We start from the raw sequence: 65864 nt of genomic DNA, 5'->3' as shown, positions 1-65864 counted from the left end.
GTGCTGAAGCACCTACATCACCCCTAGTTCCAGCACCTATGGGTGTTAGAATCTAGGGCCAGATAATTGACTTTGGGGAGGGCTGGTCCTTGGGCACAGACTTGTTGCTACAGGGGTGGCAGCAGCAGGCAGGAGAAGCTGATTTCAGAAGCATGCTTGTTCCCCTCTTCAAAATGATCAAACTCTCAGCAACATTGAACAGAGGTGGGAAAAGCTACTTTGGGAGGGACGGTTTCTCTTGTTTTGGAGAGTGGTGTTGCGTGTTCTCTCTCCCAGAAGGGAAGAGCTACCGCGTGCTCAGAGTAGAGGTTTCCTGTCCCGTCCCCCCATCACCCTTGTTGTTTTGTCTGCCCCTCAGAGCTGATTTTTCCAGGATCCATTTTCAATAAGCAGCAAGAGGCATTTTACATGATATGAGTAAATTCCTATTTAAAAATTAGAAAGGGCAGGGATGCCTGGATACAAAGCTAAACCCCCAGGGCAATCCAAACCAGCCAGGGCCGAGAAAACAAGCCCTTAAGCCACGACAGCCAGGGCTGTGTCTGCACTAGGATTTTCAGCTGTGTTTTCAGCTGGCTCCCTCTCAGCCCCTCTGGAACGGGTGATCAACTGGTTGTCCCGATGGTGTGTGTAGGGTGAGCGGAGTTCAACATCCCCCCCCCTTTTAACAGCACAACCTCATTCTAACACTGGCACCATGAGTGAGTTCAACACCAGCCCACCGGAGAATAAGGGGGACACGTGTTGTCAAGCACAGCGGGGGATTGAAGCACAGACACAAGTATTCTACTTTATTTCAACAGCTAGCAGCAGGACAGCAAGCTGTCAGGGTTGGGGGGTTAACCCCTAGTGGGACTTACTCTGCACTTGGGATAATTGCTTTTGTCAACAACTTAAGCATTGCTTGGTTCAATCTAGACTGGTCAGCCCAAGACCGATCCCTATAGACATAGGAAGGTGGGCAACGCCAGCCTGCAGCAGCCCCACAGTCCATCTAGCTCAGCATCCTCCTGCTGACAGCGACCATCACTAGCTGCTTCTCAGAGTGACAGATCTTTGGGGGGGGGGGGAGGAGGGGGGCGTTAAAACATCCTCCCCCATGCCTTGTGAGTTAGAACTGGCAGAGTCAGACTAACATCCTCCCCTCTGATGGAGGAGTTGGCGCCCGTGCAGCAGGGGGAAGGGACGTGGACAGTAAAATGGCAGATCCCCTAGGTCTGCTCTGCTGCATGTGAGAAGGACCATGGGGTTTAGTACAAAGGGAAGGGAGTGGGCCCGGCTGGAATTTTGAGATGGGCTCAGCACCCTCAACTGGGCCAGGTTTTAGCACATAGGGTGCTGTGCTTTTTTGCATATTTGCACATAAGTATCACTGTAGCAACCTCTGGGTGCTGAGCCCTTCTGGAAAATCTGGTCTGTATGGTGGGTGCTTGAGCACTTGGAAATCAGGTCCTGAGTGCTGCTGAAAGGCTGCCCCTAGGTCCTTTTCTTTATTACTGTGATTGAGCTGGAATTTTGGCCTTGTGCAGTGGCCCTTTGAGTTAGGTTATTTAAAAAGGTGTCCCACACGGGGGGAAACATTACAGCTGGGTGCCCCTATTTTACATTTTTCTGCTGAATGAAGAAGACCTAGAAGCTTTGTTAGAAAATCTCCTGCATTTTACATTAGCAGTTCAGATCTTATCTACCCTGAAACTCTATACAGAAATGGAAAGCTATTGATTAAGGTCAAACAACTGTGCAGGGGGGAGGCAGATTGTTTAAAACTCTTTGTTTGCTTACTTTTGTTAATATTAACATTAAGCCAAACACCTAATAAACACTTGGAAGAAAAAAGTCTTTGTGAAAATGTCAACAGCACTCTTTTAATTAAGGTTTAAGAAATCTCCCAGTATTAATGCGAGACCTCCAGCAAGTCCTCCAGGAAAAACAAGGGGGCACCAGATTTTTGATATTCCTGATATTTTTAAGGTAAAACAAAATAGAAAATAATACTTTAAAAAACCCCACCCATCAACAAAAATCCACTCAATCATTCTTATTCCTCATAAAGAGGCAAAAATAGGCAATATCCCATTTTTAAGAAATTACCTTGCTATTCTATTGTATATAGGTTCTTATACCACCCTTAGCACCATAGTATCTGAGCACCTTCCAGAAGCGCATTAAGCATTTGTAGGTCATCTTTTCATGGCTGGCTGCAAGTAACTAATTTTGTATGCTAAAGAAATATGTATTAATCTTGTTTGGACCATGTAGATTCTGGTTCATGTGGGCAGTGTTGTTCCTCTTAATGATGACGGTTAATATTATTATTATATAAGTGGATGTCTACAGAATGTGGTTCTCTATAAAACAGCCTCTGAAGGAGTGGGCACAATATTTGGAAGCGGATGTGTGTGAGTGTGTACGTGCTTGTTTCTATGTAAGGGTATGTGTACACTACAGAGACAACACCGACATAGCTATGTCGCCAAAGCTATGCCGGCATAACCCTGTAGTGTGGATGCAGCCGACCCTGATGAAAGCAGCTTTTCCATGTAGGAACACCTGGTGCCTGAACAATGGTAGCTACATTGGTGGAAACGTTCTTCCATCGACATAGCTGTGGCTACACTGGGAGTTAGGTCATCAGAGTTATGCTGGTCAGGGGTGTGGTTTTTAAAGACCTCACGGAAGCAGCTATGTATTGACCTTGCTTTTAAGTGCATGAGTTGTTTATGTATGTGAGTTACTTCTCTGTGTGGGGGCGGGGGTTGGGCTGGACTGGGTTGTATAGGAACAGATGTCGCCTCCAACTGTCTTGCAGTGGAGAGGTAAGCGTTCCTAGTACAGACAGGGCCTCAGATGGCAATGCTTACAAATTAACCTCTTCATGGCTGTCTTCCCTACCTGCTAGGCAGGTCTAATCATTTCAAGGGGGGTCTCCAATGAATACAACAGCAGGAGTAAATGTGGGTCAAATGAGGGAGCAGCAAAGAGATTCAAATTCCTAAATATGCACTTAATCTGACGAACTACTCACCCTGTGTTATGAGCTAATAACAGCTGATTGAAGACCCATGTGTTGTGGTTGATAAATGCCCAAGGGGGTCCAGAGCTCACTCTTGTATGTACCAAAGCTGTGTCCCAGTGCTCGCTGATACCACATGCCGTTCATTTAATAATCAGGGAAAGGTGACGGGTTTAAAATCTTTTAAGGATCACGCTGCCAGTATAAACATCAGGGCAACACCGTTGGCTCAGATGGAGTCACACGGCACTTTAAAGGCATTGGGTGCTAGCAGCTGCTGTCTGCAACCTGGCCTGGTTTATAGCCCGGGCACAAGAGGGGCCCAGTAGCATAAGCTGTAAAGCAACTCCCATCTAGGTCAGCTGCTGCCTTAACGTCAGAAGAAGAAGTTGGCTGTTTAATATTTAATTGCAATGTTTAATCATTAAAGAGCCTTGTTCCTCTTCTGACAATTAAGTCGGTATCGAAGGGGAAGAAGGCATGGCACATTCTCTCACCTTCCCTGCTGCAGGCATGGCACAAACAATATAATTCCTCAGCAAGAAGGCCTGTCTGTGCAGACACAGTTTATAGCTCACTTCTGCTGATTAGGCCTTGTGCTGTCATGGGGCCTTTCCTGATACTGGGCTGAGAAATGGGAGCTCAGGGGCCAGAGTCACTCTTGGGGTAAGTGGAAATCAAAAGGACTGCACCTATTAAAGCCTCTGAATTAATCTGATTAGTTAATAGGCTGTCCCAGGCAGGGACAGGTTGCAGACACACCTGTATGGCAGCCTTTCAGCCATGTAGGTTAGCAGCCCTCTGTGGCTGGCTGGCCGGCTGCTGTCTCAGGAGAGTGCTGCCTCATCAGGTGTGTGGCCAGTTCCCAGCTCCAGGCTGACTACAGAAGGGAACCGGTCCTTATAATCAATACACAAGAACAGTTACTAATGATTCACTAATTGTACATTGCACTTACATCGTTCTTTCCATTTCCACCGGGCCGTACAAACAGCTGGGCCGGCCTGATCCTTGGTGCAGTCCCACTGAAGTAAGCGCAGTTGCACCAAGGATGAATTTGGCCTATTGACTAATCAGATCAATTAAATAATCAAGTCCTTGCCAGGTAACAGAAAAGCCCAACCCCATGGATTTACCAAACACATTGTAAACCTCTTACCTTGTCTGGGAATCAATCAATACCCACTGTGATGTTAGGGGATGGTGTGTAGTAAAGGCAGCCTCTTGGGGCATGTTCCTGAGACCAGGAGCTAATGTTCTGAGCGTGCTAGCTCACCTCTGGGCATGTGCTCTACTAGCTTCCAGCCTGTGTGACCTGACCTTCATCTTTGCAGGGGAAGGCCAAGAAACCGCACAGCTTCTGCGAGCCTCCCTGCCGGACGTCTACCTGCCTCCTGGGCCCTGAGGAAGTGGAGCCTACTCGCCTGGTGCCGATTGCTGAATTGCTAGCAGAGTTTCTCAGGCAGCGTACATCTCTCTGGGCTGACTTTATGCCCATGCCCCGGCCAGAGACCCCCTCCACAGCACTGGGGAAGACTAAGGGTAATGAACTTGGCCGGTACATATCTCAAAAGTCAAGTGACTCTCCGGGCCTAGCTGTGGGGACCCAAGCTGTAGGGTGGGTGGGAGGGAGGGAGTGGAGGGGGGAATGAGGCTGGGAGTTGCCTCGCACTTCAGTATCGGGGCTAGAAAACAGGTGATGACGGGAACTGGGCCATGATGTGAGTTGCTTTTAGGGCCCTGCATTAACCTCAGCAACTCAACTGCCCCCCAGCCCGCTGACCCAAGCCCATTGACGTCAGTGGGAGCCCCCTAACTTCTCCAAAGCTCAGCGGTTCTAGGCAGTCACTTGACTGGCTTTAAGCCCAGCCCTGCAGTTTTTCTGTGGCCTGACATAATGTAGACCAGAGGGAGAGTTGTAATATTGCTAGACAATGAGTCTGGACAGTAACATCACAGCTGTATTGGGTGACTCTGCAAGCAGGGCTGTGCTGTACAGTACGTGGGCTGTAGCTTTATAATGCCTCCAGCCCGGGATGGACGGCAGACAAGGCCTGTCAGTCAGGTCCTACGGCTCTCCGAGGCCATGACCTTAAATGGTAGGAGCATCGGCCTTGAGTGTGCCTCAGCTCTCTCTGAGCTGGAAGCCTGTGGCCCTGAACCCCAGGGTGTGCCCACATTATGGAGACTATCCTGGCATAGGTCTGCCAGCACAACCCTGTAGTGTAGACGCGGCCTACGCTGACAGAAGGGGTTTCCATCAGGATAAGAACATGATCGTCCCGAATGATGATGCATGCTTCTGTTGACCTAGCTGTGTCTACTCGGGGTTATGCTGGCATCACTACACAGGTCAGGGGTGTAGCTTTTCACGCTCCTGTACTGATATCATTTTCAAGAGTAGACCAAGACTAAGGGTTTGTCTACACTGGCACTTCATCGCAAAGCTTTTGTCGTTCAGGGGTGTTAAAAAAAACACACACACACAGACCCTGAACGACAAAAGTTTTATGGACGAAAAGCGCCGGTGTGAACAGCCCTCCTGCCGACAAAGCTGCTGCCAGTCGTGAGGGGTGGAAGTTTTTTGTCTGCAGGAGATCTCTCTCCTGCCGACAAACAGCAGCTACACTGTGCGGCTTTTAACGGCACGGCTGTAGCGGCACAGCCGTGTCGCTAAAAGCTGCGTAGTGTAGCCATAGCCTTAGTATTAAGGCCCTTGGGAAACCTGCCCTGGGGTCAGACTGGCAATGCCTCTCCTCCTCTTCATTGGGAAGGAGGAAGAGAGCTCTCTTGATTGGATTTCTGGGGGCAGCTGACACAGACCCAGAGGCCTGGTCTACACTACAGAGTTAGGTCAACACAAGGCAGCTTACATCACCCTAACTCTGCAAGCGTCTACACTATAATGATGCGCCTGCCGATGTAAGTTGCCCACTACACCGACCTAATAACTTCACCTCCATGAGAGGCGTAGCGTTAAGGTCGATGTTAGGGCGCTGCAGTGTTCCTCTACACACTGCATTGCTTACATCGCCTGTTGGCTGCCAGCCCTACGCAGGGCTCACAGCTAGAACCCCGCTGCTTGGGAGAGCCCCCGCCACAGCTGGAGCCCCCAGCCCTGGGGCTGTCAGCCCCTGGCAGTGGGGCTCCAGCTGTCAGTGCCCCACACAGTTAAGTCAGTGGATGCGCTCTGCTGAGGACACACACCGCACTGTGTGGACGTGAACCACCACTGTAATTGCTGCAGTGGGTGTACGTCAACTTACCTTAAGTTAACTGATTTTTGTAGTGTAGACATGCCCTGAGTCATGGGGCAGGGTTCTTTTAGTCCCATTAATTCTCCCTTATGCACAACTTTCCTGCTTCCTTTATCCCACTCGCTGGCAGGAGACTATTTTCTCAGAGTCCTGAGTTCCCGTTAGTTCCTAAAGAGCCAAAACTCCCCCCTTGCCCATGGTTTTAGGAACCCTCTGGCTTTCTGCTCTTTTACCCCAATCCTATATTGTGCTCATTTCCTTCCTCAGCTTTGGGAGAGGCTCATCCTGCCTCCCCAGCCTTTGCTCATCTGGAGTCACAGTTTCAGGCATCTGTGCCTCATTTGCACCTACAAGGTGAGCACGAAAATGGTGTGTGTGCGTGTGCAAAAGGAGCACGCCTTTACAAGGGATTTGGCATGGCCTAGTGGTTACAGCAGGAGAACTGGAGTCAAAGGGAAAAAATCAGAAGAGCATAAATGTATGTTTTCAGATAGAAGGGGAAAAAATCACAATTAAAAATATGGAATGTAAAGGCTTTAGACTGGATTAATTTCCTAAAGTTGGATGCAGTGGCAGTGCCTTTGTGTTTATCCCTTTTGGATTAGTCATACTTATAGCATTTAAGGCCAGAATTATGATTGCACCTACAGGCCTCTACTCTAGAGCAGGGTCCCCTTGTGCTGTACACACGGAGTGTCAGCCCCTGCCTCAAAGCGCTTACAATCTAAATAGACCAGAGAGTCAATGGGGGAGAGGGCACAGGAGTAGAATCACCATTTTCCAGTTTGTTACATGTTTACACCCTTACACCTTGCGATTAGCACGGGCTGAAATTTTTCTCTCCAAAACATTTTTTGACAGAAAGTGGCTTTTTGACAAAAGAGAATTTTTTGTGAAAAAATAGATGTTTTTATCAACAATATTGGGGTTTTCATTGGGAGGGGGGGAGAACCAGAAAATTTTGATTTGAAAATGAAACATTTTGGTTTTTTGATTGCTGAAAACCTGAAAATGTTTGGTTTACAGTTTTGTGATAAAAACCAGAATTGTTCTGAATAAAAATTTAGACAAAAATTATGTTTGTCAAAAATTTTCATGGGAAAAAATAATCATTTCCTGATCGGCTCTAATTGCTGTAGATTTTTAGCTAAGAACTTCAGGATTTGATCTCATGGGAATAAGAAAGGTTCAAGCAATATGATACTGCCTTTCGCTTCTTACGTGATAAGCAGCAAAATAGTTAACAGTGTTGACATTTTAAAATATCATTGTATCTGAGCTATCCCCCTTTGAAATGAAGGGGGCTGAGAGCTATTGTGTCAGCCACTCTTCAAACTCAAGAAGAGGTTGCTGTATCAGTTATACTTGGGTCACTTATGGAAGGTTTTCTTGGTAATCATGACTGACACAGATTTTTTTTTCTAATGAAAGCTGAAACTCTGGAGGAAAAAAAATCATCATTCTGTCCTTGCCCCCCACCCCAGTTAGACCTTTACACCCTCTGGGGGGGAATGTCTCCTACTTTGTCTCATAAGGTGTTATTCTACTCCCATTGAGTTTATGGGCATAGTATCACACACCCTTGATCTTTGATGTCCCCAGTACTCACTTAGCATTTTACCTTAAAAACAATGCAAAGCACATTATTTTAGGATGACATTCTCTGTCACCTGAGAGTAGTGGATTTTATTGGCAATGAGAGTGGAATCAAAGGGAAGATGCTTATTTTTAATGAAATGGGAGAAGATGGTAGCCCCTTGATAATGGGTATTTCCCCCCTCCGCTTCTGCTTTGTTTCTGTTACATCAGAAGATTATTAACTCCTTCACTTCTGGCAGCAGTTTCTCTCTCTCTGTGGGTGTGCACGTGTGTGAATTTACTTCAGGTGAAAAGTGCCAGATTGATAGCCCTAGAAATTGAAATCTTTCCTTTTTGCAGAACTTAGGTAACAGCAAAGGTAATAACCGTGTGTGTGAACTGTCCCTCCAATGCACCTCCAACCTGAGCTGGAAGCATTGCTCTACTACAATGTATAGTTTTTAGTTGATGTGTGACCCAACAGCATTAGCAATTGTGGTGCAGCCATATCCCCTAGGGTAGGTTAGTTCCCATGGCCCCTGCAGCACTTAACCTCTCCCAGGGTGCTAGCTGCAAACGTGTCTGTTTTTGTGATGTGGGCACTTGCCACTGAGGCCCAGCAAACTCATTTCATACATGCCACCAAACAGCCATCTGCAAATAGCAGCTCTGTCTCCTACACAGTTGACCTAGTAACCTATATGGTCCATCTGCAGCTTTAAGAGAACAGCCATTCATTTATAAGAGTATCAGGAAGCCCACCCAGATCTAAGGCCTTGTCGTAGTGAGGACTTCAGCCATAAGTTGCCAGCCAATGGTGGAGCTACACCAGAGCAAACCCCTCCTGTAGCCAAGCAAAGCAGCTAGCAGCCACAGTCTGCGGTGGTGTAGGTGAACCCTTCCTGAGACTAGAGCTCAGGCCAGGTCTACACTACAGATCTATATCGGAATAAAGACGTCACTCAAGGGTGTGAAAAATCCACCCCCCTGAGCAACGTACTTACACTGACTTAACCCCCCGTGTAGACAGCGCTATGTTGATGGGGGAGCTTCTCCCACCAATATAGTTGCCTCTTGGGGAGGTAGATTAACTACATGAACAGGAGAAGACATTCCTATGCCGATAGGAGAGTTTCACTAAGACTATGTCCACACTAGAGACCTGTGTAGCCGCCCTATGCCGGCAGGAGAGAGCTTTCCTGTCAGCATAATTAAACCACCCCAATGAGCGGCGGTAGCTATGTCAGCGGGAGAAGAACTGTGACCGAAGTAAGTTTTGCTGACATAAGTGGCAGTGTAGACGTGGCCTAAAGCACTACCGAGGCCGCTGCGCCGCTGTTGCACTGTACGTGCAGACAAGCCCCGAGCATTGTAAAAACAGGCAGATTCAGCAGCACCAAAATGTTTTGTGAATTCACATCAGTTTCACTGAATTGTTCACGTTGAAAAACAAACAAACAAACAAATCTCCCAAAGTTGAAATGATTTGATTTTTGGGGGTCAAAATGACTGGACGTTTTTGAATTTTCCTTTAATTCTATTTTTTTTTTTTTTAAAAAAGGTGAAAACATAAAAAACACTTAAAATCTAAAGGAAACATTTCATTTTGTGGTGAATAAAATGTTTCATTTGACCTTAAAACAAATGTTTCTTAATTCCAAAAATGTTTGTTTTCGGGTCAACCTGAAACTACTTTCCCCCCCCAATTTTTCAGAACTGCCAGCAAACTGGAAAACCCATTTTTGGCCCAGTGCCCTTGAGAGCAGAGTAAGCTGCACCAGTACAAGCGTGCCTTAGAGCAGCTTTGCCTAGCTGCGCTAGGGGGTTGCCTGGCAGTAGTGATACTAGGAGCTATTACTGGGGCACCATTTTGATACGGCTGAACTCTGGCCACAGTGGGGGGAAAAACTCAGAACAAGCTTGCAAATGTGGGTAGGAACATGTGGCAGGTAATCCAGCAGTGAAGGGGTTAAATGACACAGTAAGCAGAAAATCTGGGGCCATGGGTGATTTGTGTGTTCTGAAGGGGAGGTGGGGGAAGTGGGAGACAGCTTCTCTCTTGCACTCTCCCATACTGGCCATCTGAACTCGGATGCCTGCTAGGCATTTCATTGGTTCCTACCAAATAGGCTCATCCTCCATTAAAACCTCTCTGCCTCATCATCACGTGCCGGTCTCAAACCTTGCTCTGCCTTATTTCTTCCAGCATGGGTGTCTTAACAGCAGATCAGCTCTCTCTTGCGCTCCTTTCTTAGCTTCCTCCCCTTGGGGCTGCAATAGAGACAGCAGCTGTGGCAGGAAGGAGGATGTGTTAATTTCCTGGGGCAGGCCTGACCGTTGTAGCAGCATTTGCTGCTTCTATACAGCCTTTAAAAGGCACATGCTCAGGGAGGGCAGCTGACTGTGGTGTGAGTGCCGGAGAGGATGGTAAAGCTGGGTGCTGAGATGTCTTTGAACCAGCCTGCTGTGGATTGCTTCCCTTACTCCAGGATGCTGGCTCTGCTGGTAGAAGTGATGACAGGTGTGTGTGCGCTCTTGATGCTTCCTTTCCTGTTCTCATGTTTTTTGCAAAATGCTGGAGATTTTAAACACCTGGCTGCTGTTCTGGCTTGTCAGGTTTATTTGTCTCGCTGTTCTAAGATGCGGGTGAGTTTGGCTGCCTGTCTGTGTGCTGATCCTCATGGGAACGAGGTGCCCTGCGCAAAGCACGGAGCTACAGCTTGCCCTGCAGCTGCGACCTTTTTGTCAAGGAATCACAAGGGTTGTGTTTTATTCTGGGGGGCGCCTGCTCAGAACAAAGCTCCATGCAAATGTGAACAGGCCAGAATCTGTGGGATGGGTAACTAACCAATTAAAAGGGAAGCTATCTCCCTCTGCTTATAGCCTTTCCTCATGCTGTTGGCTAGTTCCTAGACCTGAGCTCTGCAAACCCCACTGAACTCTGGGGAGGTGAAAATGTAACTGAGCTGTCTGGCCTTGGGTGTCTCTATCTCTTAGATACGTGGCAGGGGAAGTCGGAGCCTTGGTTGGACAGCTAAAGCAAACATTGGAGGAATGGCTGGTCATTCCCGAGCACTTGTACAATGAAACCTTAGCTGGGGAACAACTCTGTGCTCAGACTGTCTCTATCTATGTTCTAGGGCAGCAGCTCTCAGCCTTTCCAGACTACTGTACCCCTATCAGGAGTCTGATTTGTCTGGCGTACCCCAAGTTTCACCTCACTTAAAAACTACCTGCTTACAAAATCAGACATAAAAATACAAGAGTGTTACCGCACACTGTTACTGAAAAATTGCTTACTTTCTCATTTTACCATATAATTATAAAATAAATCAATTGGAATATAAATACTGTACCTACATTTCAGTGTATATTCTATAGAGCATTGACTCTATGAAATTTCAGTTTGTACTGATTTTGCTAGTGCTTTTTATGTAGCCTGTTGTAAAACTAGGTAAATATCTAGATGAGTTGATGTACCTCCTGGAAGATCTCTGTTTACACATACCCTGGCTGAGAACCAGTGTTCTGGGAAAGCTGTGGATTGGCTTTGCACATCTTAGTGTTTTCTCTCTGTCAGTAACCACACCTCTCTCTGGTTAGCTGCAGGAACTTGGTGACTTGTCACACCCCTCTTTAATTCAGACCTTCAGGCTCTTAAACCTGATGTTTCTTCCACAGTACAAACTGCCTGCACAACTACAGCTTCCCCGTCCTTACTGCCACTTCCTGGCAAGCATAAGGGCAAGGTCCCTGCTCCAAGGAGTTTACAATGAGGTTAGATCGGACATGAGGAGGGAGAAATGACATCAGAGAAGAGGGGTGGGGAGTGGGGCTCGCACAAAACAAGGCTATGAGGAGATTGCCTCTTCTTGCAAGGTAAGAATCATGTTTGTGATTTATATGTAGGGAGAGTATTAAATAATAGACTGACACGGGAATGTGGGTCACTGCTGGTGAAGTTGTGGAAAGAGGGTTTTGAGGAGGCACTGCTTGAACTGTGCTCTGAACAGAATGTATTTTTGCAGGGGCTGTTATTAGCTATAGTAACTGCTTCAACTTGTGCGGTGGCATAGCTGCTGTGAGAATAGGTGCCGGCCACCTCTGAAGTGCCTCTGGTCTGTGGAAGGTGACTCTCTCAGCAGTAGGCTGGAGGGGGGGGGGGCGGGGGGCAGGGGAAGATGGACAGGTGGGTGGGTTCAGCAGCCAGTCTCCCACCAGTACAGCGCTCCTGTTATGTAAGTGAACTCCTTGGGATTCATGTGCCTTATCCAGTCTGGGGCTCTTGCTATGCCTCAAGCTTCCCTGCAGCCCCAAGAGAGGCAAGAACGTGGCAGCCTTTCTCCTTTTCGAACTGATCTCTCCTGTATCTTTGTGACCTATTTCTGGGCTTATTTTTAGTTTTTAAGTGTGCTGGGCAGATCTCCAGGCTTTAGGGCCAGGAGGATCTGTGACTGCCTGTGTACCTGCTGTTGGTTTTGAATCTCCCGGAGGGGCAGAAGGTGCCTTGACTTAAGAGAAGGCAAACCTCGTAGAAAAGGGATGTATGTGGACCAAGCGGGGAGGGATGGCAGGCCTGGCTCTGATCACAGCCATATCAATAGGTGCCTTGAAAATGGTACTATGTGCACAGGGATGACCTCGAACTAAGACCTGCATAGTGTTTCTTACATGCATAAGAAGGTGCGGTCGCGGTCTCGGTCCCGGTCCCTGAGTGGCCCAGTTGATAGATACAAAGCAAGCGCTGCTGTTCTCCCATAGCGACTTGTCAAGTAGTTTCACTGATTCCAGCAAGAAACCACTGGAGAGGACCTTAAAATGGGCAGAAGCTGTGCAGACTCTGCCCCGCACTGCCAATACTGTTCTGTTTTGACCCAGCCAACCTTCACTAGCCTCGTCCTGTGCCCCGCCTTGCAGGAGGAGACTAGAGCCGAGTGTCTTTTTGGCTTGCTGGCCGTTGAGAAACGTAAAAAAAACAAACCAATATGATCTGGGCTCTGAGACCTGGTGCTCTGGGTTTAACGCAGTATAGAGTCCAGCGTTTCTCAAATGTGGCCACCAGTGGCTTTTCTTGTGGCTACAGCCTCCTGGGCTGTGATTGGGGGGAGGAGAGGCAAAGCAGCAGCCCCTCCCTGTTCCAGTTGCTCCTGGATGCACCGCCTTAGTGTTGGCTGCTGGGGCTGCAAGCAGGGGTTGGGCCCTGCCCCCCTCTGGAGACAGCTGGGGCACAACGCTGGAGGAGCAGGCAGCTGGTGAGTTCCCCACCTCCCCAGGGATGGTGGGGCTCAGGCTTTGGGCTTCACCCCTAGAGTGGTGGGGTGCAGGCTCCAGCTGCCTGGCTTCAGGCTCCATCCCTGTCCCCTGGCCACGGGGCTTTGGGCTCTGGCTACGGGACTTCAGACTCTGGCACCCCACTATCTCCTTTGCCCCCCCCAACTCCATTGCCTCTGGCCCCTACTGCCTACCCTGACCCCCCCATCCAGGGCTTAATTTGTCCCCAGGCTTGCCAGGGTTGAGTGAGTCTGCTGTGAAAAGTGATACTTTTATGTTTGTTAATATCACTTTTTACAGCAGACTTACTAGCTAGCAATAAATAAATTACAATGATTTGGACATGTATATGTGCATATTTATTTGTTTTTCTTAAAGCTAATTAAGTACTTTAGGAAAAAGTATGAGAGCATCCACCAGCAAGAGTTGGTGGCCGCACTCTTAGGCCACCAAAAACTTTGTCCTGAGAACCCTTTACCCTTAGTGACCTGGAGAGACCCTCTAGTCTGCCTTCTAGGGGTTAAGCTAGGAGCTACCACTTCCTTCTCCGTTATGACCTGAGTCTGGAATTTGAACCTAGTTCTCAGTGACATCAGTGCAAATCAGCAGTAAAATCAATGAGCTTACATGGGTGTGAAACTGATGTGAATGAGAGGAGAATCGGGCTCATGGGCCAGATTTCCAGGAAAGCTCCATTCCCAATGTGCTGAGCTGTCTTCGAAAGCTGGCTGCGGTGGCTTGTCTGCAGCGGTCACCGGAACAGAAATACCTAAACCACTTGTGCGAACTCCTTTGGTTTTGATACTAGTCTGCGTAGCTGCTCTTACTGCAGGGTAAGGTAACACTAGTCTGATAACTTGAATTGATTTTTTTTTTTTTTTGCTGGCTTAAGTTATATCAGAATAGGGGTCTTTTATTTCACAGTAAGAGCATCCATGCACAGACTAGCATCAGACAACTATTTCAGTCCCAGTTACTGCATAGGCAAGTCCATAGTCCCCAGAGATGAAAGACGACTGCATCCTTATAATTCCTCCCTGCCCTTTAAGGATGGCTGCTTCTTGAGCTGCCTCATTCCACCAGTCCCTGTGGCTTGGGTTAAGGTGCTCTGCTATTCAGGGGCTGCCTTTGTGCTCTCAAAGCCAGTGGTCGCCATGTTATCCATTGCAAAACTGGTTTACTCTTCATATTGCTCTCCGTTTTGAAAGTGATATCTGGCCGGGTTATGTGGCTCTCTTCCAGTGAGCAGCCTGGTCCATGGCATCATAAAATACAGCCCTCTGATATCCCGGTAACCTCAGGGGAGGGCAAACAAACTCTAATGCAAACTTTTAGTGGTAGTGGAATCGAATGAACTTTTCTTAGCTTATCAGAGGAGATAAAAGTTCCGGTGAATGTTACAGCCCAGTGCACTTATGTCGGGGGGGGATCTGTATGCAAACGGGGTATGGTCCTTGGGCACCTGGGAAGATGTTCATGCAGCCATCACTGCAACAGCAGGCACACCTAGCACCACTTTCTTGTTCTCATGCAACAGCACAATGCTGCTGTCTTACTGGGATCATAATGCTGCAGGGAAATGACTACATAAAGGTTCATTCCATTTCCCCTGCCCCAAATCTATAGTAGGAGCTTGTAAAGTCTGTTCTATCATCTAAATCTAAATCTTGGGTCCCAGACCAGCGGACAGTGCCCTGTTAACAACTATTCAGCTCACAACTATGCCTGTCTGTTCAGGGATTTGGCTCCCCTGCCAAATTCCCAGCCTGGTGTTTAGGCCAATATGGAAACATCTTCTGCAAAGTGTCATTTGTTCATGTTTATCTCCAAACATATTACCTGAGCTAAAGGAACTCCCAGCTTAGGAGGGCTTGTACATCTGCAGCCAGTGCTGCTGAGTTTGTCCTATAGTGTTCAACACTTTTTGAATGAAACACTATTTTTCATGGAAATGCCCTCTCCTTTTTTTTTTTTTTTTTTTTTTAAAAGGAATCTTCTGTTTTGTTTTGATTGTCGGAGAAAAACTCAGCTCTCACTGAGTTCTGCTTCCACATGTTTTAAAGATTCTTTTTAAATAAAAATGTTTTGGTTTTCCTTTCTTTTCTTCTCCTCCCCCACTATTTTCCGTGGCAAAGCTGGGGCGGGGGTTGAAGTTGAAGGCCCGGAAATTTTGTGAAAATATTTATTAGCTAACCAAAACAATAATTCCTCTTTGAAACCTGCCATGTTTTCATACCTTGTGTGTGTGTGTGTGTGTGTGTGTGTGTGTGTATATATATATATATATATATATATATATATATATATGCAATTTTGCAAAAATGCTCCCATTTTTGGATCCTGTAGGATGGGGGACCAGGAGACAGGATTTCTGGGCCCGACTCTTCCATTGTCCTGCACTTATTGCAAAGTGACGGTAAAATGCCACCGAATCAGACAGGCAACATTTGACACGTGCTTTGTGCTGGTGCGACTGATGACACAAGATGCAGGACAACAAAATCTCGCCCTCCTAGGGTTTAATCCTGACTGACCCTGGCTTGCTGTATGTTGTTGTGCAAGTCACCTCAGTGCCATGATTGGGTGTGGGGAATAACGAGGCTCACTTGAGGATGTTGTGGGGCCTGATTCATGCTTTGAAGGGCTATGAGAGCCCTGAATGAAAGGGGTGATGCTAGTGCCAAGTATGATGTATGCCAGTGTAAACACATCTGTCTTGTGATTCTCCCCCCCCCCCCCCTGCTGGGAGACTAAGACCCAGGGAATTTTTCTGAGAGGTGATTTGTGGGGGAGGCTTATGCAAACCAGACCTCTGGGGGGTCCCCAGCTATCAGCACTCATTGGTTAGCTTGTAAACTGAGGAAAGGTTTTTGATGGAGGTGGGGGAAGCTGTCCTGGCTCCTATAAATGCCTGGCTACTCTGGTGTGTGGGTGGAGGGGGGAAGGAGGTTGAAGAGCAGGGCAAGGTCAGCTAGGAACAAACAGGCCTTTGTGTTCTTGTGCTCTCGCCGCCAACTAATCATCTTAGTTTTCTAACTTTTCTTTCCCGCAGAACTTATAAAGCACGGGTGCGAGAGGATAGAACAGACCATCAAAGCCTCGGGCTCCAGGCTGTGCTCCTAGTGAGTATAAAAGCCTCTCAATGGGACACTAGCCCTTTAAAACGCAGCCTGCTAACCTCTGCTCTAGACAATAATTGGTGAGCAGAGTGGGCTGGCACGGGCCAGAATTGTGGGCAGGGCTCTGGGAGCTGCCTCCAGCACAAACAGGCACAGCCAAGGAGCGTCCCCTGCCATGGCACTGATTCTGCTTTGGAGGAAGGGCTTTCTCTAGCTGCTGGGAGTCCAGGTGGCCCATGCCTCTTGCAGAGGGGAACGTCTTGCTGTGAGAGATCACACTGGGTGTGTGTGTGTGGGGGAGACCTAGGGGGTATTCAGTGTGCGGTTTGGCTGGCTGGTTACAAGGGGTGCAGAGGGGTGGGGGTTTTCATGGGCCTGGATAATGCTCCAGAGATGGATGGACCCACCCATATGTCTGCAGAGCTTCCTCCAAGACAATATGTGAAGCTTTCGGGGGGTGGGGAAGGAGCTTGGTTTTGATATTATTTAACCTTCGCTAAAGGTGAGGTGTGAGGGGGAGGACTTAGAAAGGGAAGTGGGGGCTGGGGCTGGGGCTGGCTCCCTTTGTTCTCATCTACATAACCCCCAACCACAGACAACCAGCTCCCAGGAACTAGAGAGGGCCAAGCTACAAAGTGTCTCTTTTGGTTCCTTCCTGCGCTTGTCAATCCAAAGTGGCATTTGGAGCTGGTGGCTCGGAACCACCGCTGAGCACGTCTCTTTCCTAAAAGGTGTCCCTGCTAATGCTGGCCTGGCTCCTGCAGCCCAGAGCTCCCCCAGGTCCAGGCCTGCTTTGCTACCTGGGCTAGTAAAGTCTGTAAAACTGTGTCAGACGTGTGGACCTGGTCTACGCTGGCTTAGGAAATGGCATCAAAACTGGGCCAGCACCGTCCTGGGAAAAGACGGGTGGTCCAAGCCAGCTTGCATTATCTTGGCTTCCCTGCAGAGCCAAAAGGACCGTCTGGGTCTGGAGAGGGGGATTGAGGCCCAGCACATCACGAGGCTGAAAGCGTGGGGTGTGTAGCATCCCCGCTGTTCTCAGCACCTGCTTGAACTTCTATGGTGGGCTAAGAGTCCTCATCTGGGCCGCTGCACTAGATGGTCACGGTTTTTGTTAGGCAGTAAGGTCCCCCCTCTTAAGAGGCTGTGGAGCGTGACTGTGTGAAAGGGTCACACTACCCCAGGGCCAGCTCTCTCTGCAGCAATTGGCCGAACCAGAGTTGCTCTGACGAGACACTGGCTGTGTTGGAATTCTGGCTGGGTCTGTTGCAGCAGCAACTTCCCGTCTGCACTCTGAGCTCAGTAGAAGTGTGGGGGGGCCTCTTTTCAAAAGAGGCCACTTTTTTGGAGGTGCCTTTTGGGGGGAGGGGCACTCAATCAGGCCCCGAGGGCCTGACTTTCAGTTGAAGCCAATGGAAGGTTCAGGTGCTAAACAGCTGGGAAAATGGGGTGCTAGGCGTCACATGTAAAACACCCAAACACAGTGTCAGAATCAGTGGCCACTCCTGAAAAGTTTGGCCTGATAATTGAGTTTTAGATAGTCTTGTGGCTGATCCTGGGCACTTAAATACCTTGGGCCTGCACCTTGTGCTGTCACTTATATGGGTGCAGAGTGAGGGCACTAACTGCTACCCAATGAGAGAGAGCGCATTCTGTCCTCCCCTCTGCACCAGTGGAAGCAGCTATACAAGCTGCAGGGCAATGAAGAATCAGGCCTCATGGCTCCAAACGTTGTGCTGGAGGTATGATCTGTGAGGCCCCAAGTTACTGGGTGGGGAAATCCTTTTTCCTGCTCTATCCATTCTCATCTGGGAAGATCATGCAGGTCCCCTTAACGGGTGCCTGCTTTCCGTGTGCTGAAGGCTGGCTCTGAACCCTGACAGGCTGGGGGCTAAGGGCTAAGTGCTGATGAACAGTCTCCTTGCTGGTTCATTGTATTATCATTATCTTTTTCTTTCAAGTGCTGAAAGAGTTGCCTTCTTAATGGACCGTTCCAAAAACCCGGATAACAGCCCCCAGGTAAGGTTCTGGCTTGCTGGCTCCTATGCAGAATTACTGTTAATTGTAACAGGGAGGAAGGAGACATTTGTAGGAGAAATGTGAGCTGGCGAACTTAGCCTTAATCCTTCTCTCCTCTCGGAAAAGAGGGAGGAGCTTGGGGTGTCTCTGCAGGCAAAGAGCAGTTTGTTTGGAATCGTTCCGTTCCAGGTATGGGGGAGAGATGACCCTTGTCTTGCCATGGGTGGGAGGACTCACGACACCCCACTTTCGCGATCCCCTTGAGCCAGCTCCAGTTATTGCAGGATTCCTCAGCCACAGTGGGAGCATCACCATCAAGTTGACTGCGGATCTTGAGCCATGACACGGTGCCCAAAAAACCGCATCAGGCTGGGCACTCTTAACCCCACATCTGCATATTTGATTCATTCCTGCCACGAGAATCCTGCAGGGCTGCAGTGCATCCATGCTGATCAGGGTCCTTCTGCTTCACCTGTGACTGTCCCTCCAGCTGATCCCCTGGCAGGGCTATAGACCCCCCTCACTTCCCCTGGAGCTCGGCAGGTCAATTGCACGCCTCCATGGTTGGGGATTCTTTAGCTCCACCCCATGCTCGGAGTGAGTGTGTGTGTGTGTTCCCACCCGACAATCTCTCATTGCAAAGGGTGTTTTGGCAGGGTAGGGGGTGTCCCCAGGCTTTGGTCCTTGCAGACTCTACCCTATAAAACCAATACACTCCTCCTGTTGGCCTTGGCGGCCTCTGGGATTGCTTCCTTCTAGGCCTGCCTTGTCCCTGTGGTCTCTGATGGGTGATGCTGGATGGAGAGGAGGGAGCTGCTCTGATTTTGACCAGGACACTGCGGGAAGCAGGAGTGCAAGGAGCACGAAGGCCTGGTTCCCTGTAAAGTGTAGGGACAGGGAAAATCCCCCTGTGGCTAGAGGTGGGGAAGAGGAGGGAAAGGACCTATGTGTATGGGGGATGGGCAGGAAGAGAATGGGCTCTATTCCCCACCCCCACCCCCAGCCCTGCCCTGTGCCACCAGAGAAAAGCAAAATTCCAGAGCTTTAGCGTAGCTTTCAGTTCTGAGTGGTGCCTGAGCCATGGGCTGGATTAGTGCTGTTGTCAGGCTGTAGGAAGATTAATTTCCTGGCTCTGAATTCCAGCCCTGAGAGTGCTTGGCAGGTGTCTAGGGTCCCTGCAATCTCTCTAGCAATGGGATCTGTAAGTGCTACAGAAATGGGGAGCTCTCCCCACGTGTGCTGGCGTATAAGTTCATCGCTCGGCGCAGATGGTGGCAATCACCCATGCGTTCCTGCGGCCTGTGTGACTCGCATGCAAAGAGGGCCCAGCGAGTGTAATGCCGCACGCCGCTTTTCCTGACGCCCAGGGTGTTCGTCTCACACGAACCATGCCAGCAGCTAAACCTCCTTCTATCACTCCCTCACAATAGGTCAGGCAGATGTGGGGCCTGCCTGGGTGCATGGGATTTGACTGATGCTGTTGCTTTAGGACATGAGTAGAGCTTAGGTGAGGAAGAGAAATGAGATTCCCCCTCCCCCCGAACCCTGCCCCCCATTTCCTGTGCACAGTGTCCAGGGACGGACCTCCTTCTGGAGGGACTTATCCAGCCAGGTGCCAGAAGATTTGTTCCACTCTCACTGGTGAACTTGGAGGAGTTGGGGACTGGTGTGTGTGTGTGTGTGGGTGGGGGGGAGGAGGGGGGAAATAAAGCCAACTGCTCCAGTCTAAGGGCCACCGTTAACTGAGATTCTGAGTCAAAAATAGGCTGACCGTGTCTGTTTGGGGTTGTAACAAATAACTTCCTGCAGCAAGTGAAAACATGTCTGCTTTGAAACTCTTCACTGGAATCCCATGTTCCTTCTCAGGGAAATGCTGACTAATTGCTTAATGTCTGTGTCCCCTCCAGCCTCCGACACCGACTGACAACATCAACCTTGGCCCTTCTGCTAATCCGAAGTAAGTAGCCTGCGTTTACATGGGAGAGTATTGAACCCGGTGCACAAGGTTAGCCTTACAGTGAAATAACTGATTGGTTACCCATCTGATTTGCTCCATCTGAGCAAAGAAATCATAACTAGCAAATGGCCCAGGCGGACACCGTTATAGCGCGTATCTCCAAGGTCAGCTCTCTGGGGGCTCAGCCATAGCTAGTCACATGTTCAGATTTCTGCTTTGTCACTTTGACTGAGGTCACGATCCTCATCTCCTGCCCGCACTCTAATGCCTGCCCCCTCCCCCAGCCCCTTGTCTTTTGCTGCTTCCACCTGGTACTTTGGTTCCCTGTTAGGTGGGGGAAGGAGACTCTTCCTTATTTTGATTCTATTGCATCTCCCTGCTGTCTGCTTTATCAGCCAGAGCCCCTCCCAGTCTTTGGAGAGGGGAAACAAAGAGCTTCATTTGCACCTAACCTTCAGGTGCATGTGAGGATTTAACGGCTTTCTCTGCCACTGTCATATTCAGGAGAGTAGATTCTCCAGGTGTCTGGCATACTTGGCTAGGGATTCCACCCCACTGCTGCCCTTGTGTGTCTGTATTGCACCATACAAAATCTTTACCTGCTGGATTGCTGCATTTGTGGCTGGAAGAGGGAAGGAAGCTTATCTAGTGAATGAAGATTATGTCTCCCACCCATCTTCCAGGGCTGACCCTCCTTGTGTACTTTTGAAAAAAACGTTACTTAACATTTAGCCCATGGAATGGGTGGTAACCTGCTGTCTCCTTGTCCAACAGTGCCAAGCCAACGGACTTTGATTTTTTGAAAGTTATTGGCAAAGGAAGCTTTGGAAAAGTAAGTGGGTGTAGCTTGGGGGTCGATCGTGGGTTTCTGAAGGCCTCCTTGCATGGTCTCCTCTTTCCCCTTGCTGAACTAGTTTCCACCAGCAGCGGAGTGGGCTTCATGTACCCCTCCTTGAGTAGCCCATCACCAGTGCTGAAACGGGCCTAGGAACAAAGAGGCCTGTAGCACTAAACAAGTGACTAGGGTAGGTCGAAGGCAGTAGGCTAGCCAGTGTTTTGCATCTTCATTGCCTGGCAAGGCTTGAGAGCCAGGATGATTTCTTGGTCCACTTTCCTTCCAAGCAACCCAGAGGTAGTACCCCAAAGGTAGTAGGAGGGAGGGTATAAGAGCAGCACTTGAAATACTGCTCATCTTGGCACATTCTCACACAACTAGGCGAGGGTCCCTGGGCATGTCTGTGCTTTGTGAGATGACAGTGATCCTCTAGAAAGGGGATTCTCTCCCTCTGTGCTCTGAAACTGCTCTAGCTGGATACTGGGTGGAGTGAGGGGAAAGTAGCTGGGGAATTGAGGGGAAGCTTAGTTTGCTGTGTGCCCTTGTCAACGGATGGAAGGAGAAAACATCTGGCTGGCTTCTCATGCTCTAAAATCCTAGCCCGGCCCCTTGTGCAGTCACCTGCACTAGTCACAAAGGTGGTGTGACACACTAACGAAATAAAGGGATACCTCAGTGGTTTGAGCATTGGCCTGCTAAACCCAGGGTTGTGAGTTCAATCCTTGAGGGGGCCATTTAGGGATCTAGGGCAAAAATCTGTCTGGGGATTGGTCCTGCTTTGAGCACGGGGTTGGACTAGATGACCTCCTGAGGTCCCTTCCAATCCTGATGTTCTATGAAATCGGAATGGAGTAGAGCACCCACGACCCTCACCTCGCCCTTCTGCTGTAGGTTCTCCTGGCCAAACGCAAGTCTGATGGGATGTCTTATGCTGTGAAAGTCTTGCAGAAGAAATCCATCCTGAAGAAAAAAGAGGTACGTTACAGATGAGCCGGGGGGGGGGGGGGGGAGGGTTTTACTTCTCTTCTTGGTGCCTTTTCTTCATGATAAAAGCAAGGTATCATACTAGTGTGTCTGTGCTGCTTGCTCTAGTCACCGCTGGTGTGCACCCCGACTGCTCCTCACTTTTTCAGGAGGATCGTGGTGCAGATGAAAGGAAAGCTGAATAGGGTGACCAGACGTCCCGATTTTAGGGGACTTGCCCACATCCCGACCTTACAGCGGTCGGGACGCACTTTTTGTTCCAATATCGGGGGACCGCGGCAACCCGGCACTGCTGGCACCGCTCACCTCTTCTTCCGGGCCCTGGGGCAGCGCAGCTGAGTTCCCACCGGCCGACAGGCGCCTGCAGAGTGCTGCAGCCCCACTCCCCAGGCACGCATAGAGGCATGGGCGGGGCTCGTGGGTGCGGGCAGCGAGCCCCCCGCCCCTGCCCCCCTCAACCCGACCCGCGCGCGAGCTATGCGGACAGGAGCCAGAGGGACGCTCCCTCCTCCCCCCGCCGCCAGCCCTGCGAACATGGCTGCAGCACGGCTGCGCTTCTCCCTCCTGCTCCTCGCCCTAGTTGCCCTGCTCTGCCCTGCTCCTGCCTGCGCAGTGGCCCCTCTGCTTGGCCACCAAGCACCTGGACCGGCGCTTCGCCGAGCGCAAGCGCTGCACAAACCCAGAGTGCAGCAGTAAGTGGGCGCTGGGGTCCCCGGACGGGACCTGCCTGCTGGATGCTGAGGCTAGCACTGGGGGGGGGGGGGGGGCTGTGCCAGGCAGGCTCTGGGAGGGAGGGCGAGGGGTCCGATGCCGGTCTGGGTAGCCCGTGCGGGGCAGGGACGGGAGACCCATGGGGAGGCCGGGGTGAAGGCAGTGCTCTCGGGGCCGGCCCCCGGGCAGGGCCATGGGGCCGCACCTGTGGGCACCACGCACGTGGGCCACGATCCGGCCGCGAACCAGACGCTTCTTCGTCCCTTTAAAGGGCCAGTAGCCCGGCGTCCCGTTGGTCGGGTTCTCCCATGCGTGCCGGCCCAGCCCCAGTGCGGGGTGTGAGGGGAGGCGTGTGTTTGGCCATCGGCTCCCCACCCCCATCTGCAGCGTTGGTACGTTCTGAGCGGAGCGGGAGGGGACGAGTGGCAGTTGGCCGAGAGTGGGCGGAGGGAGGGGGCTGGGGGACGTGGCCTGAGCGCACCCTCTGGCGCTGGGCGGTGGGGGCGGGGTCCAGGCGCGCGCGGGGGCGGGGCCGCCCGGGGCCCCACTGTCGAGTGCAGTCAGTGTGCGCGAGGCAGCGGTCGGGGCGGCTTGTTCCTTTTTTTGCTCCGCCCTCTACCCCCCCCCCCCGCGTCCCAATATTTCACTTCTGTCATCTGGTCACCCTAAAGCTGAACAGCAATGGCTTGAGCATGGTGCAAACAAGCTCTGCCACTGCTCAGTCCTTGCCCACCCAGCTCCTATGTCTGCACTATAACTGTTAACAATATTTCTGCATCCACCCCAAACCCTGGGCCTGATCCTGCAAATACTTACTAGCAAGCATAGCGCTTACAGCTGTGAGTAGCCCCATTAACTTCACTGATGAGTACTCGCAGTTGTAGGCACTGTGTCTTGTGTTCCCAGGAGGCGTACCACAGTGTGGAGTACGTGTATGTTGTGATGTGCCGCAGGGAGGTAGGAGGGGGAGGAATTGTCAAACGTGGTTCTGGTGGAATCCTGCTCAACAAGCCTTTGCTTGCTGGCTCAGTCATGCTCCAAGGCATCCTTCAGAGGGACTGGGTATTGACCTTTCAGATACTGAACCTACTCACCCCCAGGGACGGCCAGCTGGCCTCAGAATGAATAACAATATCGGGAGCTTGTTGAGAACCTTCTATTTGAAGATCTCCCAGCACTAGGTGGCCACTCGCCTGCCAGACTCTGGAACGGCACTAACTGACCTACTAACACATCTTTGCCTGGTTCTGCGCAGCAAACCCACATTATGGCGGAACGCAATGTGCTGCTGAAAAATGTGAAACATCCTTTCCTGGTGGGCCTCCACTACTCTTTCCAGACCTCCGAGAAGCTCTACTTTGTGCTAGACTATGTCAATGGGGGAGAGGTGAGTGCAAGTGTACAGCTGTCATTTTAGACTCCTACTGTACATTAACAGTCCTGGCTCTATTTGTCTCCCATCAGGAACCAAGCTGTGGATGTTTGTGCTAAAGCAGCATCATGCCTGTTTCTGAAATGGCCTTGTTCAGACTGGGCACACACTACTGTGGCATTCATCAGTCCAGTCAGAGACCTATCTTAGGAACACTGCCTTTTGAATGAGACTCTGGTGCCAAGCACCTTAGAAATAACATCTGGCAAAATCTTCCACATGCAGTAGCCTGGCCCCATAGGCACTCTCTGATCTAGATTGTAAAATAAACCACACACCCCTCACTTAACTCTCTTGCTTGTCTTGTGGCTTCAGCTGCAATCTGTCACATGTGGGCCTTCTCCTACTGGTGCACAGCAGAGGTCGGGCTGCCATCAGTGAAGGAACATCTGAGGCAAGGGTGGTGAGGGAGGGGAATGGCAGTGTCTCAAACCATTGGGGGTCAAATCTGACTATAGCTGGCTGCCAAAACTCTAGTGTGAGTCCCTCTCGTCCATCCTGTTCTAGCGAATGGAAGCTGCTCTGTGGCACCGCTTGCTCTCCCATTCCTGAATCTCAACTGAAAGCAAATGTTGAAACAGCAAAGGCGCTTTCTATGCTCCATCACGAGGCCTGGTTGAACATGGCTGTTCCCTGCCCAGTTACAGATCATAGAAGGGAGGGGATCTTAGATGTGTCATTGCCAGACATTGTCTCTGATGTTTCGCCTGTTTACAGACTGCACTACACGTTGTAGCGAGGTGGAGGCATGACTATGTTGTGACCAGGTTGACTGTAATGGTGATGTTGGGGGGGCATGACTGCACCCATCCAGGAAAACCTTTAGATTGCTAAATAAGGCAGCGTGGCTCTAGCTAATTCTGTATGGCTGGCACAGTTTACTCTCTGCAAACCGCAGTCACTCGGTGGCTGGCATTCAAATAGCTTCACCTCTTTGTAGGAGGAGACCTCTGTCTCAACAAGCCAAGGTTTGAGATTAGCAGCCCAGCTGCCTCTGGAGCTCTCCTTCTTGGGAAAGAGGTGTTAGTGCTGGGGAGAGGGGTTAGCTTTCAATGGGAGTGAACAGAAGGTGGAAAAGGGGCTGTTCAGAATGTCCCTGCAAATGGCAGCAACACTGCGGGGAGGGGGACGGGATGATGGGAGAGGACTGCTCCCAAGTAACCAACAGGCTGTTTCCTCTCTGTTCAGCTCTTCTTCCACCTGCAGAGAGAGCGCTGTTTCCGTGAACCTCGTGCCCGCTTTTACGCAGCTGAAGTAGCCAGTGCAGTAGGGTACCTGCATTCCTTGAACATAATCTACAGGTAGGGTGCATGTCCCTGGTGTGTACAGCAGGCACTAGTAACTCCCTCTTCCCTGTTCCCCGCCCCCCCCCCCCTTGGCTGCACCTAAGTGTGTGTAAAATATTGAGGAGGGGCAGGAAACTACTTGATATTGTAACCGTGCAGGCATGTTACAAGGGGCACTCCTAAAAGCAAAGTGCAGAACTAATGGGCAGGGCTGTGTTGTCCTCCTAAACTAGGCTTCAGAACTATGCTCTTGATCCAGGCTCTTCTGTGTGTTTCAGAACTTCTCCTGTAGCACCTCCCTGAGCCCCTTCCAGGGAAATAACCCATCCCCTGATTTACCTATCTTTTAGAACTGGAAGGGACCCTGAACGGTCATTGAGTCCAGCCCCCTGCCTTCACTAGCAGGACCAAGGACTGATTTTTGCCCCCGATCCCTAAGTGGCTCCCTGAAGGATTGAACTCACAACCCTGGGTTTAGTAGGCCAATGCTCAAACCACTGAGCTATCCCGCCGAGCTATCCCGCCCCCCTCTTTCAGTCCTTGAATGGGGCTTTGGCTTTGGGAAGGAGGGGGCGAAGTTAGCTTGGTTCGTTTTAAATGGGAGGAGAAGGTAGTTTAGTACAACACATGAGAGGCAAAGTCTCAGGTCAAGAAATTAAAGATGTTTCTCACAGCAGCTGTAACTGCCACACTGTGCGACCAGATACTATAGCATATGCCTAGCAGCCTCTCTAGCCTTACAAAAACACTAATATTTATATATCAAACACATGCTATGCTGATTCACGGCTGCTGCGGGAGCTATAACTCTAGAGTTCCTGACGGCCATGGGGTTCTCATAGATCTCAGTGCACCAGACTATCAACATTTCTCAGTCCCCTGCAGTCCCCATTCTTTTCAACTGGAGCTGTTGTGTGTTGAGCTCTTCGGAAAATCTGGTTCAGCATCACGTCTTTCTCTTCTTCTAGGGACTTAAAACCTGAAAACATCCTCCTGGACTGCCAGGTATGTTCGGCTCTCTTGCAAACACGTCTGCTTCCTGAATTCTCTTCACAATTTTTCGTGCACGCTAGCTTGGGTATGACAGAGAGGAATCATGAGAAATTACTGCCTCCCTTTTCCCTCCCCCTCCCCCAAATAACCTGGTATACCCCACATCCATTCAGTAGGGGGAGCCACAACACTGACTTGTAAAGCAAGCAGCTATATTAACTCTGCATACACATACTCCCTCCTGCTACTCAGTAGTTTCCCAGAGCTCAGATGTTAGCATTTTTGTTATATCTGAGCACTAACCCATGGAAAAGCATTTTAAATATCCCATATGGCAGGTGTAGACTTGAGCATTGTAAAGCTCCACTAACCAAGCAATTCCCTGGACTGATGGAGGACTAATTGTTCAACTGATCGCAGGACTATGCTGATCAGTCTGGCCAGTTTAATAGATACTTATACATAGGTGTGGCAGAATTTTATTTCAATTTTTAAAAAATAATAATGTTGACATCAATTTTTAAATTTTCACAGTTGCAGGAAATTATCGGGGGGGTCAGACACAGAGGGGAGGTCAGATAATTATTTAATGATACTTGACATTGAGATTCAAAAAGTTAAAGCTTTATAACTATTTTAAAACACAGACTGTCAGTATCACATGTCAAAATATACAAAGTACCAGTAAATATCCTTAAACTCTAAAAAGTTCTCAAGCAGCATTTTTCTAAAACTGAAAAAAGTGTAAATTTTATTATTACAGATAGAAATGTATATTTTTACATCTGTTTGTGGGTACAATGAAATTGACGTTTACGGATAAAAATCAAATCCTTACAAGCCTACATTTAAACCATATATTTGTGAGAAGTCTCCCCTCAGATTTCCTGTTCAATCTGTTTGCATGTATAAATAACCAGCAGTTGCGAAGCTGAAAGGTGCACATGAAAACAGCAAAGGGGACTAGAAATCCATGCACCCCCAGTAGGGAGAGCTTGATTAGGCTGAAATCCCTTCTTCTCTTTAGGGACACATAGTACTGACAGACTTTGGACTTTGCAAAGAAGGAATGGAGCCAGAGGAAACGACGTCTACTTTTTGTGGCACCCCAGAGGTACAGTATGGTCAACTTGTCAACTTTCTTGTTGACTGGGAATTACTTAGGCACTAATTGCCTGACACATCAGAGAGGCAGGTGCTCAGCTCCTCACAGAGGTGTCAATCGGAGCTGTGTGTATTCAGCATCACTGAAAAATCGGGGACCAAGATCTGAGACAGTCTCAGCCTCTTTTTTTGACGTGCATGGTGCTGAATATGCTGGCATGTTGCATGAAAGGAACCAAGGAGGCTAAAACTTCCTGTTTGTTCCCCATTGCTGTCATACCAGTTTGGGTCCCACCGAGTTCTTATACCCTTTTACAAAAGCATTATTCCCTTTAGCAATGTAACACTGCCATCCCCCATTTCTTCCCCTTCCTCCCCTCCACTTGCATTCCTACTGCAACTGGTGGGAGAGGGGTAAACTTGATTATCACTGCTGAAAAACAGCCTTTACCTTGGGGCAACTAATGTGTCCGAGGTATCCTGAGGTAAAAACACAGTGAAGACAAGGCACTTTGGTTTTACCACAAGGTAAACTAGGTGAGGTCCACACTAAAGTGTCTTCCCTGTGGTTTTTACCTCAGGATAGCTTGCATGTGTTAATTACCCCGTGGTTTTAGAAGTGACGACAAGGCCTGAGTTTAATAGGGTGTGTTTGAGGATGGCCTAGTCTCTATTCCCTGGAATGGTGCTGAAAACATGTCTGTTCTTGCCATGGGGTTTAGAAGGGTTGCGGAAGATCCATTGCTGATGACCATTGTCGGTAGCAGGGCCCAAGTATAGATTGGACCAATGGACTGTGAACCATTGCCTCTAGAAAGCTTACTCGTGTCAACTGGGTGTCCTCTCTGAAACCTAATAATGATTTTTTTTCCAATGCCACCCTTGCAGAAACTGCTGACTGACTCTTATATCCTTACCATGTGTTTTTTTGTTTTCATTTTAAACTTTGCTCCACAGGTATCAGGTTTCAAGATTTAAACATCCAAATAGGAGAAATTCACCAGGGCATTCAATTAACAGGAGATAGGCCTGGTCTACACACAAATCTCTTTTGTACTGGTATTAATATTTTAGTATGGATGCAGTTTTAGTATGGATGCAATATAAAGGTGCTTACACCAGTATAACTTTACACTGATAAAACTGTCCACACTGGGGGGCAGCGGAGGGAGGCACAGGGCTGTACTGTTTTCACTACATTATTATAGTTAAAGCATTACAATTTTTGCGTGTAGACAAGGCCTTATTTTAATTTGTGACAGGATGGCTTTTACTAAACTGATTAGTATGTTGAATAAACTTGCTTTTAAAATGTTGCAACTTTTTTGGGGAGGGGGGAATCCTGCTGATTCTGGAATGGGAGTTCCTGCAGAACCTGGCAAGACTTCCAGTAGCCATGGTGACAACCTTGACACTGGAAAGCAGGACCTTCTATAGCTACGCTCCTTGATTATAATACTTACTCCTGTAGCTATGAGCACAATGTTCCAGATATTTACTTGCTGCTGCCCCTTAATTCACAGAACACCAAGTTAATAGTCACATGGTCATTAGCGTCTCTTGATGACGCAGGTTGTGACCCTCTCTGCTGCCTTGCACCTTGTGACATCGCCACTGCAAAGTGGCTGTAAAATGCTACCAAGAAGAATAGGAAGTTTTGTTTCCAGCACAGGTGTAAATGGTGGCAAGGTAAAATGTGTCCCCTGTGGGGGAAGGACACAATTTAAAATACTTTTTGCTTGGGATAGGAGAGGGAATGCTTCCTGCCACTCACCTGACTTTTCTGTCCCACTCACCCAAATGCAGCTGAAATGCTAGAAGCATTGCTGCTTCTCGGACTGACTGCAGGGGGCTGCATTCAATAGGTGGGTTCTCTTCTGGTTCCTTAACACTAGCAGGCCAGATTTAAGTAACTCTCCAGCCTGGATTTGGTTCACTAGAGTGTTGGGTAGAGATGAGACTCCCTGGAGGCAACTGGAAGGGAGACTTGTGGTGTATTTGCTGCTACTCCAGTCCCATTCTCCTCCTTGCAGAATTTTCTGCGAGAAATAGAATACAAACAACACAAAGCTGCTTGTGCACCTGAATCTAGTGCTGGTCCATTGCCATGTTACAGGCGCGCTCCATTCAACTCCCTCTGCTGTGCATAAGCTCAGGACAGCGACTGAGGATATGCACCTGTTTTACTGCTGAGGCCCACAAACTGAGCCATATGATATGAATTCAGTAAAAGTTCTGTGGAAGCTTAGGTGTATTGACTCTTCCTTCTTACTCTATGCTGAGATTGCTAGCATGTAAAATAGCTACATGCCAATGTGCCTGGTTTGCTGTTGTCTTTGTAAAGCACTATTGAAATCTTGCATGTGGTTCTTACAATATGTAAGTGGCAGCACTTCTTCTTAGCGTATGTGCAACGTGCCTCAGTTGGCCCGTGATCAGGATTCGTCACTGAATTTGGTCTGCTGGTTGGATCATTAGCATTCCCGGCTTGGGGCGGGTACTGATGGGGAGTGCGACGTGAACGCTGATCCATGCCCCCCAGTAGCAGCACTGAAGGCATAAAACTCCCCTACTGGGCGGCGTTAACCAGTACAGTCTGTGGAGCTGGCTAAGGCCACTCGCAGACACTTCTGTATCTTCCTTGATGTGCGTTTCTGCTCCCAGTTCGGTCATTCATCAAATGTCTCTTGTTAACTCACTACTCCCCCCCCCCACCCCGTGAAATGAACCCAGCTTTCCCTTAGGTGTTATTGCCTCTTTTTGAACCAAGCAGTTAGTTAAAGTTTGGGGCCCTACGAATGTTCCAGATGGGAGTAGAAACTGACAATAATCAGGTGTTGCTTTGTAAATAAATACAACTGTGTCAAAGTTCTGCTTCTCTGAACGCAGGAGGGACCAAGAACAAAGGAAGCAGTTTCTTAGGGCATGGCTACACTTGCAGATGTAGAGCGCTTTGAGTTAAACCAGCCTTCGTAGAGCACAGTAGGGAAAGCGCTGCAATCTGTCCACACTGACAGCTGCAAGTGCACTGGCGTGGCCACATTAGCAGCTTTTGCAATGGCCACAGAGAGCAGTGCATTGTGGTAGCTATCCCAGCATGCAAGTGGCTGCAACGTGCTTTTCAAATGGGGGGGGGTGGAGTGTGACAGGGAGTGTGTTGTGTGTAGGTGGGGGGAGAGAGAGTGGGTTTTTGGGGGGCTGAGAGCATGTCAGCATGCTGTCTTGTAAATTCAGACAGCAGCAGACCCCCCTCCCCCACCTCTCTCTCTCACACACAGCATTCCACAGTAATGGTTGCTTTGTCCCGGAGCAGATAAGCAGCCGGCTGTCAGAAATGGAGCTTTCAAAGGGCACATCCGTATTTCTGCAGCGATTCCAAAACAATGACAAGAATGGCCACTTGACTTAAGGGGATTATGGGACGTTTCCAGAGGCTGATCAGAGCGCAGTAATGCAACACCTCGTTCACACTGATACCTGGGCGTTTCAGCCAAGGCGCACCAAATGTTAATCTTCTCGCCGAGGTGGAGTACCAGGAGTATTCTAGCCCTGGAGTCAGAGTGCTCTACGTGTCTTGCCAGTGTGGATGGGGTTGCTTTAATGCGCTCTAACTCGCAAGTGTAGCCAAACCCTTAGCTTATAGCCCCAAGCCTCGTTAGCCAACACACCCAAAAACTCTCCCTGGCTTTCTCCAGGGTCATGCTGTCCTCAGCAGCTCCTGCCTGGGTTTCTTGTTTTATGCTTCTGCCTCTCTCTGTTCTGTCTCTTCTAAGGCTTGGTCTACACTTACCCCCCCAATTCGAACTAAGGTACGCAACTTCAGCTACGTGAATAACGTAGCTGAAGTTCGAAGTACCTTAGTTCGAATTTACCTCGGTCCACACGCGGCAGGCAGGCTCCCCCGTCGACGCCGCGGTTCCCCCGTCGACGCCGCGGTACTCCTCTCGTCTAGCTGGAGTACCGCAGTCGACGGCGATCACTTCCTGGTTCAACTTATCGCGTCCAGACAAGACGCGATAAGTCGAACCCAGAACTTCGATTCCCAGCCGCCAAACTAGCGGCTGGGTGTAGACATACCCTTAGTTTCTGTGTGTTCTACCTCTTCCCCCTTACTCAGCAAACCCCTCCACCCACTCAGTCCAAACTCCTGGACAGGTTCACAACCCACTTTGATCTTAGATGAGGGGGCTTCTGATTAACTTATCCAAACAGTTATGTTTATGGAAGGGTACATTCACACCCAGTCTCAAAGAGGAAGTCACCAGTACCTCTTGACATAACAGGTGTCTTCATGCTAGATACAGGGACGGGAAATCTGCACTTCCCAGGTTAATTGTACTCTTATTAGTCAGCCACTCATGATTTTGGAAATAGCTGTACATCTAGGGCAAAGAGCCACACCACTGGTCTGAGTTCTGCTAAAACTCCCTTCCTCAAGTTGCATATAGAAAGATGGGAGCTTCTCAAACTTTAAGAAAAGTTTAGCTCTAGATCCAGTCTTGTGGCAGGGGGAAGTTCTAAAAAAAAAAAAAGCTGATGGAAATCACAGCTCCGAACCTCCCTAATGCTTTTATTTAGAGATTAATTAACTGCAACCTGGAATATGTAGTCATGGAAGCCTTTGTAATTTGTCTCAAACAAAGCTCTCTGACTCTTCACAGTACTTGGCCCCAGAAGTGCTAAGAAAACAACCCTATGACAGAACAGTAGACTGGTGGTGTCTGGGAGCTGTCCTCTATGAGATGCTGTTTGGGTTGGTGAGTCTTAAAATCACACACTGCAGCTTGTTGGAGAGCAAAAAGACTCTCCTTAAAGAAAGCAATGACCTTTTGAAGGCTATGGGCCACTAAAGCAGTAGTTCCATGTATAGGGTACCATGACATGGACGATCCCAACATAAATTAAAGTACTAGTTGAAATAGTCATCCTAATATTACTGAGATGAAAGCATTTAGTCTGTCTCTCTCCCTCGCGCACACTGTAGAAATGGAATCTTGATGGATTGTCTCTCACAGCTGTGAAATTGTTTGCATGCTTCATTATGGTATCTCATGTCTTATGTAGCTGATTTTCTCCTCTCTTCCCTATCAGCCTCCCTTTTACAGCCGGGATGTGTCTCAGATGTATGACAATATTCTACACCAGCCACTCCAGATCCAAGGAACCAAGACCATGGCAGCTTGTGATATCTTACAGGGACTGCTTCACAAGGACCAGAAGAGGAGGCTGGGGGCCAAGATGGACTTTGTACGTGGTGTTTCCCATCCTAACCTATTCTCTTCATACACAGCCAACCTCACCCCTCCTCCAAGCCCCTCTCCTCTTTCATATCTGTTCTACATTGGTTGATCTTAGTCTTAGGAAGACTTCAGTGTCAAGTAGAATGACATCTCTCCATAGCAGAAAGAAAGCTCCCTCTGGGTAAACATTCATTATTCAAGCCTTGGACCTAGCTACCTTGCAGTGTCCCATAAGGCTTGGCTTGGCTACTTTTCAAAGCACCATGATATTGCTTGTGTGTGACTTGTGAATTGCAATCTCTTCAGGGGTGTATCTAAATACAACTTTGAGGTGGGGCTTTGGGAGTGTGTGTGGGGGAGGGCGGGGAGAGGGGTTAAGCTCCATATTAGCAACACAACAGGAAGCTGTGGCTCAGAACTGGGCACAGGATGTTAAGACCTGCAGAGGGGACTTTATGCTGTCATGGTTAAAGGTGTGAGGAAGGGCTGGGTTGCCAGCATGTAGTGTCCCTGTACCATAAACAGGATACAGTAAACTCATGAAGTCTTTTGTGTTGGGAATACTCCAGTCTGCCAAGATGAGGAACGTTACAGCTTGTTTTTTTCCAACATGCTGTACGTAGCTGTAAAGCTACAACCATCCACTATCAGGGAGCCTGTGCCTATTTAGTGACTGTTGGAAAAGGGATGGTTGAGGAGGAAGGTGGCAGGAGAGTGATTGTTTCCCCCCCACCCTTCTTTGCAGCTTGAGATCAAGAATCATGTGTTCTTCAGCCCAATAAACTGGGATGACTTGTATCACAAGAGGATCACTCCTCCCTTCAACCCCAATGTGGTAAGTGGTGGTGGCTGATGCAGGTTTCCCCTGCATAACTTTAATGGGAAGGGAACTGAGATTGCAGTGGTCAAAGGTCCCTTGTTCAAATGTTCTAGCTGCTTCTAGATGTGGGGGGTTGGAGGGAGGAGGGGGAGGAGGGGGAGAAATCATCATCATCCTCTGGAAACTTAAAAGTAACTTGCATCTTCTGCCTGTCTGTTCCTCCTCAACTTCCCATAGTACGATCACCGCTTCTAGTTGCTCCACTTATCGGGGGATGCAGTCAGCAAGTTCTGGGACAGAGGATGGGGGGAAGAAACTGTGTGTGTTGCAAAATTCCCCCTCTTCCCCTGCCCCACTGCTAGTTGTCTTAGTTGATGACTTCTTCTTCTTTAGTGCTGTAAGCTAATGTCTCTTTTGTGGGAATATAAAATAAGGGTTTGGTCACAGCTGTCTAAAACAGTTCTGTCTAAAGAAATAACTTGTCTGAAAGCTTAGGCCTGTTCATCTGAAATGATGTTATATATGGTTGTTTGTTTGTTTTTTAGTCTGGTCCTGCTGATCTGCGACATTTTGACCCAGAGTTCACACAAGAAGCGGTCTCGAACTCCATCACCCGGACACCTGACTTAGCAGCCAGCTGCTCCAGTGTCTCAGATGCTTTTTTAGGGTTTTCTTATGCACCGACTGATGAGGACTTTCAGGTTTTTAAATAGGACTTGGGAAACCTAATTTTAACTTATGGTCTTGTTTTTAAAAGTGGCACTGTCCTCTGCTCATGACTGTTAAAGAAATTTGGACTAGCACACTAACTGGAATGGACCTGAACTCTTTCACTGTGATGCACAATGCTTTTTCCTTCCTCTGGCAGGGAGGCTGCTGATCGTCCTAGTTAGAGATTTTACTCCTACAGAATTGAAGTTAACTCCATGGTCTTATTTATGTTTAGAAGCTTGGTGCCATCATTCATGCCAAAACCACACCACAAGTCACTTACCCAATAACAACTGGCCTACTTATTTTGGAAGTGTCTGTGTAACTGTGCTTTATACACGTAGGTAGTCTGTCTCCTCCCTCTTGTCTGATTGCTCTATCAATGGTGAGGAGGAAATCTGTTCACACACTAGAAATGCTACAGTGGCACAGCTGGAGCTCTGCAGTTACATCACTGTAGAGTAGTCACAGCAATGGAAGGAGTTCTTCTGTTGCTGTAGTAAATCCACCTCTCTGAGGGGCAGGAGCTAGGTCAATGGAAGCTGTCTTCCCTTGACCTAGGGCTGTCTACACTGGGGCTTAGGTTGACAGACTTAACTACGTCTCTCAGGGGTATGAAAAATTCACACCCCTGAGTGACATAGCTAGGTCAACCTAAGGTTTAGGTGTAGACCAGGCCTGTCCTTATGCTGTGACGAGTCACTGTGATGGGAAGATGGCATTGGATTCTTTACTTAAATATACACATCAAGCAAAACTCCCTGAACTTTCCTCAGTAACATCTGTTAACAGCAAGCCAAAGGGTAACTGACTGGTACTAATGTGTGTTTAGTAATATCTTCCCTCCCTTCTTTTAAAGGAAGGGCAAGATCCTTAGCTGGTGTAAATCAGCATAGCTCTGCTGACTACAGTGGAGCTACAGTAATTTACACCAGCTAAGGATCTGGTTTGGAGTCTTTTTGATGTAGCCACTTCAGTCAAGCTATCACTTGACAAGTTAGTGCATAATCTGAGTGTTGGACTAAACTACATTCCACTCTTCCAGATTGGGAGCTCTGCACCCTAGGAATGAGAGGTGGTTTCCCACCAGCATTAGGAAGAATTCAGATCTCCCAAGTATGAAAGTGCTCCAAATCCTATGTGTACTAGTACCTATTGAATATCCCATGGGCAACTACCAATCTGAGTGCCCAGATGATGTAGGTGGGAGGTTTTTTTTTTGAAAAAGGCTCCCAAATTTAAATGGAACCTGATGTTCTTCTGAATGTGTGTGTGTGTTAAAGGCTAATTTATTCATTCTGCCTTAATTTAATTGCTGGTGTCTGGGTTGTTTTGTTTTTTTAAACATTATTCATTATTCTGTCTCTGTGGGGAGGAGAAAGGGGAATAAGGTCTGATAGTGTTACAAGAATCTCCTCTACTGGTCCACATATGGACAATGTTAACATAAAAAACCTGGATTTCTAAAGACTGGTCCAAATGAGCACCTTGTCTTCTGCTCTAGAAGCTCTGTTGACATGCTGGAGCACTTGTGATACTTGCATTGAAAAGAGAACGGAAACTTTTTTTTTATCTTGCCCAATTTTACCATTATTGTACATATTGAAGATCTTAATAAAAGAAGTCCTATTTTAAAGTGAATGCTCTCTAACTTATCACCTCCACAGTTTGTCTGCAATTCTGGGGGAGGGGGTGAGGAGGAAAAACACAGGGTTTTCAGTGAGCTATCTAGCTGTCCATTTGCTGCAGCATCAACTGATGCCTCCCCCTCCCCCCAATTGTGTGACCAACTTAAAACTCTCACACTTGCAGCTGTGGCTCGGAGACTATCACCGCCTAGTGATGGCTTACTACAGCCCCCCCAAGAAAGAGGGGGGAATGGACAGCACCTGCAGGCCGAGTGAGAAGGGCATTATCTGGCTAATCGCCTGGGGTGGGAGCCCATCCTGCACTGGCCCGGTGCCCGCTCCCGAGCCCTCCACTCCAGCACCCCCAGCCCGGGGAGCAGGGTGCTGGTAGCAGCGCTGCATGCAGCAGCTGGCGTTCACAGCGGGTGAAGGAGCCACGCCGCTCCGTGGGTACCAGGAGCTACCGGGTCCTCTGCAGAGAATGGCACACGCCACCCTCCCATCTACAATGGTAGAGTCCAACTCCACCCCCGTCCCAGGGAATAGTAGGTGCCACTTTCCCGTCCCCTGGAATGGTGGGGGGAGCCGGCGTGATGTCATCACGTGAAGCCTGCTTCGGCCGCCGCGTTGGTTGCGAGAGTGTTTTGTTGAATTCGTTCGCTGCGCGTGCGCAGAAGGGCGGTTGCTAGGTAAGGAGCGGGCCTCAGTTACCGCTCCGAGGTCGGCGGCGGGGCGCAGGAAGATGGTGGCAACTCCGCGGGTAAGGCCTGGAAGTTCACTCCTCCCTCCCTCCTGTGTGGGGCCCAGCGGGCTCCTCCTCTCTCGCGTCCCCCTGCTCCCCGGGGCGACGGAGGGTAGGACTGTGAGGGGCACTCAGAGGAGGTGCTGGGAGGCCATGGAGACAGCAGGTCAAGGGGTAGCCCCCACTGTCCGCCCCCATGCACTGTGCCACCCCGTCCCATAGAGAGAGCAGGTCACAGTATAGCTCCCCTCGCTCGTGTAGCGTCAGTGTGCTCCCCCCTCCCGTGGAGACAGTGCGTCGGGGTAGCTCCCACCATGCACTGTGCTACCCTGCCCGTGGAGACGGTAGGTGAAGGGGCACCACCCCCATGCTCTATGCCCTTCCCCTCTATCCCCCACCCCCATGCATTGTGCTACCCTCTAGTATGGAGATAGCTTTATTATTTATATTGCAGTAACACTTAGGCGCCTCAGCCCTGAATCCGGACCCCATTGTGCTAGGCACTGTACAAATACAGAGCAAAAAGACAGTCCCTGTTGTCCCAAAGTTTTAGCTCTATGTTTAGACCTGCTTTGAACTGGGTTAGGTGACTCAGTGGTAAAAATGCCTTTGCTGCTACAGTAGTGCAATGGTGAGAAACTTGCCAGAAAATGCTAGTGTCAACATAGTCTAAGTTTAACCAGCTAACCATCTGATTCTCTGCGATTATGCTTCAACCCTGACTTCCAAGAGACTACTACAACTACGAGGGGCCAAAGGTAGTGGTTATTCAGGAGCGCCGCCAGCTTTTCCGTCGCCCTGGGCGGCGGAAGGTCCCGCCCCAAAATGCCGCCCCCCACAGAGGTGGCAGAAGGTCCCGCCGCCGAAATACCGCCGCGGTCACCGCCCCCCAAATTGTAGTGCTATAGGCGACCGCGTAGGTTGCCTAATGGGTTGCGCCGGCCCTGTGGTTATTAATTTTACTTATAGAATTCCAACAGCGTGGTAGCTACTTTACAGCAAGTAGACAAGGTCCTTGTCCCAAATAGTTTAGCTCAAGGGTGTCATATTGTTCTTTGAAAAACATAAAAGATTGTAGCTCTCATTTTAATGTTATTTTTTTGTGATTTTTTTTTCCAATACAAAATGTTAGTGAATCTAATAAAACTTTTTGATTACATATATTGAGGAAACAAAATGAGAGCTTGGGTGCTTCTTGGGATGTTGTCTTTCCTTTTTATTTGCGTAGGGATGTTTCTTGTAGGTTTAGTTTTATTTCATATTTCTGTCCATATGTTGTTTAAAATTGCAATAAAGGTTTTAAATAACAACAACAAAGAGATTTTAGGCCTAATTCCTCTAGTTCAGATGTTCCATTCCTGCACCAACACATTCCATGCCAGCCAGCACCTGCATGCATGTGTTCCTTATTCAGAGACTGGTCTGAAATAGTACCTTTTTTGCTCTTCCTTTCTGATTTTGATTCATTTCCTTTCATTCTTGAGGTCACTATGGAGACAGAGCTTCGGAACACCATAGTCTTCAATGCATCCAAAAAGGAGATTTTCACTGTCAACAGTGGTTACAAGTCCTTACAGAAGAGGCTTCGTAGTAAATGGAAGATACAGAGGTGAGGGATTTTCTTCAACTTTCTTTTTCATGCTTTGTAGCACAAGAGTGAAACTGACATCAACAAGTAATTACATGTAAGCTAATTGGAGATGGGACCATTTTAATGCTGACTTTGGGGGGTAATTCATAATATAGAAATGTTTGGGAATGTTAATAGAAAATTAAAAAGATTATTTCCTTTGGTTCTACACAGTGACATTAGCTGTAGCTCTGCTGTTGCATGGTGTTGGAGGACTTTTATTTTGAACTTTCAGATACTGTGGCAATGGAGTCAAGTATCAGAGGGGTAGCCATGTTAGTCTGAATCTGTAAAAAGCAACAGAGGGTCCTGTGGCACCTTTAAGACTAACAGAGGTATTGGAGCATAAGCTTTCGTGGGTGAATGCCCACTTCATCAGATGCAAGTGTCTGATGAAGTGGGCATTCACCCACGAAAGCTTATGCTCCAATACCTCTGTTAGTCTTAAAGGTGCCACAGGACCCTCTGTTGCTTGTGGCAATGGAGAGGACAGAGCTTAGCTGATAATGGTGAGGTTCCAAATGTGTGTGTACTAATCTGCACTGCATGGAATATCTATTGATAGGCAAAAGTGTCAAGATAATTTGAACCCTAGCCTTTGTACATCAAGTTTATGGTATTGGTCACCCACCTGCTGTAATCAGAATTAAAACACAGAAAAATAAAAGAGTGGGGCTGATTGTCAGCTGATTTAAATTGCCATAGCTCTAGTGAAGTCAACTGAGTGGCAACAATTTACATCAGCTTTGGATCTGCCACAGTGTCTTTCTAGAATACTTATTTTCCTTCATCGTCAGTTCAAATTTGTAGTTATTTATTTGGGATAATAAAATATCAAATTTAAAACCAGAGTAAACAGATGTAAAGTGACTGACTGAAGTGACTCGCTTTGCGTTCCTCTGCCTAGTTCTTTATGTAAAGGCAACCCAGGATTCAGTCGTGGACTGTATCTAAAATTACAATGTAATGTGTGTCTTTATTAACTTATTCATAGTTTAAAAGATGAGATCACATCCGAGAAGCTAGCTGGGGTAAAATTGTGGATTACAGCAGGGCCCAGAGAGAAGTTCACTGCAGCTGAGGTAAGAAATATTCATAAAGAAGAAAAAAAGCCAACAATGGTTTGCAGATTAGTTATGCTTCCAGATTTGTCTAGGAACACAGAAGAAAGGTGACCCAAAACATTCTGTAATAGCACTGTAGTTTGGAAAGCCTATTTTACATACATTTAGATTTGAACGCTTCTTGATCTTTTAGGGTCAAGTTGGTTGCAAGTAGCTGAAACCACTTATGCCTCATTTCCATACAGTTCTTTGGAGTTCTGTACTTAGCGCCTCTGACTGTGTTCTTGTGTTCTTTCCATCTTATTGTTTTAGTTTGAGGTTCTGAAGAAATATCTAGAAGAGGGTGGGGATATCCTGGTGATGCTGGGAGAAGGTGGTGAATCCCGATACGACACCAATATTAACTTCTTGTTAGAAGAGTATGGAATCATGGTCAATAATGGTAACTTGAACTTTTGTAGATGCAAACCATGTATGGTTCTTATTAGAAATTAGGGTTTCAAAGCCACTTCCATTATAAGCCTTCTTTTTCCTCAAGTGTTTATATCTATTAGGGGAGAAAAAAATACTCTGTGAGCTGAGTTATTCCATACTCATTCTCAACCCAGCAGTGAATTTTTTTGCAGCCTAGTAAAATTCCAATCAGCTGTTCTTGCAATATCCAAGTGTAAATAAGCAGTGTGTCCTCACCAAATAAGACATTTTTCAGATGTTTTAGTGTCAGTTGGCTAGTGGGTTCACTTTTTATTGCAACACAGTGGTATTGAGTTCATCATAGTTTTGGAAACCTCTAAGACCCATAATAAAAGATTGAACTTGCTGAACTAGATTTTTTGTTTTAAATCTAGCCTCCCTGTCTGCGCTTGCAAATAATTGCAGGTTCAAGTGAAACAGGTAGACACATGATTGTGCCTGCATTTTAGGTGATTAATCTGCATATCTTCACCTGAATTTTGAAATAAGTGTTCCCACTGTCTTTTGGTGCCTGAAGTTGCAGGTCCAAAAAGGGGCCATAGGTTAAGGCTGTTCCAAGTTATGCTGGGAACCAAATAATCCCCAGGGTTATAGCATTAGAAATAGGAATTGAACCCACATCTCATTACTCTCAATCTCATGTTCTAAGCACTAGACAAACTGCCTCCATAAAAGACTTAAATTTCTTCTTTTTTTCTTTAAGATGCTGTGGTGAGAAATGTATATTATAAGTACTTTCATCCTAAGGAAGCCTTGGTTGCCAATGGAGTTTTGAATAGGTAATTGTTTTGGGGATATAGATCTGTGAGTAACATTATTGCAAATCCATGTAACTTTAATCAGGTTTGTGTTTCCACCTCTTCTAGGGAAATCAGCAGAGCTGCAGGGAAAGCAGTGCCTGGGATAATAGATGAAGACAACAGTGGAAATGACTCACAGTAAGTGTATTTTCCTCACCAGCGTCTTCAAAGGAAAAATTTAGTACAGTCACAAAGTGTTAAATTACCGGGCCAGGGCAATGACTGAAGTACCCAGTGCTTCTATTGAGATGTCCTAATGCATTTCTTGGTCTCCGCTTCTTGCTTCTCTAGTTTCAAGCCTAAATGGGTGAATTCTTTAGCAACGCTTGCCAGCCAGTATAAGAGTAACAATGATGGGTTCTGAAGGGAGTCCCATCTATTCCTACTGTCCAGACCTGTGATGATTAAATCAACCTTGTATGTGGATTTGAAAAGGCTTAAAGGACATAAAAAGGTGACCCCCATCCTTAGTACCCTGCAGACTTGTAGAATTGAGTGGATTAGGCATAGGCAAGAAGAGTTCAGTACAAGGGAGGCAGGGGGGAGGAAGGTGTTAATCCAGGGAAACTCATACACTTGAAAAATTTGGTGGTTTTCCCTATTTCCTTCTCCTTGTAGTTCCTTTACTTTGCTGTGGGGCAGAAGAATACTGAAGAACCATCAGCCTTTCCATAAAAACTGTAGCTAATTGTGTTCTTTCTTATGGTTTATTTTGGGGCTGTACTGATTATGGTCCTCATCACAGGGAAGAATTTAAGTGTAGAAAGATTTAGTATAGTTATGTTCCAGAGCATTTATTTGTTTGAGAGTTAATTACCCCTACTTGTTTCTCATATCTAGGAATATCTGAAAGATAACCAAAAGGTTACACTTAAACTTACTGAAAATTCCAACCATAAAAAACTCTAGAAAGAGTCCCAGATCTTATTCTAGTCAGCAAGGTTTCAAAAGTGTGCTTTTGTGAGCCTGCACTGTCCGTGACACAAGTCAGGATTTATGCACACAGACCATGATTTGTACGTGTGCCAACTTATGCATTTGAAAATCTGAGTCTCAGCTTGGTTAATATTGCTAATGCCTCTAACTACAAACAAACAATGCAGGATTGAACATCAGGAATATCATCGAAAAATCTAAAGTTAACAAATCTAGTCTCTGAAATTTAGCAGACACTAATAAAATGCTTGTATTTTCTGCAGGGCTCTCACTTTTGTGTATCCATTTGGTGCCACACTGAATGTGATGAAACCAGCAGTGGCTGTTCTGTCCACAGGATCTGTCTGCTTTCCACTCAACAGACCCATTTTGGCTTTTTACCATTATAAGGTACAATACTGCATAAAATAAGCTATCCATCCCCCAGTAAAGAAATGCAACGGTATGGTATGGCAGATGTATATACACCTGTTTCTACTCCCAATACACCTACAAACCCTTGAACCTGCTTGACAATTCTTGATTCTTTTTTGTGTAAAGCTCTATTGCACAGAGTTCAAAGAAGAAAAAAGTTTGATGACCAAAGATTATGTACTTTTAGATTTTGTTTTTTATTTCCAGTTTTACTCTCTTTCCACCATTGTAGTAACCATCTAGGAAGTGAGATTATCAGTTCAGCTGCATGTAGACAATTTTGAGTTAGGGACTCTTGGAAATTAAAAGATTTTGTATCCATGATCTTAGCCATTGGCTTTTGGTTTGGTACTTGCTAGTGTGCAAACATTTCTCCATAATAAGTACTAAGTGATGCTTAAATTTTATGGTTAATATGTTACAATGAAATTTTATATTTGGTATCTTAGTGATGTAGGGACTTCTCCCCTAAATGTGCACAAAGTTACACATGCATGTTATGGGTAAAATAGACCCCATAAAGCATCAGAGGCAGTAAAAGTGCATGAAGTCCTATTATTACAAGGTTTCCAGCCCATTTAAGACAGGGGAGACTGGGGCAGCACTTGCCAAATCACAGCCTGCCTACTTCCATGGCAATCAAAGATGGAACAGTTTTCTCACCCACCACTCCTACTTACATTTATGGAGCAAGTGTTTATAGATGTGGTCATTTTGAAATCACATGCACAAACATACATTTCTGTAATATGTTAATCATCAAGTCATATAAAGCCTTGATCCCCCTTGGATTAGAACCTTACCAGTTTGAATTGCGTTTCAGCACTGCTGTTGTTTAGCTGAGTTCTAGCACTCTTTCCTTGGACAGGAATATTTTATCTGAGAACCATAATGACTTAACTGTGCTATGGACTAAACCGTAAAGTGCTTATCCCAATCCCCAGGTAGTCTGTTGCATCAGTTAATAACTGAACTCTAACAGGGTTGTCAGATGAAAAAAATTCTAGACCATACAGGCCAAGGAAACTGGATCAGAAATGTGAATTTAAACACAGTTGCTGCTAGCATGTTTGTCACAAAGGAGACAGGGCATAAGTGTGTAATGTATTTTTAAAAGCTCTTTAATTAAATTTAGTGAATGTTATCTTCTCTAAATTTCTGAATGTGTAAGTTTTCTTTGGTTTCGATATAGTGAGAAAATTAAATGAAAACTTGTCTGTGAGATGAGAACCTGATAATCAGAAGCCAGTCTTTTAAATTGATTCATGCACACAATTGCATGTACAAATCAGATAACTGTGCATGCTCATCCATCTAATTCATAGTTGGTGTGTGTGATCTGATTTCACTGCACAAGTGAAAGGGCTTGTATATTTTGTGAGCACAATAGCATGCTCGACTATATGGAAATCTGGCCCTTGATTCTCAACAAAATTACTAATGATCTTCTAAAGAGTCTGCTTCTTTCCCCAAAGGGGGTAAGAAAATGTTGTTTCCATCAGAGTTCTCATCACGTACTCTCCCTGGCAATCTCCCTTTTGATATAAGAAAATAGCATAAAAGTCAAGGGGTAGAACTGATCTTTAATTAGGCTTTCTTTTTTTCTATTTAGCTGGAGGAAATTATAGACAAAATGCTGGAAGATGAAGCTGAAGACAATGGTAGAATCTCTGTCAGGGCAGAGAAAAGGATTAGAAAGAAAATATATAATCTGTTTGAGAGAAGTGAGGTAGGGAAAAGAATAGCAATAAATAATAGAAGAACAGTAGATAAACTTAATAGGGAAATCAGGAGGAAGAGGTGAATGAGGCATTTTGAGAACAAATAACGAAATATCCAAAACACAGACTTGGTAGAAATGGGGGACTTTAATTACCCTTGCATCTGTTGGAAAAGTAATACAGCAAAATTCAAAATTTCCAATAAATTTATTGGAATGAATTGGGGACAACTTTTTGTTTCAGTAGGTAGCGGAAGCAGCCAGGTGGACAGCCATTTTAGTCTTGATTCTGACACATAGGGAAGGAATGGCTGCAAATTTAAAAGTTGAAGGCAGTTTGGGTGAAAGTGATTAATAAGTGATAGAGTTCATGTTTCTAAGGAAAGGAGGGAGTGAGAGCAGCAGAATAAGGACAATGGACTTCAAAAAAGCAGATTTTAACAAACTCACAGGGGTAAGGTCCCATGGAAAGAATATGTAAGGGAAAGAAGAGTTCAGGTGAGCTGGCAGTTTCTCAGGGAGACACTATTTAAAGATATAAGAACAAAGTATCCCAATGTGAAGGAATGATATGAACAATAGTAAGAGGCCAGCATGGCTCCATCAGGAGCTCTTTAATGTCCTGAAAATCTAAAAGGAATCTTACACAAAGTGGGAAAAATGGACAAATTGTTAAGGAGGACTAATAACACAAGTTTGTAGGGGCAGAATCAGAAAGGCTAAGGCCCAAATGAGTTAAATCTAATAAGGGACATAACAGGCAATAAGAAGAGGTTCTTTTAATACATTAGGAGCAAGACAAAGATGAGGGAAATTGTAGATCTCTATGTAGCAGGGAATGAGAGTGCTTAAATGACAACATCAAGAAAGCTGCAGTGTTTAATGCCTATTTTGCTTCAGTTTTCACTGAAAAGGTAAATTGTGACCAGATGCATAACACACTCCTTCTTCCTTGTTAATATTAATTGTAAGCCAAAATAGATGTATTCAAGTTGGCAGGGCTTGATTCTAGGGTTGTTAAGGAACTAGTTGAAGCAATTTTGGAACCATTAGGGACTGTCTTTGAGACCACATGGAGGACCAGTGAGGTCTCAGAGGACTGGAAAAGGGCAAACATAGTACCTATCTTTGAAAAGGGGAACAAAGAGGACCAGGAAATTATAGACCAGTCAGCCTAACTTTGATACCTAGAAAGGTACTGGAACAAATTACTGTACAATCAGTTTGTAAGCACCTGGAGGATAATAGGGTTATAAGGAATAGCCTGTTGGATTTGTCAAGAACATATAATTCCAAACCAACCTAATTTCCTTCTTTGAGAGGGTTACTGGCCTAGTGAATAGGGAGGAAGCAATAGACACGATATATCTTGATTTCATAATTAAATTAGGGAGATGTGGTCTAGATGAAATTGCTATAGGATGAGTACATAACTGGTTGAAAGACTGTATTCAAAGAATAGTTATCAATAGTTTGCTGTCAAACTGGGAGGATGTATCTAGTGGAGTCCCACAAGGGTCAATCCTGGGTCTGGTACTATTCAGTATGTTCATTAGTGACTTGGATTGTGGAATGGAGTGTTTGCTTATAAACTTTGAAGAGGGGGCTCAGGGCAGGGGGTTGGGGTGCAGGAAGGGTGTGGGGTGCAGCGGGGGCTCAGGGCAGGGGGTTGGGGTACACAGGTGCAGGGTGCAGCAGGGAGCTCAGGGCAGGGGGTTGGGGTGCGGGGTGTACGAGGGGGCTCAGGGCAGGGGGTTGGGGTGCAGGAGGGGTGCGAGGTGCAGGCAGGGGGCTTAGGGCAGGGAGTTGGGGGGTGGGGTGCAGGGCGGGTTCGGGCTCCAGCCCGGCGCCGCTTACCTAAAGTGGCTCCGGGGTGGCAGCGGCACGCACCGGGGCCAGGGCAGACTCCCTGCATGCCTGCTCTGGCCCCACGCCTCACCACTCCAGGAAGCGCGGTGGCCACTGGGGGGGACGACTGTGTGTGCTGCCCTTGCCATGCCTCCAGGTACCTCCCCCGAAGCTCCCATTGGCCGCGGTTTCCTGTTCCTGGCCAATGGGAGCTGCGGGGGGCGGTGCCTGAAGGCAAGGGCAATGCATGGAGCCCTCTGCGCCCCCCGCCCAGGGGCCGCAGGGAAGTGGTGCCAGCCGCTTCTGAGAGCGGCGTGGGGGCCGTGGCGCCATGGGGGGCAATCCTGTGGGCTGGATTCGGCCCGCAGGCTGTAGTTTGCCCACCCCGGCCTAATCTGTCGCAAGGGAGATTTAGGTTAGATATTTGGAAAATCTTTCTAACTATAAAGCTAGTTAAGCACTAGAATAGACTTCCAAGGGAGGCTGTAGAATCCTCCTCATTATAGATTTTAAAGAACAGGTTAGACAAACACCTGTCATGGAAGATTGTGACATTCCCGAGGGTACAATCTGACCTGTTGAACAGTTGTGTCCCCTCAAATCTCCAACCTGGCATGCCCTTTACACTGCTTTGCTGGTAGAGCAACCGCTCCTGCTCGCGCGCACAGTCTCTAACCTATAAAATCAGTTCCAGCTGAATTACATGAATGCTGTGGCCAGTCACTCATTAATTACATTCAGGGTGATGCCAGCAACTTCTCAGTCCCAGATCTTCTCCCAGAAATGTGCATCTTGTACTGCCCAGCTCTCTACTGGACTATGCAAACTCATATAAAGTCTGTCATTTCATTAATGGAAAATGATATTCACAAACCTTGCTATCTCAAGTGGAGATTCCCAACACTTCAATCCAAACACACACTGGTTTAGATAAAATAATAAAACAAGTTTAACAGCTACAGAAAAATAGATTTTAAGTGATTACAAGTAATGAGGCATAAAAGTCAGAATTGGTATCTAATTTAGCAAGCTAAATGGATTCAAAGCAAAGGTTTTTCTCACCCTGTGTTCTTCACAGTCTTTACTGGCTGGAAGCCTCCAGACCAGTATCCCTCTCACAGTTCAGTGTTTCTTCAGGTGCTGTTGCTGCTGTGAGCAGAGATGAGTAGAGAGAGGTGATTTGGGAGCCTCTGTTTCTCATTCTTATACCCTTCTCCCCACTTTGAGGATTACCTCCAGCTGGGGTTCAGGTTACAGTCAGTCTGTTTACACAGAAACCCCTCAGCTGTTCCAGTGCCAATATGTAAAGTTCTCGCTCTTATCATTCTTCCTGCCAAAGAATGGCCTCTTAACCAGGTGATAGCCCATGATTGTCCATTTGATTATGCTGATACTTGGCCGGGGTGTCAGTATGTCTTTTGACTCTGAAAAACTGCTTTGGGCCTGTTTTTCTAACTTTGGCACTTGGCACAGCAATATTATACAGTAGAATCTTACAAATTTACATACAGTGTTGCCACACATATTTTACCAGGACAGTAATGTTCAGCAGATTTAGTTTTCAAGTGATACCTCACAAGGTCTACTTTGTACAAAATGTATAATGGTTTTGTAAAGAGGATGTACATAGGGGTACAGTCTGTCACAATGATCTAGTGTACTTGGTCCTGCACAAAGGGCTGGACTAGATGACCTCTCAAGGTTCCTTCCAGCCCTACATTTCTATGATTCTATGAAACGGTAACAGCTGAGGATGTGTTAGGGCAGTGGTTCTCAAAGCAGGTCTGCTGCTTGTTCAGGGAAAGCCACTGGTGGGCCGGGCCAGTTTATTTACCTGCCGTGTCCGCAGGTTTGGCCGATCGCGGCTCCCACTGGCCGCAGTTCGCTGCTCCTGGCCAATGGGGCGGACCGGCTTTGAGAACCACTGTGTTAGGGGATAAAAGTCACTTGCTTTAGGTTGTTTCCTTTCCTGGGGTCATTTACTAAGTAGGAGCTAAATAGAAAGTACAAGCATTCCATTCATACTCAGAAATTTACCATTATGTTTATCCTTTGTTCAGTACAAGTAAACTGGAACCCTGTTTGAAGCAAATTCTGTACAACAGCAGTTTTTATGGTTATATTATTTGCTATTAATTTTAATCTTGGTGCCCACAAGAAATATTAGTGGTTGTTGTGCTGTCTTGAAAACTTACTATTTCTGGGGTGGGGGGTGTCATCTTACATAATTCTTTATGACATTTTAAATTCAGCTAATTTAAAATATACTTGTCCGCATTTTTTGTAACTCTACTTATAAAGAGCTATGCCTTTGCTTTGTTAGCTAGCCTGGGGCTTTGAAAGCTATGTTGGCATGCCTGCCTGCCTGTCTCACTTTTGCAGGTACTGACTCTGAACTACTCAAGAAAAGTGCGCATGAGATTAGCTATGTATTAATCTCAGTTAAGAACTTATTCTTTCTTGCTCTATTGATGAGTAGGTTTTTTTTTAAGGAGACAAAAACTACAATAAAATACATACTATTTGCTTATTGTTGATGTAATCTTATTTGCTACTCTGCTTTGTGGAATGCCCATGAAATAGCTCTCTAATCCCATAAATACAGAGCACTACTTCTAAGGGTAATGTTAATAAAAGAATAAACCTGCTAAAAGAATGCATTTATTTTATCCTAATGCTACACAGTCAAGAGATTGTCCTCTTGCAAGTTGTCATACCTACTTCTTGTTCCGAAGTTCCCATTTCCCTCTAATTAAAATAATGTAATAGTTTAGAGCATGGTATGAATCCTCTGAATATTTGTGATCTGACTTTTTTTTTTATATGTTAACTTTGTTGACAGAACCAAGGTGGAAAGATGGCAGTGTTGGGATCTTGCCACATGTTCAGTGACCAATATTTGGATAAAGAAGAAAACAGCAAGATCATGGTAGACTTTTAAAATATATTTTAAAATTATCATTAGTCTTTTCATAACATTCACAAGCACACCCAACCCTTGTAGTTTGTTCCCAGAGCACAGATACTAGCATCACTATGAAATAGTTGGGGGATGGAGAACCAGACTTGGCATTGAAATAGTGAGGAAGATTTTCAAAGGCATTGATATCAGTTGGGTACCCAACTGTGTATGTTGCAAAGCGGAACTCTGGAAAGCTTTTGCTGCTTCTGCTCTGTCGAGCATGATTATGTTTGTGTGTGTTTTTAAAATATGCAGTAGGGTTTTTTGGTCATTAAATAGTTGAAATTTGTCACAGCTAGAAATGTGACAACACAATTATTATTATTATTTTGCACTTACAGCTCCTTTTGTTTAAACATCACAAAGTGCTTCACAAAGGTTGGTATGTATTACCATCCTTGTCTGTGAGTGTGTTTTTTTGTTGTTGTTGTTTTTTTGTTTTTTGTTTTTTAAAGGAAGCATCATGTTAAGTGACATAGGCATTCACAGAACAATTAAATAACATGCCATTGCTCATGCAAAGATTCAGGGGTAGATCTTGGAAGAGAATTTTGGTATTACAATCATTCCCTTGTTCTAGCCACTAGATGACACACTTCTATTTGACCCAGATTATTAGGCAGTTTGTGTCTACACGTTCTTTCAGTTTCTGTATGTGTTTCTTTGTAACATGACTTCTTTTGTATGCTCATTTGTAACTGCATCTTGAGCTTCGTTAACCTCTCTATGCATTGTCCTTTTAAAACAAATATAATGAAAGGAGTATTCTGATTGGCTGGCTGATGGACTCTCATGATTTGCATTGCTATACAAATACACGTTAAAAACATAAGGCCACATTAACCTCTCTAAGTTAATGCAACTCAGTTGAAGTCGATGGAGTTGCACTTGCCAGTTTGTCCCCATAGTCCTTGCCCAAGTACAGTAGCTGGTAATCTCTACTATTCAAATATTCCTTATAAAAGTACAATTCCGCAATCATTTACCCATTATTGCATTTTTCAAGAGCACTTATGAACTTCAGACAGCCCACATTTTTCAGGCGGATGAACTGAATTGGTTTTCATCCTCTTCCCTTGCAATTCACCTGCATCCAGTATAAAGTGCACTCTTTGCCATGTTTTGTTGCTTTGGTAAGTAATACAAATACTCTTAATATTACTGGTTTTCTCCCCCCGATATTCTTTATTGTTTTATCCAGCTCTTTCACATTTATGCCATCTCATCCATCGGGTGGATTTGACAAGGAGTTTTTAAACGTTTTAGCATTACAGTAAATTATTCGACACTCCAAAAACTTAATACGCATCTGTGGTTCCACAGGATGTGCTTTTCCAGTGGCTCACAACCACGGACATCCATTTAAATCAGATTGATGCAGAGGACCCTGAGGTAAGAGACATTCATCGTGTGATAGCTAATAATCTTTTAATCCACTAGGACCAGAATTACAGAAGTACCTGCCTAGCACCCCATAGTTCAAGGCTGTATCCATGTTCTTATTACAGATCCCTTAGGATGGGGTAGTAAATAGGCGGACCGCAGGCCAAATCCCTATCACCAGATGCTTTTGAATGGATCCCTAAATCTTTTCATTTACATATTATTATTATTATTATTATTATTATTTTATTTTCTCTGGAGTCTGGACCATGACTATACCTTGACTAAGAAATCTGGACATTGACAAAAAATAATTGACTACCCCAGCCTTAAGAGTTTTGTTTAATTTTCAGGTTTAAAAATTATCTTCAGACAACAACTTGGCAAGTCAGATCTCTCTCTAGCAGGTTAATTTGTTATACTCTTTTTTTATAAAAAACAAAAAACAAAAGAAAACATTTATAATAAATGAAAATCAAATGGGTAATAACGTATCAATTGCCACTGAATGAAGATAACAAGAAGACATTAAAATACAGTTACAGTCTTACTTAAACCCCCATAATCTGGAGTCTCTCAGATCAAGATTCAGACCTCATTATCTATGCTCTTTGAGACATCAGCATGGATAGTAACCCTGATGTTCTGGTCAAGCTTTTACCTAGATATTTGAGTTTGGCTCCTGGACTCAAATGTTCAACATTTTAGAGATGTATGTAACAACAAACAGTATTTTAATGTAGCTTCTAATGTGGCTTTTGTTGTTGGTATTGCGTCCAAATGTTGTAGTGAATGAACTTCAAGGTCTCAAAACTGAAACTGTTGGGGGCAATTTTGGAGATATCCCTGGCATTTTTGCCACATGTAGATTAGGATTCTCTGCAGTATTTGGATAGTTATTCATCATAAAATGTCAGTCGTGGAGGTGTTTGCATCCTATTTGCCACTGGTTACCATTCCTTTTTGCCAGATTTTTTAAATTTAATTTAAACTTTATTGTGGAGACTTTTCAAGTCTGATACTTTCGCAATTCTGCTCTGCCCTCACACTTCAGGGGCAAACATGTAGCTGAGTGGGGACCAGCCAATTTGTCAATTTTGGGGTAACTTTTGAAAAATGTTGCATATGAATATATTTTCTTTTACTTGAGAATACCTTACACACACGGGGAAGGGGGAGTTGCTCTATAAATAACACACACAAGTTAGTCTGAACATCAATTTGACAAGTCTGCAATCCATTAATTAGCTGGTAATTAGTAACAATGGTCAATGATGGGATATTAAAAGTTACTACAGAGAACTTTTTCCGGAGGGTCTGGCTGGAGAATCTTGCCCGCATGCTCGGGGTTCAGCTGATCGCCATATTTGGGGTTGGGAAGGAATTTTCCTCCAGGTTAGATTGGCAGAGGCCCTGGAGGTTTTTCGCCTTCCTCCGCAGCATGGGGCAGGGGTCGCTTGCTGGAGGATTCTCTGCGACTTGAAGTCTTTAAATCATGATTTGGGGACTTCAACAGCTGAGTCAAGGGAGAGAATTATTCCAGGAGTGGGTGGGTCAGCTTTTGTGGCCTGCATCATGCGGGAGGTCAGACTAGATGATCATAATGGTTCCTTCTGACCTTAAAGTCTATGAGTCTGAGTCTAATTGGCACACTTGACACACCCACACTCTTGTGCTTCAGGAACTAGTAGAACAGCAGTCTTTGTCCATTGACTTCAGAGCACCATGGCGGGAGCTGCCTTCAGCTCCTCTTGATAAGTGAAAGACAAGGAAATTCAAATGTAGCATCCCTTCTGCAATTGAAGCAGCAATACATGGACAGGACACGTGAGATCACAGTTCATGTGTCTTGGGCATAGAAAGATTCATGTCTGTCTTGGTGCAAGACACCCATTACTGCAAAATAAAATGTACACATTGGTTTGAAAATATTTGTTGCTGATCATGTAGTTCAGTTGATTTTAACATCTGTTTTAATGCAGGGATGGGGAACCTTTTTTCTACCGGGGGCCACTGTGGGGGAAGGCGGCTCGGAGCTTCCCCTAGGCTCCGGGGTGGGGCCAGAAATGAGGGGTTCATGGAGGGGGATCCGGGCTGGGGCTGAGGTGTTTAGAGTGTGGGAGCAGGCTCAGGGCTTGGGCAGGGGGTTGGGGTGCAGGCTCTGAGAGGGAGTTAAGGTGCAGGAGGGGGCTCATGGCTGGGGCAGGGGGGTTGGAGTGGGTGTGCATTCTTTGGGAGTGGGCTGGGGCCGGAGGTGGGGTGCAGGAGGGGGTGAGGGGTGCGGGCTCTGGCCGGGCGCCGCTTACCTCAGGCAGGTCCCAGTCAGCGGCGCAGCAGGGCTAAGGCAGGCTCCTCCCCCACCTTGGTCCCGTGCCGCTCCCAGAAGCGGCCACGATGTGGCCAGGTGGCTATGCACGGTGCATGCTGCCAGTGGCGCGCCCAGAGGCGCCACCCCCGCAGCTCCCATTGGCTGCGGTTCCCGGCCAATGGGAGCTGAAGGGGCGGCACCTGCGGGTGGGGGTAGGCACACGCGGACTCAGAGCTTCTCTGATCGCCCCTGCGTCTAGCTGGGGCCGCAGGGACAGCCAACCGACTGGCCTGGCACCCTAGCTTCCACCTGCAGCGGGGCGAGCCGGTGCTCGTGTTCACTTTCTTTTCACATAAAACTAAATAGTTCTCTGTGACATTCGTAAATGAAATACAGTGGCCTGCATTGTGAAGACTCTTGGGAGGAAAAGGGTGTAAACTGAAGTTATCTTATGTAGAAAAAATTATTTATTTTTTTTAAGTGAAGTACAAGGTAGGAGGAGCTTATTTCCTGTAGTTCCCCTTACTCATAGCAGTGTCATTGTGTTCAGATTTCAGACTATACAATGCTTCCGGATATAGCCACGCTGTCTGAGAGACTACGAGTGTGTCTACAAGAGGGAGACGAGAACCCACGAGATTTCACAACGCTCTTTGATATGTCAATTTATCAGCTGGATACAACCTCCCTCCCTAAAGTTATCAAGTTAGTACCTATGAAGTGTTTGGTCTTATTCTGCATTTCCTCTTGGTGTGTTTTTAAGCATACGTATACTGAAGGAAACACTTTCACTTTCTTAATTTATTATTGTAAGATGCTGATTAGATGAATGTCCTGAATTTTCACCCTCGGATACTTGGATTTAAACATGCCATAGGTTACAAATAGAAAAGCTGAGCAATCTATCTGCATTGTCCGTTTTTGGGTGGGTGCTTGTCCATTTTTTAGAAGCAATTGCTTTGTAGTTGTTGCGGAGATCAAAGTTACTGTGTCATTGTGGTAATTAAAGAACCCATGACATATTTTCACAAATAGGGTGTTAACCTTGGTGTCCTGGGCAAATTCAAATTCACAGTTTGTATCTTATACATGAAAATGTATTATCTTCTCCCTCAGACTTTGCCTTTTTCTTGATTGTAGATCTTATGAACAGCTGAATGTGAAACATGAACCTCTCCAGCTCATTCAGCCTCAGTTTGAGACTCCACTACCTGCACTCCAGCCAGCTGTGAGTAATCTTGCATGACTGAGCTCCTGACTGATCCCTGAGATGCATAGAATCCACCTTGTAATGTGAACCTTTTTGTTATAAAGAACTATATGGAAGAGACAGAGAAACAGTAGAGCATTAACCATTGAATGCCTTAGCACATGTCTTTTATGAAGTAGCACTCTTTATGGTCCTATGAATGTGTGTTCAGTCAGATCATGTGATTGAAAACAATGGAACACCTTAAGTGCACACGGGGTAAGCAAACCGAGACCGCTGCCAGCAGAACCCACTACGTCCTGAAGATGTTAAAATGCTCCATACATCTAGTATTTCCACAGGTCTCCCTAGTTGCTTTATATTGCTCTGAGCCAGTGGTGCCCAACGTGAAGGCCAAATGTTATTTCAGAAAGGTCCTGAGGCCACAGTCCGTATCTTAACTCTTTCCCTAGGTTCAGGCAGAGGCAGTCAGGTTCCCATCCTGCTCTCGTTAGGGCTCCCACAAGGAGGCAGCGGAGCAGCCAGAGCTACTCTCTCCTTTCTCCCCTCCTTGCTGAGCTCACATCAGAGCTGTTCCTGCAGCTGTGAGGCAGGTTGTAGGAGGTGTTTGGGAAAAGTGTCCCCTATCCCCATTCCTTAAAAATCACAAGGCGTGGCTTAGGGAGCACGTTCTCAGTTTGTAACAAAATACATATTTCCTTTTTTACACAGTGGCCTTTGAGGGACATAAGGCTGCAGGTTGGACACCACAGCTTTTAGTGATTTTGAGTAGTGTTCATAGTCTCTTTCCAGACAATCTTTACAAGGTCTCATAAGAACAGCTTTCCAAATCAGATCACTTAAACCACCAGCCTTCCTTTCTGGAATATTTCAGTCTAAAATTCAAACATTCATATTGTCCAGATGGTTTTATTGTCACGTGAGACATGAATGAAGAGCAATCAGTATTAATGCAGTGGTTCTGGTTATGATGCCAAGTGGCATAAAAGTCAAGCAGTTCAAAGTTAAATCCCGTGTCAACCTCAGCTAACATTGCCTATTGCACATATACTCAGTGATACAAAATATTGCATATGGCATTAGTGTTTATGCCTAAGGACTGGTCTACACTGGGGGGGCAGGGTCGATGTAAGATACGCAACTTCAGCTACGGGAATAGGGTAGCTGAAGTCGACGTATCTTATTTCGACTTACCTCCCGTCCTCACGGCACGGGATCGACAGCCGTGGCTCCCCCGTCGACTCCGCTACCGCCGCTCGCCCTGGTGGAGTTCTGGAGTCGACGGGAGCGCGTTCGGGGATCGATATATCGCGTCTAGACGAGACGCGATATATCGATCCCCGATAGATCGATCGCTACCCGCCGATCCGGCAGGTAGTCTGGACGTACCCTTAGTTGTATGAGCAGTGTGGCTGAATGAAGAGTTCCTACAGCAACCAAAGTGACTTGCTTGACAGTTAGGAATTTAAAGTCTTGCCCATAACAGTCCATATTCTTGGGTCCTCTGTTACCCTTTATTTCTGTGAGTAAATGGTTTCAAGACCCAGTGGATCTTGGCTGAGAAAATGGGGAGTACTGGCTGTGCAACATCTTCAGCCTGACTCCATGGGGTTCACTCTAACAGATGCTATGTGGCAGACGGGGGGCTGAGGCTCAATATTTGACCACCTATCAATCCTGTGGAGATTTGGCTGTAAGTGAATGCCTTCTGTTAGTAAACTCTTCACTGGGGAACAGTGGCCAGGAGAGCAGCTGATGGGATCACAGCTTCTGCAGCGGGGAGCCCTGCATTGCAGACCTTGGCATCATTCATTTTCTGAGGAATCACAGGCTTTGGAGACTGAACCCCTTGCTAATTTGACTGTAGAAAGGGGGTGGAGGTGGACAGACACACATCTTGTCCCAGCTTTGAGTAGAAGAATGCGATAAACTGCAAATTCAGACTCTAGCTGTTTCTTGGCCCCTGTATAGGAATAACCAGGCCAGAAGAGAATCTAGTTCTTGTCCTTGGTTTTTATTGATTTAAAAAGAAAACAACTGAGAGAATAAAATGAAATGGGAAAAAGGAGAGGTGCTGGCATGCTTGTGCCTAGGCAGTATGTAGACTATCTAGTTATTTTTATGAAATTAGGGCTGTCAAGCGATTAAAAAAATTAACCATGATTAACCGTGCAATTAATTTTAATTTTTTTAAAACAATACTACTACTACTACTAATATATAATAAAATATACTAAGTTAAACAATAATAGAATACCATTTATTTAAATATTTTGGATGTTTTCTACATTTTCATATATATTGATTTCAATTACAACACAGAATACAAAGTGTACAGTGCTCACTTTATATTTTTTTATTACAAATATTTGCACTGTTAAAAAACAAAAGAAATAGTATTTTTCAATTCACCTAATACAAGTACTGTAGTGCAATCTTTGTCATGAAAGTTGAACTTACAAATGTAGAATTATGTACAAAAAATAACTGCTTTCAAAAATAAAACAATGTAAAACTTTAGAGCCTACAAGTCCACTCGGTCCTACTTCTTGTTCAGCCAATCGCTCAGACAAACAAGTTTGTTTACATTTGCAGGAGATAATGCTTCCCGCTTCTTGTTTACAGCGTCACCTGAAAGTGAGAACAGGCGTGTGCATAACACTTTTGTAGCTGGCATTGCAAGGTATTTACATGCCAAATATGCTAAACATTCATATGCCCCTTCCTGCCCCTGGCCACCAATCCAGAGGACATGCTTCCATGCTGATGATATTCATTAAAAAAATGTGTTAATTAAATTTGTGACTGAACTCCTTGGGGGAGAATTGTATGTCTCCTGCTGTTTTACCCGCATTCTGCCATATATTTCATGTTATAACAATCTCAGGTGATGACCCAGCACATGTAGTTCGTTTCAAGAACACTTTCACTGCAGATTTGACAAAACACAAAGAGGGTACCAATGTGAGATTTCTAAAGATAGCTACAGCACTGGACCCAAGGTTTAAGAATCTGAAGTGCCTTCCAAAATCTAGAGGGATGAGGTGTGGCGCATGCTTCCAGAAATCTTAAAAGAGCAACACTCTGATGCAGAAACTACAGAACCCTAACCACAAAAAAGAAAATCAACCTTCTGCTGGTGGCATCTGACTCAGATGAAAAGGAACATGTGTTGGTCCGTACTGCTTTGGATCATTATTGAGCACAATCCATCATCAGCATGGACGCGTGTCCTCTGGAATTGTGATTGAAGCATGAAGGAACATATGAATCTTTAGTGCATCTGGCATGTAAATATCTTGCGACGCCAGCTACAACAGTGCCATGCAAACTTCTATTCTCACTTTCAGGTGACCGTGTAAACAAAAAACAGGCAGTCTTATCTCTTGCAAATGTAAACAAACGTATTTGTCTGAGCGATTGGGTGAACAAGAAGTAGGACTGAGTGGACTTGTAGGCTCTAAAGTTTTATAATTGTTTTGTTTTTGAGTGCAGTTATGTAACAAAAAATTTCTACATTTATAAGTTGCACTTTCACGATAAAGAGATTGCACTACAGTACTTGTATGAGGTGAATTGCAAAATACTATTTTATCATTTACAGTGAATATTTGTAATAAAAAATAACAAAGGGAGAACTGTACACTTTGTATTCTGTATTGTAATCGAAATCAATGTATTTGAAAATGTAGAAAAAAATCCAAAAATATTTAATAAATTTCAATCGGTATTCTATTGTTTAACAGTGTGATTAACTCAAAAAAATTAATTGTGTGAGTTAACTGCGATTAATTGACAGCCCTATATACAAATGAAGTTTTGAAATATGTTCAGTTTATTGTGGAGTTTTGGCTTATCGTAGATTTTTTAAAAGGCTCTACTGATATCCAAGTTGAAAACTGTCTCCTAGTTTTCTACAGCATGTAAGAAAAACACTTGACAGTCAATTACATTAAATCTTCTCTTGCAGGTTTTCCCACCTGCTTTCAGAGAATTACCTCCTCCCAGTCTGGACCTGTTTGACTTAGATGAAACGTTCTCCTCTGAGAAAGCTCGTCTTGCGCAGATTACGAACAAATGTAAGCAAGGCAAACTTCTGAAGTTGGATTACATTCATATTTATACAGAAGTCCCATTCTTTTGAGGAAACCTTTAGCAAAATAACTTGAGACATTTTAGCTGCAGTAGGAACATAGGGCCTGATTTTCAGATGTACGGTGCATCTACAGCTTCACATTGATTTCATCTAGGGTTAGGGGTTCTCAGTATCTCTGGAAATCAAGTCCATGGAAAATATCCTCCTCACATGCATGGCATAATGCACTGTTGCAGATCAAAATGTTAACAGCAGCGTGACTCTTCTTTTTCTGTGTCCTGCCTTCCTCTCCCAATCATTGTCCAGAATGACTTCCAGACTTGTGGTAGCTAAGATATGATTCTTGGAGCCATAAATGTTAAAGGATCCTAGAGTCTTCTCACTAATTTGTGATGGAAATTACTCTTTAAAAAAAAATTATTCAGTAGGGCAAACAGCTGGCACTTTATGGCACTCTTCAGTTATTGAGATGTGTGTAAAAGCTTGATAACCTGTGACATAGGCTTATCATTTCTACTTGAAAATGAAGAAGGATGTGGAAATCATTTATGCATAAAGACATGGACCAGAAAGCAGAAGCAAAATAAGAGACCCATTAATATCAAATCAGCTGCAGTCCCCCCACTGAGATTCACAGCAGGATCAGGGATTCTGCCTGGCCCTAGTAGATCCTGAACACTTTAAAGTATTTTTTTTAAGGGGCTAATTCCCCAAGTGCTTAATTGCAAGTAGAAATCAGCAGCGTAACTTCAACCACACAAACCGTGTATGTGTGTGTGATTTGTCTTCCTCACTCTGTGGGTCCTTGTTAGGTACTGAAGACGACCTGGAGTTTTATGTCAGAAAATGTGGTGATATCTTAGGGGTAACAAACAAACTCCCAAAGGAGCAGCAAGATGCCAAGCATATCTTGGAGCACATCTTCTTCCAAGTGGTGGAGTTCAAGAAGTTGAATCAGGTACATTGTTTTAATAACAGAACAGCTAATGAATGGAGAGTATGATATTAGGTATGACCCTCTGTCACGGGGTGCTCTACTCCCAACTAAAGGTGCCTCTTTGTGGCTGTGTCTGGGGATTAGCTTCATTCAGGTCTGATGCCCCCTTCTGCTGCTTACTGCATGCCCTACTTTCTCTCTCTCTCGCTCCTTGCAATTCAAAGTACTCTGTCTTCGTGGCTTGGTCCTCCAGCCAGGTCACTATAGTCTTCCCCTTTTGGGGTATCTTAGGGTATGTCTACACAGCAACTAGACACCGTTGGCTGGCCTATGCCAACCAACTCAGGCTTGGACTGGGGGGCTGTTTCATTGCTATGTAGACATCTGGGGTCAGGCTGGGACCTTTGAGATGGAAGGGTCCCAGAGGTCAGGCTCCAGCCCGAGCCCAGAAGTCTAAACAGCAATGAAACAGCCCTGCAAGCCCAAGTCAGCTGGCACAGACCAGCCACTAGTTTTTCTTTTGCTGTGTAGACATACCCAACGTTTTTCCATACCGATGACCTAGACAGTCTTCTCATGCACTGCCCTGATGGTGCCACTTCCCCAATGGCTGGTAGGGGAACCCCGGACAGCCCAGTTCTCTGGGTTCCAGTACAGGGACACTACCCCTGGACTCCTTCCTACACCTTTCTACTTCTCAGCTCTACTCTCTGGCTTCCCATCTCCCCTCGTGTTTACCAGCCCAAACTCCCTCCTTCCAGGGAGTAACTGCAGGTGATCTGCCACTGTAGCCCCAAACACACTTCCCTACTCCCAGGGAATGACTGCAAGTCATTTCCCTGAGCCCCTGTCTGTTATCAGCTCCCTCGCTTTATAGAAGCCCTGCCTATTTCTGCACTGGTGAGCTACCCCTAATTAGGCTTTCAGCCTTAATTCCCCCAGCTGGCAGCCTAATAGGTTAATTGGCCCATCTGGCTTCCATTACAAGAGGCCCAGTGATTGTTGCTACATTGAGGCCTTTGTCCTATGGTGAGCAGCTGGGCATGTGCGGATGACTGAAGCCTGATCCCGACTACTGATAACCAAGTACAGAAACTACTATGTGTATTGCTTAATTAATGCAGTCTCCTATTTTAGAATTACTTCATTTCATTGGTGGTTGTTTTGCTGTGTACACTACGATGGTGCAGGAGTTTATAGACACTTGAGTACTGATGCATGGAGGTCCTGTCAGCAAATTTTGTATAACTCAGACTGCACAATAACATGGCTGAAGTCACCTGCACTGTCCATAAGTTTTTACTACTCTGATGTCTGTAAGAATCACAAATGAGTTACCTTATTGACTTGATACATAAACTCAATTTACACAGATGTGTAAGGCAAGCTTTCCTTTTCTAAAATTGTTGGCTTAAGGCAAGAGCCTCGTTTGTGGAGCTGTTGTATTGATAGGGGTATTAAGCAATCAGACCAATAGATACACAGTTCAGGTGATTTCAGTGAAATACACCTCTACCCCGATATAACGCGAATTTGGATATAACGCGGTAAAGCAGCGCTCCAGGGGGGCGGGGCTGTGCACTCTGGCGGATCAAAGCAAGTTCGATATAACGTGGTTTCACCTATAACGCGGTAAGATTTTTTTTGGCTCCCGAGGACAGCGTTATAGCGGGGTAGAGGTGTACTATCAATTGTGTGTTTTGTGCAGGTAACAGAGGAGTCCTGGGTAAGTATTTACACAGTCTGATAATACTATGGTAATGCAGATTTCATACCAAGGATGTTAGAACCAGACCTTCAAAGGTATTTAGGCTCCTAACTCCCATTGAAATCAAAAGCAGTTAAGAGCCTAAATACCTTTGAAGATCTGGGTCTCAGTAACTGAGAATAGAGTATTCCTGATGGTGAAAGTTCAGGGCTGCTGGGTTAATTGTGAATGTCTCCCCTTCTGATCAGCTGTTTCATTAATAGGGCTTCCAGGTCTACATCAGTAAAAGTATAAAAAAAAAAAAAAAAAAAAACTCCACCTTTAAAGTGTATTTACTTTACTTTATATTAAATGTCCTTTCTTCCCCCCACCCCTGTAAAGGAACATGATATTGACACAAGTGAAGCTGGATTCCAGAATGGTTACTGAGCACGGGCTTTTCCTGTCAGAGAGAGAGACCGACTGACCACCTTAGCAAAAATATTTACTGTACCTCCCTCAGTGTAAATTATTTTTCTATTTGTTTATTCAATATATTGATTGAGGCATTCTTCTTTGAACCTTTGGGTGTTGTAAATATGTATAAAGTCTTAAACTGGTACTTTTTAAAAAAAATGCCAAATTAGGGTTTGCCTTGTAAGTGGCAATAATTTTCAAAAGCTTTTTATGTAACAAACATTCCATATTTAATCTTTTCTATTTTTTTTATTGGAGCTATAATTCTGTAATCTGAAATATTCTTATGTTAAGAAAATATTTCATTCCAAACCCTACTTCGGTCTCTGGTATTTATTTTTCGGTCTCTAATGCCTGCTTGCAGAATTTGTTTTAGTATAAAATGTTTGTTTTTACAGATGCTTGCAGTTTTTTAATTGCACTGTAGAAGAGAGGCCACTCATCTGTGATTGTTTGTTTTGTGAGCTGGAGAGCAGAATATGTAGCCATAAGTAGAATTGGGACTGAAACTCATAGAATTCATATGCTAATCTCTCACCCTGCGGCTGCCTCCTCTTGGCTGTCAACCAGAATGAAAATAAGAAGTAGGTTTGTCACTACAGAGGAAAATATGAGCTTCCAAAAAGAGGGGAAGAAATATACTTGGGCAAAGATAAGATTATTTCTGGATCAGTGTTTTTAAAATGCAAGACACCATGTAAATTTAGAAGGGGCAGCCATGTGGAAGACTACATAGGATTTAAAAGGAACATTTTCACACAGTTAATGTCTACAATTTAAGGTGTTTTTCAAAACCAAAAAGCCACACCATACTTTTTGCACGGATTTATTCTATCCGTGGGCTATTTACCACCTGCTTAATGCAACAGTGAGGCCTTGTCTACGCTACAGGGGAAATTTGATCTAAGCTACGCAATTTGAGTTACACTATTCACGTAACTCAAATCGACATAGCTTAGATCTACTTACCACAGGGTCCTCACTACGCGATGTCGACAGGAGATGCTCTCCCGTCGACTCCCCCACACTTCTCGATCCAGTGGAGTACAGGAGTTGACAGGAGAGTGATCTGCGGTCGATTTAGTGGGTCTAGATCGACCGCAGATGCATCAATTGCTGCTCAGGGATCCCGGGTAAGTGTAGACAAGCTGTGAGTTACTGCATAAAAACTGAAATTAAAGTGGAAGTGATTGATCTCTAATTGTACAAGGTGAGTGTAAAGCAAACAAGAAAACCAAGAGCATAAATGGTGAAAAGGTTTAGCATTCTTCCAATGTTAATAACCAGCTACTTGTGTAAAGAGGGGCAAGGACATCTATTTTTCTTAATTGTTTTTAAACCTGTAATTGGCACTGCACGAGAGCACCCCTTCCTCATTTATGTAACTGTGTATTATGCATCTGAGGCCAAACCCACACAAGTAACCACCTCCTTTCTCCCCTCCTGTCTGCCATGCAGTCCTTGATCCCTGGCACCTGTTTGTAGTCCTGGTCTGCCCTATCACTACCTTCAAAGTTGCTTCTTCTGAAAGGCCTTTTCATCTTTGTCCTCTTCTAGTGGTGTAGTGAAGATGAGTGAAAATCCTATTCTTTCTGCTGCTGCCCTGTGCTCCCTCCCCGCAACATGGGTGCTAAAACAACTTGCACTGCTTGTCAGGAAGAGAAGCTAGCATTCTTTCCTGCCTAAAACACCTAGTATGCTGTTGACACTATGCAAATATGCACTAAATGCTGCTGGCAGAAGTGGCAATTCCATTGACTTCATAGACTTATGCCAGCTATGAATATGGTCCCCAGCATCCTTTACTATTTACACAAGTGTTGAACTTTTAAATTCCATAGTGTCCCAGTCTGCCCTAACAACTCGGTGGTGGTGGTGGAAGATTATCATGCTTGATCAGAGATCACATTTTTTTAAAAAGGCTGCTGTGCTTTGTGTTTTTATAAACTTGTTACTCCGTTCACCCAAAACACTGGTTGGTACAATCTAGCTGAAGATTTACACAACCACCTTAATCTTTCCAAGACTGTATCAATACCATTCACCAAAGCATCACAGGCTCCAGCTGAACTAAACTTTTGCCCAATCCTACTGGTATTTAGGGAGTGATGGATAGCTCCAGCCTGTGCTGTTCTTGTGTTTATACTTCAGACCGTAAACAAATGCTTCCTTTAGAAAGCTTTTAAAAGGTGTTTTGCCACCTGTGCTTGTTTTTGCAATAATATGTTTTAGAAATAATAGTCAGCAGGGCACTCTGAGAATGCAGAAAAAGTAGTGTGTGACTAACCCAAGAGCTAGGGTTTATCCTTCAGTATTTCTGGTGTCCCTGTTTGCATTGCTCATGGGCCTACTGTAGTGAGCTTTTAAATAAATTGAGGCATTTTCACTAAATTGTTATAACTTGCAGATTAAGCTTCCTAGGCTGATACGTAGATAGGGATGATAATGCACTTCTCTCCTTTAAAAAAAGAACTAGCATCCATGGAGAGACAGTGGCTCCTGGCCACCTCTACCAGGAATCCCTCCACTTACACTGAAATCTCATGATTATATAGTTTTTCCTTCTCATTTCATTCACCTAATAGAAGTTGAAACCATCATAGCTGTTTTGCCATGTGGATGGTGGTTTAAGAGCAGTAGCCAGTCAGAGGGCAGGGATTTGTAGTAGTAGAACTGCTGTAACCACTCTAACTTTGATTTTCACTAACTGTACAACATGCAACTCCCTATTTGTTAGATACACTGAAGCCTGTCTGTGATTAGTAACGGGCTTTGTCTCTTATATTTGCAAAAATCAGCCTATAATTCCGCACAAGCAGAGATTACTATGTAGACAGGATGTAGATGTTTTTCTACCTTGTCTTCTAACCCTCCTCAAGTACCTGAGCCCTGTGTACACTCAGGCCTTCATAGTCATGTGTTATGGATGTGATATATGCCTGTGTAAACATAGCCACAGAATAAGAAAATGCCTCCTTGCTGTGGTGTTGTTGTGAGTCAGTTACTGCACCCCAGCCTGATGCTTTGCTTGTAAAGGAGCATTGCAGAATAACCTGCATCACACCCACAAGGAAATTAAAATGAGTGCTGCTTTCAGAAACAGACTTCTCATTTCTACTCTTGTGGGGCCTATTGCATCACAGCCCATTACATTAGCCTGAAGGAGTGTACTTTCTTCATATGTTCCCACCTCTCTCCTTAGGGACCTAAGCAGGAGGTTGACTGTTCAGTTAGCAAAAGGTATGCTTTTGTTCAGCTGTTAGCCTCTGATCAGTTTAATTACTGGAGCATTCTCTTTTCAGTCGGGCTCGGTCTACCCTAGCCATGATTCTGACTAAAGTGAGTGTAGTAACTTGGAGGTTTGACATTGGTAAGACCTACTGCAGATTAAATGACTATTTAAAGAGACCTTATACTTGGAGTCATCCAGGGAGTGGTGGCAGAGAACAAAGATACTGTTCAAGCTCACACCTGCTAAAGAACTCCATGGTTATGAATAAACTACCGTATAATGTATTATCCCTAAAGCCATCCACAAGCAAGAATCAGTGCTTCTCTGTGGAACCTCCTCCCCATGCCAGTTTGCCAAACCTCCACCCTTTCCTCATACCTCTTCATATGTCAAGGCCCAAATATAGGATGCAGAGAATGCTGAATTCATCCATAATAAGGGACACCAAAATTATTCTTGCACAAAACTTAAAATGCTGTAGGTTTCCCTCTGTCAATGTAAGTGACTATTTGTACTCTGTTTCTTGTGTCTGTCAGTTGTAAATAATTTTCATCAATGAAAGTGAGAGGATACTAGACCGGTATGGAATGAAGGGAACTTTAGAAGTAGGATGAGAGGTGCCCCTGAAAACAAAGATCATGGGAGAAGTTCCTAAGAAACCCACTTCCTTCCACAAGGGCCATATGAAGTGATTACAGAAATAATACACCAAGCTACCTCAACTCTGTATGCCCCAGCACCTTCCTACATTGCAAAATCCTACTTCACAAGAGAAGGTGACTAAAAACTGCCCCAACATTAATCCTACATGAGAAAAGGCTTCAGCTGCTTTATAAACACTTAGAAGATGCTCCGACTTCTAAGCCAGGGGTTCTTAAACTTCATTGCACCGTGACCCCCTTCTGACAAAAAAAAATTACTACGTGACCCTAGGAGCGGGGACCGAAGCCTGAGCCCCGCCACCCCGTATAGGGCAGCCAAAGCCCAAGCTCCACCACCCTGGATGGAGGGGGGCAAAGCTGAAGCTCAAAGACTTCAGTTGCAGGCAGGGGGCCTGTAGCCTGAGCCCTTCATCCCTAGGGCCCCATTAAAATAGGGTCAAGACCCACTTTGGCGTCCTGACCCATAGTTTGAGCTGAGAACCACTGTTTTAAGTGTTAAAGGACAGGACTCTGAGTCATGGGATCCAAGATCTATTCCTGGCTGTGTGAATTAGGGAAACTTAAGAGAAGTGACTTGCCCAATCTGTAAAACAGAGATTTTAAGTGGGACCTGAAACCTTTTCTGGGGGTTGCATGCCCTTGAGCTAGTCACTTCCCCATCTGTAACATGGGGATAATGATATTCCACTTCTCCAACCTGGCTTCTTTATGTAGATTGTAAATTCTTCAGGGACTATCTGTGTTATTACATAGAATTGCCAGGATTCCACAGCTACCCTTAGCAGCCTAGTCCAGAGCTTACCTTCCCTTACAGCAAGACCTCTTTCCCCAATAGCTAACATATCTCCCGTGCTGCAGATTAAGCCTGTTACTTCTCGTCCTATCTTCAATGGGCGTGTGGGGTGCCCATAGCAGTGAGGCCCTGCTCTCTCTCCACTGGGACCCCTCGCCAATACTGTGATTTGCAACAAGGGAAACAAGCCGTCGTCAACGCAGCCTCCTTCAAAGAGCAGAGCTGCTCTTTTGTCCTTGCCAGGCTCCCATAGAGCTCAGACTGTTTTTCTTCCTGCCTGAAGAGGGATCCGCAGCGGCCCGCCCCGCAGCCGGGCTGATTCTCCTTGCCCACGTGTAGGCATTTGCGGGTGGGGGCGCCTTCTAAGCCGCCTCTGTGCCCTGGCCCGTTTTCTCGGGATGCCATGTCCATCCCGTCTCCTAGCCGGGCTTTGCTCTGGGCGGGGATAACGCAGAGACCTGGGCTCGCAGCACTTCAGCCTGCAGGATGCTGAACAGGTCATGGCTGCTCTCCTGCGGCGCTCCGCCACTC

The 65864-nt window shown here is 45.9% G+C and overlaps 2 protein-coding genes across 3 annotated transcripts; both read left to right on the top strand.

Annotated features, from left to right (window-relative positions):
- Positions 1–10272: 10272 nt before the first annotated feature.
- On the top strand, positions 10273–34332 carry SGK2 (serum/glucocorticoid regulated kinase 2). Its single transcript, XM_065414319.1, has 14 exons — positions 10273–10369; positions 16172–16241; positions 18200–18257; positions 20165–20214; positions 20989–21046; positions 21941–22024; positions 24000–24131; positions 25365–25477; positions 26431–26467; positions 27483–27569; positions 32221–32316; positions 32651–32806; positions 33545–33634; positions 34165–34332. The coding sequence occupies exons 1-14, from the start codon at positions 10273–10275 to the stop codon at positions 34330–34332; spliced, it is 1296 nt and encodes a 431-aa protein (XP_065270391.1).
- Positions 34333–36600: 2268 nt separating this feature from the next.
- Positions 36601–60963, top strand: IFT52 (intraflagellar transport 52). 2 transcript variants are annotated; one of them, XM_065414484.1, is made up of 14 exons: positions 36601–36718; positions 38185–38309; positions 39325–39412; positions 39707–39836; positions 40572–40647; positions 40735–40806; positions 41868–41994; positions 48429–48515; positions 49872–49940; positions 52790–52944; positions 53380–53467; positions 57420–57528; positions 58358–58503; positions 60572–60963. In XM_065414484.1, exons 1-14 carry the CDS (start codon positions 36701–36703, stop codon positions 60617–60619), a joined length of 1338 nt encoding a protein of 445 aa, XP_065270556.1. In that variant the 5' UTR covers positions 36601–36700; the 3' UTR covers positions 60620–60963. The 2 variants fall into 2 exon arrangements, with proteins under 2 accessions (XP_065270556.1, XP_065270557.1); XM_065414485.1 differs by lacking the exons at positions 36601–36718; positions 39325–39412 and having other exon boundaries at positions 38218–38309.
- The last annotated feature ends 4901 nt before the right edge of the window (positions 60964–65864 follow it).

The sequence above is a fragment of the Emys orbicularis genome, chromosome 12, assembly GCF_028017835.1.
Source record: "Emys orbicularis isolate rEmyOrb1 chromosome 12, rEmyOrb1.hap1, whole genome shotgun sequence".
Taxonomy (NCBI): Eukaryota; Metazoa; Chordata; order Testudines; family Emydidae; genus Emys; species Emys orbicularis.
Note: the sequence above shows the minus strand (reverse complement) of the source record. Positions and strands in the feature narration are given on the sequence as shown.

What these genes read in the sequence shown, in the direction of transcription:
- SGK2 (XM_065414319.1), top strand. Translation starts at nt 10,273, where the DNA reads ATGGTAAAGCTGGGTGCTGAGATGTCTTTGAACCAGCCTGCTGTGGAT. An exon ending in ATGAGATGCTGTTTGGGTTG is followed by an intron (nt 32,317 to 32,650) that starts GTGAGTCTTAAA and finishes CTTCCCTATCAG; the next exon opens with CCTCCCTTTTACAGCCGGGA. An exon ending in CTCCCTTCAACCCCAATGTG is followed by an intron (nt 33,635 to 34,164) that starts GTAAGTGGTGGT and finishes TTTGTTTTTTAG; the next exon opens with TCTGGTCCTGCTGATCTGCG.
- IFT52 (XM_065414484.1), top strand. An exon ending in TTGATGCAGAGGACCCTGAG is followed by an intron (nt 49,941 to 52,789) that starts GTAAGAGACATT and finishes CATTGTGTTCAG; the next exon opens with ATTTCAGACTATACAATGCT. An exon ending in AGTTCAAGAAGTTGAATCAG is followed by an intron (nt 58,504 to 60,571) that starts GTACATTGTTTT and finishes ACCCCTGTAAAG; the next exon opens with GAACATGATATTGACACAAG.